At 34.6% G+C, this 72,089-nt stretch overlaps 2 protein-coding genes across 2 annotated transcripts; one reads left to right on the top strand and one right to left on the bottom strand.

Annotated features, from left to right (window-relative positions):
* The first annotated feature begins 14,353 nt into the window (after window positions 1-14,353).
* On the top strand, window positions 14,354-24,281 carry LOC123565893 (uncharacterized). The gene is made up of 4 exons (XM_053550352.1): window positions 14,354-14,922; window positions 19,482-20,093; window positions 21,277-21,362; window positions 23,813-24,281. The coding sequence occupies exons 2-4, from the start codon at window positions 19,522-19,524 to the stop codon at window positions 24,040-24,042; spliced, it is 888 nt and encodes a 295-aa protein (XP_053406327.1). The 5' UTR covers window positions 14,354-14,922; window positions 19,482-19,521; the 3' UTR covers window positions 24,043-24,281.
* A 156-nt stretch (window positions 24,282-24,437) lies between these two features.
* On the bottom strand, window positions 24,438-69,782 carry LOC123523188 (neuronal acetylcholine receptor subunit alpha-7-like). Its single transcript, XM_045300873.2, has 11 exons — window positions 68,844-69,782; window positions 58,612-58,814; window positions 50,755-50,900; window positions 50,364-50,408; window positions 38,823-38,932; window positions 35,871-35,977; window positions 34,587-34,736; window positions 31,610-31,804; window positions 30,325-30,411; window positions 26,805-26,914; window positions 24,438-26,517 (listed from the first exon to the last, which is right to left on the bottom strand). The coding sequence occupies exons 2-11, from the start codon at window positions 58,661-58,663 to the stop codon at window positions 25,990-25,992; spliced, it is 1,530 nt and encodes a 509-aa protein (XP_045156808.2). The 5' UTR covers window positions 58,664-58,814; window positions 68,844-69,782; the 3' UTR covers window positions 24,438-25,989.
* Window positions 69,783-72,089: the final 2,307 nt, after the last annotated feature.

Raw genomic sequence — 72,089 nt, 5'->3', positions numbered from 1 at the left:
AACCTTTTGCATCATCTTCTCCAAAACCAAACCAGCTTAACCCAATTAATCGGAAAACTAAAAGAACTAAGAATGTGAATCATCCATTAAAAGGTAATTTGAATTTCCAGTTCATCAAAAAAAAAAAAAAAAAAAAAACAGAACTGTTTGCACTTATAGACTCTGTCTGCCCAGATATCATTATTGGAACTGAGACCTGGCTTGATCCTTCTGTATCATCATCAGAATTGTTCGATTCAAAGCTGTTTACTGTATACAGAAAAGATAGGCCGCCAAATAAAAGAGGTCAGAGTCATAGTGGCGTACTGATTGCTGTCAATAATGTTTATCAATCGGTTAATGAACTCCAAACTAACTGTGAAATTATTTGGGTGGCAGTTTCACTGTTCAATTTTAGAAAACCTTATTGGCTCTTTTTATAGACCGCAGCCAGATGACAGTATCCAAACGAGTCTCTTTGTAGAATAAATCCAAACTCTGAATCAATCTTATTAATTGGTGGTGATTTTAACTTGGGCAACATTGACTGAAAGTCATCCAGTACTATTCCTAGTAAACCAAATGTCAAACAACATCAAGAATTGTTAGATAACATTTCAGACCGCCTACTTACTCAACTAGTCGATAGACCAACTCGTAATGATAAAACTTTAGATCTTCTTCTCACTAATTATCCATCAATTATTGATAACATGGGAACAATTCCTCCAGTCGGTGAAGCTGATCATGATATAGTTCTCTCCACTTGTAATACATCCCTTCGTAGATGTAAACCTAAACCAAGGCACATTTTTAAGTATTCTAAAGCAAACTTGGATGGTATCAAAAATAATTTACGCACAACATACTCTGAAATATTGCAAAAGCAGAATATAAATAATGTAAATGAACTCTGGAACATTTTTAAAACAAACCTGCAGGACTCAATCTCCAAAAACATACCATCTGAAATGCGTAAATATCGTAACAAAAAATGATATAAGAGTAAATTAACAAAACGGAATAAACACGATCATAAGACCAGTATCCTTAGCCACCTTAGCAAATACAAAAGAAACAACGGAAAGCTTATTGGGACTATACTGGAAACATGATATTTGACATTCCAATTCCTGACCAAGGCAATCCAAAAATCAATAAACAGCCTAAGAACTTATATTCGAACATAAAAACTCAAAAAACTGAATCATCCACCATACCTCCACTTCGTGAAAATGGCTTACTAAAAGCAGATACAACTGTAAAAGCTAATATTTCAAAAAAGCATTTACCCCAGTAACAACACAAGAAATACCAGACAAAGGTCCTAGTCCTCATCCAAAAATGCCAGACATAACCATCTCTCAAAAAGGAATTACTAAATTATTGTCAAATATAAATCCTCATAAAGCTTCTGGTCCTGACAATATACATGCTAAAATTTTGAAAGAACGTAAAGAAAGTATATCACCATTTCTCACAGGGGCCTCCGTGGCCGAGTGGTTAAGGACGCTGACATCAAATCACTTGCCCCTCATCGATGTGGGTTCGAGCCTCACAAGGGGCGTTGAAGTCTTTATGTGAGGAAGCCATCTAGCTGGCTTACGGAAGGTCGGTGGATCTACCCAGGTGTATGGCACGCGGATTGCACAATAAATCCAAGAACCTATGTTCTCAGGTGAGAACCTAGGTTCTCGGCTGAGAACCTAGGTTCTCACCAAAAACATAGGTTCTCACTCCAGATCACAAGTTTTTCAGAGAACCTAGGTTCTGACTTGAAAAATGTACAATTTCTCTGAGAACGTAGGTTCTAGGCCGAGAACTTAGGTTTTCGTTTCAGAACACAAGTTTTTTCTTTCAAGAAAGCAAATCAGTCCAACCTGAGATCCTAGGTTTTTTTTGGATAATAAATTCCCAGCTCACGGGTTTTCATTGGCTAATCGTTTCTTCTGTTATTACTCTCCAATGCAGTCGGCATTTTCAATCGCACGAAGCATTAAATATCTATTATCAGAATATAAGATTGAATATGTTTTTTTAAAAATAACTGTGTCTCATGCAGAGCAGTTTCTGGTTTCGGTTCGAAACATGTTGTCGGATTTGGCAAGGAAAGCTGAAATTGTACCCGACTATTCTAGAATCGTGCTAGTGGTATTTAAGTTTTAACTTTTAAAGTTGGGAGGAAACAAACTTTTAAAAGTATTTGCTGATAAAAGCCGGGAGGACAGAATAAAAGAATAAAGAAAATAAAGTATTGAACTTGACTACATATTACAATTGGATCAAAATAAAATGAAATGAAACTTAGATAATTTTCATGTTTATTTAGGATACTGCATGCATTCAAATTTATACAAATGGCACTTCTGGGCAATTAAGATGTATCAATGATAAACTTAACCAGTTAAGCTTAAGTAATTTGTTTGAAAATTTTAATACAAACATATATGGGTTTTAAATCTAGCTATTTTCCGTCCGTATAAAGAATAAGGGATTAGTATGTGAAAAAATGACAAATGACCATAAATGCTACACCTAACTCAAATATGAACAGAACAGAAGTTACAGTAACAAAACTTATGATAATTATCTATATATCATAATGATATATAATAATAATATAATTGAGCCGCTTAAAGAGGTTTCGTAAATCACCACATGTAATCGCTATCAGCTGCAATCATTACCATACCATTGAAATGATTCGGTGATAATCGACGAAATCGAGGAATTAATTAAGTGCAATATAATGGTGCATTTATATACTTACCCTTTTGAGATGATTTTTTAAAATGAAATTACTACTTAAGACTTAAAAGATGACGGAAATAATGAACAGTATTTCAATAAAAATGCAACATTTTGCCTAAGTGTATTGCAATGTCTTTTTTTTAAATTTCAGCTATATTTTTAAGTATTGTAAACTGAAACAGAGCTCGTTGATAGCTTGAGAATGTCGTACAAGAACTCGTGTTTGTAAAAACAACAGTAAGACAGTTACATAAGAATATTGTATAATATCGTTATAATCGATGGATTATCAGAGTTGTTGGTGGTGGGGAAATTCTGCTGTAGAGATGTAATGGGAAATTTCATGCATCTACGATAAAACAGACAGATGAAAAACAAAAACATGTCTGACGTTCATGGAATTTCCGTGAAATGATCGTCTGCCGTAAAGTACTGACATCATACACGTAAAACAAAACAACGTAATCAGAAACGCGTAAGATACACTTAAAAAGTTCAGACATGGATGTGTAGAGATTCAGTAGAAAAGGACTTGTGGATTTAAGAAAAGTTTTTAATTCTTACTTAACTCGTTTTTAGCTCATCTGATTTTTTGAAAAAAAATGATGAGTTATTGTCATCACTTGAGCGGTTGTCGGCGTCGGCGTCGGTGTCGGCGTCGGCGTCGGCGTCTGCGTCGGCGTTGCCTGGTTAAGTTTTATGTTTAGGTCAGCTTTTCTCCTAAACTATCAAAGCTATTGCTTTGAAACTTGGAATACTTGTTCACCATCATAAGCTGACCCTGTACAGCAAGAAACATAACTCCATCTTGCTTTTTGCAAGATTTATGGCCCCTTTTGTACTTAGAAAATATCAGATTTCTTGGTTAAGTTTTATGTTTAGGTCAACTTTTCTCCTAAACTATCAAAGCTATTGCTTTGAAACTTAAAATACTTGTTCACCATCATAAGCAGACCCTGTACATCAAGAAACATAACTCCATCTTGCTTTTTGCAAGATTTATTGCCCCTTTTGGACTTAGAAAATCAGTTTTCTTGGTTAAGTTTTATGTTTAGGTCAGCTTTTATCCTAAACTATCAAAGCTATTGCTTTAAAACTTGCAACACTTGTTCACCATCATAAGTTGACCCTGTACAGCAAGAAACATAACTCCATCCTGCTTTTTGCAAGATTTATGGCCCCTTTTGGACTTAGAAAATATCAGATTTCTTGGTTAAGTTTTATGTTTTGGTCAACTTTTTCTCTTAAACTACAAAAGCTATTGCTTTGAAACTTGCAACACTTGTTGACCATCATAAGCTGACCCTGTACAGCAAGCAACATAACTCCATCCTGCTTTTTGCAATAATTATTGCCCCTTTTGGACTTAGAAAATCATTTTCTTGGTTGAGTATTATGTTTAAGTCAACTTTTCTCATAAACTATCAAAGCTATTGCTTTAAAACTTGCAACAGTTTTTCACCATCATAAGTGGACACTGAACATCAAGAAACATAACTCTATCCTGCTTTTTGCAAGAATGATGGCCCTTTTTAGACTTAGAAAATCATGGGTAGGACAATATTTCTATTACACAAAAAAAATCAGATGAGCGTCAGCACCCGCAAGGCGGTGCTCTTGTTTTCTAAACAACAAATCTATAATATTCCATGCAGAAAATATTATTACTGTACTTATTCGGAAAATGTATATATCTGGCATTTTATTTCAATGTCGCTAGTACTGACACAACCGCCCCCAGTTTTCCCTAAATAAGTTTGCAGCAGTTACATGTTTTGGTTAACTCGAGTTAGCGTTTTTGTTATTTGAATTTTTGGCTCTCCTTAATATGTTTGTACTTCTTTGAACAGTATATCATTCTAGGATTCAGTTAAAGTATCAATGCCAAATAAAAGTTTCTTAGCGCTTAGAGGATGAAAGGCTCTAGTATAATGAATAATGTTCGCCCCTGAAGTGTATATCGTTTGCAAGTAAAAAGTTATTTCTTATACGGGCATGATGAACGACTGAAAATCTTTCGCCTTTAGTGAAAAAAAAAGATGGAACTACTTGCGGTTGATATAATTCTTTCAGTTTACTTTTAAAAGAGGATAGTGATTCTGAGTCTCGAATATTTAACGGAAGATCATTCCAAAGTTGTAATGCTGATGGTAAGACTACGGTGTTCCGTTTGGACAATCGTGACATTTTATTTAATACTAAACCGCTTTAATGAACTGAGCGCTGAACATTTTGTAAAACATTTTGCAAAACAGCAGAATCTAACTGGTAAATTACGTCTAACAAAATACATTGAGATACATTCATCTATTGTTGACAAAAATATAACAGTACGAGACTACGCATTTCTATCCGGAAGGCGATGGTACGATGGTGAGAACGCGATGGCACGATGGTGAAACCACGATGGTACGATGATGATAACGCGCTGGCACGATGGTGAAAACGCGAAGGTACGATGGTGAAAACGCGATGGCATGATGGTGAAATCGCGATGGTACGATGGTGAAACCGCGATGGCACGATGGTGAAACCGCGATGGTACGATGGTGAAACCGCGATGGTACGATGATGATAATGCGATGGCACGATGGTGAAACCGCGATGGTACGATGATGAAAACGCGATGGCACGATGGTGAAAACGCGATGGCACGATGGTGAAAACGCGATGGTACGATGGGTGTTTTTTTCATATTCAAACAATTAAACATCAACTTGTTGTTCATAAAAGGAGTGGCTATAAATACTACCTATTTTAAACATATTTTCTGATATATTCTTTTCCATCAAACCTTGAAGGCAAACAAAATCTTTTTATGTTTAGCCTAGTAAAATATGGCTAAGATTTTGTCAGCATTTGACCGTATTCATATTTAACACTCAGATAAAACTTCTACCGTTTTTATCAGTATATGTATTATTTTTAGTTTGTTTAGCTTGAAACAAAACCAGGTGATATGAATTAACTGGAGTATGAAATATGAAAGATCGGTGCCGTTTCCAAATTCCAAATAGCTCTAGCACAAAAGTTTAGATTCCGGGTCCCCCGAAACATGACCACCCAGAGTCTGTTTTAAAACAACACTTTAATAATAATAATAATAATAATAATAATAATATGAATAAACTGTAGGGTAGTGATAACAATGAATTTGCGTTTTAACAATTAACTGCTAAAATTTTTATTTTAATCATATTTGGTTGCTTTTTGTTCATACACAAATTAAACTAATACAACCATATCTTTTTAACACAGGAAAAAAACCCCAATTGGGTCAGGCTACAAGTTATTTCAACATCGGCATATACAGTTATTCCCATAATGGTAACTTTTATCTTTTAAATGAACATTTTAAACCATGGTTAACATATATATATATGTGCAATTCAGATTTTAAAATGATTCCAGTTTTGAAACTTCAAAACCAAGTGACTCGTAGAAAACAGTATACTGTTTAATTCATCCAGTCAAGAATTACCCCACCCTGTCGGACGGAACGGCACACTGGTCGGAGCGTTCGGATCATAGGTTTGGTGTCCGGTATGGTCACTCTATCCGTGACTAATACTTTTTCAATGGAACAGTTGCGAGTTATTGTGGAAAAAAAGCATTTTAAGTGCTTGTAAAAATAATAAATATTGACGAAAACGGATGTAAAACCCCAATCCAAGCAGTGATTATTCCCGGCTAATTCTGACTTTTACGTTGGTCGAAATATGTACAGTCAAAACGACATGAAGTGAATTTCAGACGTTAAAAGTGTGCGGATATGAAAATTATTATGCTTATGCATTTGATTTCAACAACCTTCCAATTAAGTCACAGCGGTCTGCTTACACAACCCGTCTATATAGATTCTAACCAGAAGGTACTCTCTGCAAGATATTGACAACTTTCCCACTTCATGGAGCTCTGTAGCTAGTCGGGCTCGAACTGACATCCCCGGATTCCGGGAAAAATTGTATTTAATTTTTTCACGAATCAGTTGAAATAGGCAATAACGCAACACACCGTTGAATAAATGCTTCAAATAAATCCTACAAACAGACAATGTGAACTTGGTTGAAAAAACACTGGAAAAAGACGTACGTTTTATCTGTGCTTAAACTTCCCAATTTTCATAGCACCCGGTAGTCAAGGAATTTTATATCTTATTTTATTCAAAAATATTTTAGGAACATTTTCAGACTTTTAAAACAAAACTCTATGGAGGAGAGAACGAGCAGTTAAATGTTTGATAAGAAGTATCTTTTTTTTCATTACGCTTTTGTGTGTGTAACAATACTAGGGATGAAAGATGAATGGCGTGATGATGATTAAGTGCGTAAATACATACGCTACTATAGCAAAATAGTGCTTTCAAGAAAAACATTTGTTCTATCTTATTTCTTCCAGCAATTGAAGAATTCGGTATACAAGAAAAATAATATGTCACTAGTTGAAGGTGCGGATGGAAATATCTGGTTTGAGAGTAACTGTTTTGCGGCAACTCGTCAGAGCCTCGTTACAGCTTGAACAGTTACCCTTAAGCCAGATATTACAATCCGCACCTCCAACCAGTGAACATTCTCTTATTATTATACATCTTACTATCAAAAGTAACAAAAAAGCCGTTGAAAACAATCATTACGGTCGCCGTTGACGCAATAAAAGTCACGCGCCATAATCATTATGGTCCAAGGTAACCGGAATGTCAACGCGTTCTGACGTTAAACGTCATAAAAACATCCCGGGGTAAAAGGGTGCTGAATCGTTTTCTGAACGATATATATGAAGATAAGTTTATATAATACAAAAAGGTCAATAATAGGTTTTTGTGTACTTTTTATTCATAATAGAACTTTAACAAATATGCAAACCGCTGTACCGTTTGTATATCTTAGCAACAATACTGCTCAAAGAAGCCATGATTTGTCTTTACAAGGCTGAGAAATACAGTGGGTATTTTCATTGCCCGAAATTCCTATCTTTTGAACAAAATACTAGATAAAACGACTTTTCTCATGAACCACTTGATGGATAATCAAGTTTTATTTTCTATAGAATTATCATCAGGCCCTCTCCATTTTTTGTTTCAAATGGGGGATGCGTTGTACCTTTTAGGGGCCGCTAGAGCTTAAGATAGAAATGAATTCTTCAGATTTGATCGCTAGCATTAGCATAAGGTCCTCTCCCAATGTTTTTCAAATGCTTAACTTTTTTAGGAGCCGCTAGATTTTTAAGATCATAGAGATACGTTTAAACTACTTCTTCTCAAAACCCTTGATGGATCTTCATTAAATTAGATCTGTAGCATCAATATAAGATCCTTTTCAATTTGTTTTCAAATATGTGTATGTGTGTGTGGGGGGGGGGGGGGGGGGGGTGGGGGAGGGGGGTACTAGGTCCCTTGTATGGGGCCGCTAGACCTAAAGATAGAAAGTTTTATATATTTAAACAAACTCTCTTCATTAACATCTTCATGGAGCTTAATCAAACTTTGTATGTAGCATTACTGTAAGGTCTTCTCTCGATTTAAATCAAGTTATGTGCAATTAGAGCTTAAAATGGAAATACCATTAAACATCTTCTCATGAGCCGCTTGATGAATTTTCATCAAACTTTGTCTGTTGCATTTTAATAAGATCCTCTCCGATCTTTGTTTCAAAAGTGGGTGCTTGGCCAATTTTCGGGGCCGCTATAGCTACAGATGGAAATAAATTTAGAAAAAACATCTTCAGGTTTGATCTGTAGCATATTATCAGGTCCTATCTAATATTTATACAACTGAGGGAGCTTAGCATTAAACGACATCTTCTTATGAACCTCTAAATGGATCAGTCTTGGTCTGTATGAAGCCTCCGTGTGATATTTTAAAGCACAATATTGGTTTAGTTTAACAAATTTTGTGACAATCCTACATTTCACTTTTTACATCATATTTAAGGTACTATGCGCCACCTAACGATTTTCAACGGACTGTTAAGAAATTTTGCTAAATTAAAGCTGACGATATTTCCGATGTTTAAGAATTGAAGCTGTAACTACAAATAAGAAATCAGCGTAAGCCAGGTGAATACGACTTTTGGCTATAATGCACTGTACCCCGGAACGCGTTTCCTGTTTCAATAAAAGGACTGTTTGTTTTTCTATGTCATGTATAGGAGAGCATTTTCTCGAAATCATTCATTCATTTCAAGAATTTCATGAAATAATATCTTCGTTTTATCATTATTGGATCCAATATCATTATATCCACAAATATAAACAGAAACTGAATTTAAATTAATGGATATTTACGAAATAAATATAAAAAACATTGTTATTTTAACTGGGGGTAGGGGAAGCGCCACGATAAATAGAGCGAAATCTAAAACGGCGACCCCCATTTTTCTTTTACGGAATCGATAGCGATTGAAATTTTGCACGCTTGTTCAAATTTATTAGAAAAACTATCTGGCAGCTTCTTAAATATGGGCGTCTTTACGTAAAAGTTTGGGCGAAGCTCGTCGTCAGTTTTGCGTGTTTTGCGTTCATAAATAGTTTGCCTCCGATGTGACGTCGAAATAAACTTGACAAATTATATATCATTAGAGAGATCATTTTAATACAAACTTGAAAATAAAGAATTTTTGCCGTATTTTTGTTGTATATAAAAAATCGTCTTAAAAACCTGTCAGGTACATCATTTTGCGCTTTGCTGAAAAACGACGTTAGTGTTCATGTTTGAAGATTTACAGCTGCTAAACTGATAATATTAGAAAACTGAAAAGAATACTAGTCAATCGGATATATTGTCAGCTTTAATTTAGCATAATTCCACATTTTATTGTAAATAATAAAACTTCCAACAAAACTCTCTCCCCACCCCACCCCCGTGGCCACCGATGTGTCTTTATTACACTTTCGGACAAATCATATAACTCTCATCATTCAATAAATCGATACTTGATCAGCTAATCGAAACTCCGTCTCTCATAAAAATTAGCCAATTGAAACCAGGGCGCCTAGAATGCGTAACGCCCTATCAGCCAATAAAAACCTATGCGCTCGGTTTAATTACAACAGCGCCAGAACGTCGGTTAATCAAAAACTTATGATCTGAGGCTAAAATTAGAACCTATGATCCCGACTGAAAACACAGGTTTTGGCCATTCGCACAAATATTCTGAGAACCTAGGTTCTCTGAAAAACTTGTGATCTGAAGTGAGAACATAGGTTCTCGGCCGAGAACCTAGGTTCTCAGCCGAGAACCTAGGTTCTCACCTGAGAACATAGGTTTTTGTATTTATTGTGCAATCCGCGTGCCATACAGGTGCGCGCTTGTGATGAAATAATGCACGGAGGGGCACCTGGGGTCTTCCTCCATCATCAAAGCTGGAAAGTCGCCATATGACCTATAATTGTGTCGCTGCGACGTTTAACATAACAAAAACGAAAAAAAAACAAAAAAAAACCACCAATTCTCACTATAATTTTAATAAGTCTCTTGCTGAAGGCAAAATCCCACTAGATTGGAAACACGCAAATGTGTGCACCGTTTTTGAAAAGGGAGATAAACATGATGCCATTAACTGCAGACCAATTTCTCTAATTTGTATCTGTTGTAAAATACTTGAACATGTTGGAAAGTAACAACATTTTATATGATTTGCAACATGGCTTTCGGAGAAACTCAGCTCATTTCTTTCATCCAAAACATTAGTAAGTCTCATAACAACAACTATTATAATGGATTTTGCAAAAGCAGTTGACAAGGTGCACACATAAACATCTACTGTCTAAATTAAAATATTATGGTATATCTTGTAATGCTCTCAGTTGGATTTCTGATTTTCTAGAGGATACCAGACAGAAGTCCTGAAAGGTGAAATGTCAAAGAAGGTGTCTGTAACCTCTGGTGTACCCAGGGCACAGTTCTGGGTCCTATCCTCTTCTTAATCTGCATCAATGATTTTGCTGACTATATAAAACAGTACTTTGCGGATGAAAGCATAATTTATAGAGACATTAAAACCTTAAATGACTCTAAACTTCTTCAGTCTGATTTGGAAGCTGCTGGTAAATGGGAACAGGATTGGTTGATGCATTTCCATCCTGATAAATGTAACATCCTTAGTATTACACAGAAAAAGAATCCCATCTAGTTTAATTATAAACTACATCATACTCTAGAAAAAGTTCAGTCATCAAAGTATCTAGGTGTAACACTTCAAAAAACCTTGAAATGGAATAAGCACATAAACTCAATAACTAACAACGCAAATTATTCCCTTGGCTTTTTGCGTAGAAACTTAAAAATTAACTCTTCTAAAGTGAAAGAACATGCATATAAAGCTATAGTAAGACCAAAGTTGGAATATTCATGTACTGCTAGTATTTGGTACCCATATACTAAAGGCCGGATAGATCAGGTTGAAAAAGTTCAGAGAAGGGCTGCTAGATTTGTCACAAATCGTTATCATAATACAAGCTCAGTTTCTGATAACAATTTTGAATTGGCCATTATTAGAGATAAGAAGAACCAGAGCCCGCCTAATAATTTGATGTTCTTTAAAACTGTCCACCATGTAGCAGCTATATATCCGGAAAAGAATTTAGTAATACCAGCTGATCCAAGAACGCGACATGGACATGGTAACATATACAGCTTCAGACACATTGGCACATCCAAAGATTCTTATAAGTATTCATTTTGGATAATGTTGCCGGCTGTCGCACACACAGCAGCCACAGTTGACTCCTTCAAAGCTTATGTCACTGTGTCTGTCCTAATCTCTGCCCTCAATCTTTACACACCGACCAGAGTACAAAGTTTTATTAATGTAAAATTTGAAAAGTTTAATTGTTTTGGCACTTGTACAAATCACCATAAATTTTTATTCAGCGCCTACACATAATCTTCAAAGTTATGAAGGAGTGTAGTAATTTGAAGAAGAGAAGAAGAGGCTTGGCACTGATCACTGCTGTGAGGTTTGTTGGAAATCTGTCCAAAATATAAAAGGGAGTGGCCAAAACATCAAAATTTGATATATCAAGGACCAAAACTCCGCTAAAAATCATCGAAGTGTAAAATGCTGACGATATGCATAACTATGCTTAGCAATGGTCAATTCTGTGAAGTTAGGTGTAGATCCGCTCAGTGGTGTCGGAGTAGTTGCGTGGACAAACTGCAACATACAGACAGACTGACGGACTGACAGACAGACAGATAGAAGGTTCCCACCATATGTATGAGACAGGAAGCTACTACCTAGATGTTCTTCCTTATAAGTCATTTGCGGCACGAGAGTCGTCACTGAATGTAAGATGGAGTTTTCCAGCATCAATGAAATCACCTGAAATTCCAGCTCGGTTGACTAATCTAAATATGTTCATGTGACAAGCTGTTAACAAAATAAAATCGTGTCTCAATATTTATAAGATAGTTCTAGAAAATGTGTTCGTCGATGATTTAGGCTTTTGCGATCTATTGTTTGTCCTTTACTTCTAAATGTCAGTTTATTTATGTTCTCTCCAATGGAATCCGCAGCGTGAATCAATGGCAAGAATATCACATTCCTTTGTGAGTTATGGAGTATTTTGTGTATGGATGAAAATTATCAGTAGCGACGTCAATGCAAGTTTGGAAATTTCGCGTAATGTGAATTTTATTTCTTGCTCTTGTGCTTGGGATAACCTGCATACGCGCCGATAAGCCTATATATGATTCAAAATTATGTTTTCCAAACCAAAGTTCGTGCATATATTTGTTCATACTTACATGAATGCGTCAGCAGGGTGTACCATATACGCTTCCATATTTGCAGCACGAAACCAATAATTTCAGACATTGAGATAATATCGTGCATAATACGATCTTAAAATCGCGTGCTAGTGGAACTTGACTGAAATAAAAACTTTCTATTATTTTATGATATGTTGTTCGTTTGAAAGGAAAATTATTGCCCTCATTTCCCGTCCCTTTTAAGCTTATTTCAAATAATAAACTTTGCAAATGTTTTATTTTCCGTTTCAGAATGAATAATGTTTGCCTCTGATCCTACATTAATGTTGATTACCAGCAGAGTGAAAATTCACACTTCCACAACTGTGAATATGTGCAGACTTTATTATTTTCTAGTGAACACCGCTGTAATATTTATGTTTCACCCCACACTGGGGAGACATATTGTTTTTGCCCTGTCCGTCCGTCCGTTCGTTACACTTCATTTCCGATCAATAACTCGACACATAGAACCTTCAAACTTCATAGGATGTTAGAACTTATGGAGTAGATGACCCATATTGTTTTTTGGGTCACTCCATCAAAGGTCAAGCCGCCACAAGGGCCTGAACATGGAAAACCGTTTCCGATCAATAACTTAAGGACCACTTGACCCAGAATCTTGAAACTCGTGACTAAATTTACCCATTTTATTGTTTCTTACCAGTGAAAAATATATTTACGTATATTTGACACAAAATGCCAGACATATTTAACTTTCATATTTCGATAATTCACTGAACAATGTGTAATAGTTTTGTTTATGTTTTACAATTAATTTTTACCCATTTTGTACCTCTTTATCACTATGTGATAATATATTCAATATTGTCCCTGTGAAGTTTCCAGATAATATATTTCACTTCCTCAGTGAGTATTGCTGATAAAATCGCTCTTTGTATGGAGTGTGTGTGTGTGTGTGTGTGGGTGTGGGTGTGTGTGTGTGTGTGTGTGTGTGTGTGTTTATGGCATGTTTTCTCAGTGCTAGATAGTGCATGCTAAATTATGCGTGCAAGATGTTGGCGTCCTCTCATTTTAACATATTCGAAAAGTTGCCGGATTTGGTACTATTTCATTAAGTATAGTTTACACTGATTACTAGGACGAAAGCTTCGAGCTTATCTGAACCACTCTCGGGCTCCCTGGAAAAACAGTACTGATATCATACAAGTAGGCGTAGTCGTGATATCAATGTGGCTCGAACCCACGATCCTGTGATGAGCGGCCGACACCTTAACCACTAGACCTTCGCTCCCCTTCATTTGGACTATCGTTAAATTGTACATGTACTCTGTTTTTATCAAAGACTCCTAGCTTTTTTTCACACTTTAATATAAAGCGAAAATGTTGAATCAATATATTAAAGCAGCATGCCTCCAGATTTGGCTAAAAATACTCTTTCTTTCAAATTGAAGTTTGATCATATTATGAACATTAGAATATGAATTTTGTTTCTAACATATTTTAAAAGTTCCAAATCAAGAAAAAAAGATGACCGCGTCGGGAATCGAACCCCGGACCGCCGCGGCAATAAAGACATTTCCCCGTCGTCGTAACCAATAGCGCTATAGCTGAAGAAGTGAATAATGACTTCGAAATATAGATATTTATAATCGAGACAGTTTACCTGGAGTAAAAGCGTGACAAACGCTTTTCAATTTTCATCGTAAAAAAACAGCAAATTCTCAAGTGTTTCCGTAACAGAAAGTTTGTCAGTAATTAAGTTTTAAAGCCTTCTTAAGAAATACAGCATTTATTTCAAGATATCTAAAAAAATAATTTTTTGTTGTTGTCGAACGATCTGGAGGCATGCTGCTTTGACTGAAACTTTGAAATTTTGTAGTTTGTAAGAATAAAAGCAATATCACCTTTGGTAACGTGCGTTGAAGTCATACACTTTACCACTACGCTAACGTATATATGTTAGTTTAGTAATATTGATAAACATTATGTTCAGGATACAAAAACTAATGAAAACGCCCGAAAATGTTGGCGAAAATTAATGAGTGCCAGATCAATTATTAGACAATAATATACATACATCTCATACAAATATTGCGCAAAGTTACTGAAAGTAACGAAAACACCGCAAAATATTGGCGAAGATTAAAGAGTTCCAGGTCAATACTTACGGCCAATAACTAAATAAGTTATTTTAGTAATATATATGTTTTCTTACAAATATTGCGCGAAGTAAAGAAAACGCATGAAAATTTAAGGGAAGATGACGATATTTCACCGTATAAACAGATAGTTTCCGTGGTTTACGGTAAAACTCTACAAGAGAACGGATATTACTATAATAAGGTCAATATTTCGCACGAAAATTTCGTGACCACTAATCACATATCACGGCCGATCAGGCTTATATATGATATATATTTATATATGCAGTCAAGGACATGCATATTTATACATGTAAATCTGGATTTATTTATTAGCAGGTATGCTATCTATTTATTTATTTATTTTACTAAAAACTTATTACAAGTTAATAAGCTGGACTGGCCGAAGAATAAGTCTAGCTATCGCACTCACCACATTTGTCGGCTTCAACGTCGGCCTGTATTTTGTTGTATTTTTACATAGATACGCCCTTTTCCCGATTTAGTACTTTTTGTTAAGTTTTTACTCTTAAATTGATAGATAGATTCTTTATTTCCTCCAATAGTGGAGAGCATAACGTATATACATGAGCAACATGTGTCTAATAATATATATACATGAAAACAATTATTAACACAATTATTTCAAGTAAAAAAGCATAAGCATCCATGGGCTAAAAAAAAATGAAAATCGAAAATAAACGAAATTAAAGGTTTAACGCCATGAATACCAGATGCTTTGACAAAACATAATATAGCAAGAGGAGTTTATGTAATTTCTCATTTAACACCACTATATGTACAGCCTAAACGACGAAATCGAAAACGTTAGACAGCTACTAAAGGTGTATATTTACATCTCAGTGGTTGCTGGTAAGAATGGATTGAGACTTTCACTGTGATGATCTGACAGGCAGTTCGCAGATTCCATACCTGTTTTTGCTCTTTTACAAACTTATGCCCCTTGTTCGGCTTGGCAAATTTTATTCCATAGTAAATGCAGGAAACAAACATACAATACAACATGATTATATATTGCATGGCCAGATACAACTGGCCAGTTGTTACGCTGCTCCTGTGTTATGGAACTCTCTCCCAGATGATTATAGAATCTTATACAGTCATGGAATGGCTCAATTTGTAAATGTTACTCCTGCTCCTAGGGGGACACATAATACAGGCATAGCATAAACGTTAAGTGCATATTTGGCATAGAATTTTCTCAAGCTTCAGTTTGCTTTTGTTCCTTTTCATTTTATTTTTGTTCTGATGCTTTATATACAAGCTATTGATTCTGCTTACTGCTGTTGTGTTTGCTGTATGTAGTTTTTCTCTTCCAGTATTTGCTTAGCTAATGTTGGATCTATTTAACACAACTGACCAGCATGACGTGACAGCGTATCGCTATAAGAACCATAAATCTACCTCTATTGCTTTTTAGCTTACCTGAGCAATGCTCAGGCGAGTTTTTGGGATCACTCGATGTCCGGCGTCTGTCGACATTTAGCTTGTGTATGCGATAGAGGATGTATTTTTAAACTGATACTGAAATTTTGTCAGAATAATAACCTTGATAAAATCTAGATAGAGTTCGAAAATGGGTCATCTGGGGTCAAAAACTAGGTCACTAGGTCAAATCAAAGAAATACCTTATGTATGCGATAGAGGCTTTATTTTTCAATTGATCTTCATGGAATTTTGTCAGAATGATTGCCTTGATGAAATCTAGGCCAAATTTGAAAATGGGTTATCTGGAGTCAAAAACTAGGTCACTAGGTCAAATCAAAGAAAAACCTTGTGTATGCGATAGAGGCTGTATTTTTAGTGGTGAGTTTTTGTGATCGCTCGATGTCCGGCGTCCGGCGTCTGTCGTCTGCCTGTCTGTCTGTCTGTCTGTCAACATTTAGCTTGTGTATGCGATAGAGGCTGTATTTTTCAATTGATCTTCATGAAATTTTGTCAGAATGATTATCTTGATGAAATCTAGGCCAAATTTGAAAATGGGTTATCTGGAGTCAAAAACTAGGTCACTAGGTCAAATCAAAGAAAAACCTTGTGTATGCGATAGAGGCTGTATTTTTAGTGGTGAGTTTTTGTGATCGCTCGATGTCCGGCGTCCGGCGTCTGTCGTCTGTCTGTCTGTCTGTCTGTCAACATTTAGCTTGTGTATGCGATACAGGCTGTATTTTTCAATTGATCTTCATGAAATTTTGTCAGAATGATTGCCTTGATGAAATTTAGGCCAAATTTGAAAATGGGTTATCTGGGGTCAAAAACTAGGTCACTAGGTCAAATCAAAGAAAAACCTTGTGTATGCGTTAGAGGCTGTATTTTTAGTGGTGAGTTTTTGTGATCGCTCGATGTCCGGCGTCCGGCGTCTGTAGTCTGTCTGTCTGTCAACATTTAGCTTGTGTATGCGATACAGGCTGTATTTTTCAACTGATCTTCATGAAATTTTGTCAGAATGATTGCCTTGATGAAATCTAGGCCAAATTTGAAAATGGGTTATCTGGAGTCAAAAACTAGGTCACTAGGTCAAATCAAAGAAAAACCTTGTGTATGCGATAGAGGCTGTATTTTTAGTGGTGAGTTTTTGTGATCGCTCGATGTCCGGCGTCCGGCGTCTGTCGTCTGTCTGTCTGTCTGTCTGTCAACATTTAGCTTGTGTATGCGATACAGGCTGTATTTTTCAATTGATCTCCATGAAATTTTGTCAGAATGATTATCTTGATGAAATCTAGGCCAAGTTTGAAAATGGGTCATCTGGGGTCAAAAACTAGGTCACTAGGTTAAATAAAATAAAACCCTTGTGTATGCGATAGAGGCTGTATTTTTCAATTTATCTTCATGAATTTTGATCGGAATGATAACCTTGATGAAATCTAGGCCAGGTTTGAAAATGGGTCATCTGGGGTCAAAAACTAGGTCACTAGGTCAAATCAAAGAAAAACCTCGTGTATGCGATACAGGCTGTATTTTTCAACTGATCTTCATGAAATTTTGTCAGAATGATTGCCATGATGAAATCTAAGCCAAATTTGAAAATGGGTCATGTGGGATCAAAAACTAGGTCACTAGGTCAAATCAAAGAAAAACCTTGTGTATGCGACAGAAACTGTATTTTTCAATTGATCTTCATGAGTTTTAGTCAGAATGATTGCCTTGATGAATTTTAGGTTAAGATCGAATATGGGATATCTAAGATAAAAAACTAGGTCACTAGGTCAAATCAAAGAAAAACCTTGTGTATGCAATAGGCGCTGCATTTTACCCCGGATCTTCATGAAATTTGATCAGAATGTGTGGGTGGATCCTTTTAGAATATGGGTCATCTAGGGTCAAAAACTAGGTCATCCGGTCAAATTAAAGAAAACCTTGTGTACGCAATAGGGGCTGCATTTTATACTGGATATTCATATAATTTAGTCAGAATGATTGCCTTGATAAAATCTAAGTCAAGTTAGAATCTGGGGTCAAACACTAGGTCACTAGGTCAAATCAAAGAAAAACCTTGTGTATGCAATAGAGACTGTATTTTTCAATTGATCTTCATGAAATTTGGTCAGAATGATTGCCTTGATAAAATTAAGGTCAAGTTTGAATATGGGTCATCTGGGGTCAAAAACTAGGTCGCTAGGACAAATCAAAGAGAAACGTTTTGTATGCGATAGAGGCTGTATTTTTTCAATTGAGGTTCAATTGAGGTTGATGAAATTTGGTCAGAATGATTGCCTTGATCAAATCTAGGTCAAAGTCGAATGTAGGTCATCTTGGCTTAAAAACTAGGTCACTAGGTCAAATTGAAGAAGTCTTTGACTTGTAAATATGTATGTTGTTTCAATTTCAGCTGCATATGAAACCGTAATCTTAAATCTGAAATTGTCATGTATTTTCTTCAATTGCACTGTCGGTACAGAGTTCAGTGCAATTCTGGCGCTGGCAAATTTTACCTATACAGAGATATAATTTCAGCTTTTTATTATTTCTCATTTTGTGTCCTTGCTTTTTCCAGACTGTTGGAAGGGGTTTTATTTTTTACAGGGATTTCTCATTTCAGTCTGCTGAAAGATGTCATCGCTTTCATTATAAAGTTAACATTTTTAAATTATGGCAGTCTCCCAGTTTACCAAATAATATGGAAATTTGAAATGCAAGCGCCTTACTGTGTGAATCAGTTGATAACACTGATTTGATCTTTTGTCCGGAACACAAATGATAATTATATAACTTTTAATGACGCTGGTTGTTTCGATCAGATATACATATATCAATGTGAAATGCATACATGTATCTTTTAGATTGTACAAGCAGATTGAAATTAAAAGTGAATTAGGCAAAGACTTTGTTATAAACAGTAAAATAACAACTGATTTTAATAAGGAGGAATTATCACTTTGTATTTATTTTAGGACCTCAATCTTGTCAAAACGTGTGATGAATGTTATATCATGTACTTCTTAAAAGAAATACTTGAAATGAAAAAAATCATTCCCATATTCCGGCATTACAATGAAATGTTAATATTTCCTCTTAACATGAGTCTTGCATACCTATTACTTAATTCATTAAGTCCGCAGCCACTGGGGATATAACTAAGAAATGGTAAGATAACGGATAAGCTGCTTTTAAGCTAATCGAATCATGAAAATGTTCGTGATAGGACTTATTTGAAGCTGACCATTTATATTATCTTAAAGATCTAGTTATTCTTTATGCATTTTGTTAAACCGTTACCATTCTTTTGAACCGTTGCTGAATATATGGAATTTTACAAATTAGTTAAAAGGCTTGCCAAATAAGAGTATTTTAATTATCTTTAGGTGTTGAAACATTGTACGGATATGTTTCCATTTCCCTTTGAAGTCGTAGAATAAACATGTGCATTTATTTAATTACAGAAAAGGCATCACCAAAGAAAAGTGACTGATATTATTAACAATGGATTTAAATCGGTCTGACAGGTCGGATTTTCAAGACAGGGAGCTTATTGAAGCTGTGCTTCAGAAATCTGAGGAACCGTGTCGGCTGAACGAGTCAGGTGGTTCTAGGTTAAGCTCAATAGTGCTCCAGCATCCGAGCCTCCGGTCAACTGGAAATTTGAGCCGACCAGCGAGTTTTGTCTCGAGACGCAGTGGGACATTGTCACAAGAAAAGCTAAGTGATATTTTAGACGATGACTTACTTCACAAGGACAAAGCCAGTTCAAACTTTGAAGAAATTAAATTGAATTTGTTGATACTGTTGCTTCTTTGCGTGACGTCATTGGTACTCGGCTTACTGTCCATGTTATTGATTATTTCACTCTCCGATCAACAGCCAACATCCGGTCCTTGTGCCTCTGGAACGCATGAGTCACTTGTAGATGTGAACAGAACATACGTACCTGTAACGGAAGTTGCAACGGCGTTGTCAATGTTTGTTGTCGTCTGCGACATCACATGTTTACTCGTCTGCTCTCTTCAGTGTTTAATCGTCGTGAAAATATTAAAGTTGAATTTAGGAGATGAAAGGTAAGGTGGCTTATTCAGCTAAATAAAAGATATTCTTTTAGGGACCCCGGGGAATGATCAAGTATCAGCAATGCAAAAATACTTCAATTTTAAAATATGTGCAGACAGAAATTTTAATGTCAATAGGTAATTAAAAAAAACCCCGATAATTTGACATTTTTAGCTCCACTATTTGGAGAATGGGGGTGCTATTCTACTCGCCCCGGCGTTGGCGTGTCCTTTCTTGGTTAAAGTTTTTCTGCAACCTTTGTTTTTCTGTCATATCTTTGTTACTATTGCTTATATCTTAATGTAACTTCATATAAACATTGTCAAGCATACAAACAAAGTATGTTTAGGGGCTGGGCCCATTATACATAAGGTCAAGGTCACCAAGGTGTTATACTTCGGTTATTTCTAAGGTTAAAGGTTTTCGGCAACCTTTGTTTTTCTGTCATATCTTTATTACTATTGCTTATATCTTACTGTAAGTTCACATAAACATTGTCCAGCATACAAACAAAGTATATGCAAGGGCTGGGCCCATTATACCCAAGGTCATGTTAACTTTTTATAGACATATCTTTGGTACTTTGAAAGTTAATGACTTGAAATAAAAAATGTTTCTTTATAATCATCATCTGCATGTGTGGTTACAATCCCCATAACTCTAATTGTATTTTTGGCAGAATTATGCCCCTTTCATACTTAAACTTTTTTTGGCAATCTTCGCTTTCTGGATATAACTTTAGTACAGTATAAGATAATGACTTAAAACTTAAAATATATCTTTATCATCATCATCTGCTATAGCCTAATAATAAATAAAATAAAATAAAAATAAATAAATAGAAATATATTTTGAGTTTAGCAAAGTCTTTATACTAGTGGAGCGCGGTGTCTTACGGACAGCTCTTGTTATGTATCAGATAGCTTATCAACATAAGATATTAGGGGAAGATTTTATTTTTTAAAGAAATCAGTTCTTGTACATTTGTATGTATCAGATAGCTGATCAACGTAAGATTTTGTTTTGACCGGGGAAAACTCACTGGAGCAAATATTTCCAGACGATATATCAATTTTTATAGATCGTTTATTGCAGTTACTGCAGTACCTTTCTTGACACTTATTGATACTATAATCATTAAAGATTGTGATAACTGTTCGATCATGACAATCTATTGAAAATGTTTTGTTCCAGGGCCTTGAAGTATCTTAAAGAATGTTCGAGCAGCAGAGACATTACAGTTTCCGGTTTCTTTGTATCCATTCCTGTGTTTCTTATATGTAAGTATGCATTTTAAAGGATTTTTTCTCCGCTTTTTCTATAAGTCGGATGTTTATATCAGGGTTTCTTGTCTATAGAAAAAAATCTACAAACATTTTTCATCCCCCGCTGGGTTAAGGTCTCCGTCCGTCCGATCTTCCGTCTGTCCGTCCGTAACAAGTGTCCGCTCCATATAAATTAAACTCCTTAAGGTTTTTCATGAGACTTAGGTCAAAATGATCACCTCATCAAGACGATGTGCAGAACTTATACGTCAGCCATGTCGGATCAAGTGCAAGGTCACAACTCAAGGTCAGAGGTTTGAGCCTTCCATTTTGTGTCCGCTCTGTATCGCCTAAACGCCTTGAAGGATTTTCATGAAACTTAGGTCAAATGATCATCTCATCAAGACAATATGCAGAACTTATGTCAGCCATGTCGTCTGAAAGTCAAGGTCACTACTCGAGGTCAAATGTCTGAGCCTTCCACTTTGTGCCCGTTCTGTATTTCTTAAACCCATTGAAGGACTTTCATGAAACTTGGGTCAAATGATCACCTCATTAAGACGATGTGCAGAACTTATACGCCAGCCATGTCGACTCAAGATCAAGGTCACAACCCCATTTTGTGTCCGCTCTGTATCTCTTAAACTCTTTGAAGGATTTTGACCAAACTTTGGTTAAATGATCACCTCATCAAGATAATGTGCAGAACACATAAGTCAGCCATGTTGACTCAAGGTCAAGGTCACAACTCAAGGTCAAAGGCTTGAGCCTTCTATTTTATGTCCGCTCTATATCTCATAAACCCCTCAAAGACTTGGCTGTAATAGTCCCCTTATAAAGACGATGCGCGGAACTCAAAATTCACCCATGGCAGCTCAAGGTCAAGGTCAAGGTCACAACTCAAATATTTGAGCCTTCAATTTTCTAAATGATCACCTCATCAAGACGACGTGCAGAACTCATGAGTCAGCCATGTTGGCTCAAGGTCAAGGTCACAACCGTCAATGCTTCCACCCAATACCATCAACCCTTTCACTATCCATAACAGCGGCGGGGGATATAGCTGTCTTTCAGACTGCCTTGTGTACATTACTATCCAAGTCGGTGCTCAATACTACACCTCCATTTAAACGTTCCTTATTTGTAAATATATTCCAGCATTTCTTATATGTAGATATCCATTCAACCGATTCTCGGCTGTGAAATATCCATTTCCTCTTGTTTGTTTGTGAATATCCACTTCAGCGTTTCCTTTATGCAAGTATCCGCTCAAGTATTTCTTATCTATAATTCTCCATTCCAGTGGTCTATGTCTGTAAATAAAATTCACTAATGTGTTTCTTTTCTCCGTTTTTTCCCTGAACGTTAGCAGGTCATCTTTTGTCTGACATATCCATCCACCGTACAACTCGGTACTCCATACATGTGCAGCGGAGGGCCTCCGTGGCCGAGTGGTTACGGTCGCTGACTTCAAATCACTTGTCCCGCACTGATGTGGGTTAGAACCTCGCTTTGGGTGTTGCTCTGAATTCTTCATGTAAGAAGGCCATCCAGTTGGCTTAGTTTGTTTCTTTGTTTCGGGTTTAACGCCGTTATTCAACAGTATTTCAGTTATATAACGGCGGGCAGTTAACCTAACCAGTGTTCCTGGATTCTGTACCAGTACAAACCTGTTCTCCGCAAGTAACTGCCAACTTCCCCATATGAATCAGAGGTGGAGAAAATAGATCGATTTGTGATACCACTAAATAGTGATAATACTAAATATATTTACACCTTTAATGAATTTTAGATATCTTAGACGCGATTGTTAGGGAATCATTAAATGAATTATTGATATTCAAAAATTACGAAATATTTTTATCCATAAATCGAGTAAATTTAATCATACCCAAAAAAACCACGACATACATTTTGAAATATCTTAAATGATACATTGATTTCAGATATAAAAAAAATAAATCTAGGATCTCATTAAACCGAATTAAGGATATATAAAATTAAATCGTAATAGAGTTATCCATTATTCTATTATTGCGATATCTATAGTTTATTTTATGGTTTTTTAAAATCATGTTATGATATCAAGCAAGGTGTCGTGATGTCTTAAAATATAAATAGTGATATCATAAATATATATTATGTTTAGAGACATCACTAAATGCATTCAATATCACAAAATGAATTAAGGATAACACAAAATGATTTTAAAATACCACAAAATAATAAATAAATAGTAAAACGACATCCCTTAATTTAGACGGTTTTTTGTTTCTGAGCCATTTTACCTGTTTTGTGAGCTGCTGCAACTGCTAACTACTAAAGTGTTGTTGTTTTTTTCGCCATAGTGAGACCTCAGTATTTGTATATTCTTGTATTTGAAATCATGCAATGCCATTTAATCCCAACGTGCGTGGTATCAGAACGTCAGATTGTCACAGTGACATTCCCATTTCTATTTTCAGCATTAATTCTCTACGTCATCCTGAAATTTACTACCGCCGCAGCTATTACAGCAATGGTGATTCTAATTATGGGGAGCGTGTTTTGTGTGCTCAGTTTAATACAGAATTCTTACCACTGGAGATTAGAAAGATCACGTGCTGTTAAAGGACTTCCGGTCTTCGACTGTGTCACATTTCGGACAGACGGAAAAGAAGCAGGATCGGGAAAAGAATTGTCTACTTTGGTTTAATACTTTTGCTCTTTATGGGTAGGACTATGACTTATACATGTGGATTCTTAGCAAAAGGAGTAATTAAAGACAAAACCTATGCAGTAAAGGGCAAATTTCAAATGTGTTAATCACGTATGAAATTCAATGTATTAGGTATTGTTTTGTAAATTGGATACTTATAAGGTTATCTATGTCGGCTCCCCGTGTGATGTCTCAATAAATGCAATTATTATTTTGTTGTTTTCTTCTTGTGTTCAAACATAGTCTTTTGACTATAACAGTCATTCGCTGGAAATATCGTCACTTCAACGCAAAAAAAAAATGTCGTATAAGATACGACTTTCACCTCAACGCAACAAAGTCGTATTTTATACCTTACACTATAGAAAAAAAGTATTTTCAGCATCATTTGCATGAAGTTCATGTCACTGGGAGGAAAAAGTACGTCACTAGGTTGTGGCGGATCTTTAAACATTAATTATTTGCTGAAGCGTCGGCAAATGGTCTAAATCAAAAAGAAGTTGACCCAAGTCAAAAGTTTTTAAATTGTACTCAGTTTGCTTCAAACATTAAAGGAAGTACCAAGCGAATACTTCAGCAACACGTGCTAATAACGGACCGATTGCCAAGGAGACGATCAGAACGTTGATGATGAGGCTGCGATCATTAACATCTTGTTTTGCAGGTGGCCGTGTATTGGGATTTCATACTGACTTATACACTTTTTCTCCATTTTTTTCGGAACGATTTTTAAATCGATCTGAAAACTTAAAAATCAGTTCAAAACCAAGAAACCGACAAATTCTCAAAGCTCTGATCAAAGCAGTCATTCAGAAATAATGAGCGCAGCAATAACATGCCGCTGCGTCTGTGGGTATAGCTGACGTTGAAGCAACGGCTGTAATTAATTTGTCTGATATTGTTTGTTTTCAAGATGTCAGTAACATTCGTTTGTTAAATCAAGTTGAAGCTGTGGCATTCATACTTTATGAATAGTTGCCAACGAGAAAAGACTTTTTTACCGTTTTTGTTTTACAATAAAAACTGTCGTCTCAGACTCGAGACAAATATTGCAGATATTCGCTTGAGTTTGATTAATAGTTGTATTAACTGCATTGAAAACGGTCAATTTGTAATACCTGCTCGGAGATACTGTCTGGCTAATTCAAGTACAAATCCGTGTGATGGTTTAGACTCGACTCACTTACCCTTATGCTTGGGCCAGACTCGAATTAATAACCCTCTGTTTTCAAACGACGACGGATATTCTACATAAACTATCATTTTATTTACAGGGGTAAACTTTACAAATAACGAGACAAAAAGCAAGATCTGATAATTTGATGAAAGTGTCGTACCTAGACACGTCTGCGAATTGCAGAACTGTACAATCACCCTAAAACTTGTGTAGCACCCGCAAAGTGATGAAATCGTTAATACCGATTCAGGCTTTTCAGTGCACCTTGTTACATAATTTTACACTTTTATATGCACATGTAGTCTTAATGTACAATTATATATTTATATATACAATTATTAATATATATATTTGAAAAAGTGCCAAATTATTTAACTTTATAATCTCTGATACCATATTTCAATCATGGACCAAGTTGGCAAACAACTTCTTATAGTGCCCAGAGCTTCTCGTTAATCCGACGTGTATTGTTCAAGAAACCCATTGCATTTTCGGGTATTAGCATGAAGGGAACAATGATAGTTGTCCTTCTAGCAGAACTTGTGTATGCCGGCCATCATTACATGTCACACTGCTCATGAAATTTTGACGCCTTTTTATATTGCAATAAAACTTTCGTAAACATGTAATTCAGTCTTTCCAACTGAGCCGTCACCTCACGATGCTAACACTTTTCTATATTTCTGCACCGTAATTTGTGATTCGAGCAGCCGTTCTTTTGACATTTCAAAGTGAACTGCAAAGTACAGTCATTGTAATACTTAATATTAAGCGACCAAATGAGGCGCTGAACTTAGTATGGCGATCGTCGAAATGAGCGTCGCAGCTAAACAAATCCACAAACATAACCTGTCAATAACTATCGCTGCAAATTTCCATTCATTTTTAATATTAGTATCTTCTTCGTCTTGTTTTAATTTCGAGGTAATTTTCTTAAGTTCAACAAGAATCGCTACAAGATTTGGTCTACCGAAATCTGTCTTTTCATTATAATGCTTTGTTTGGTCAATTTCTTCCTCATTTTGCTGTGTTACATTACACTCATGCGCCTGCGTTTGGCGTATCCAATCAGATGCGCCCAAACTGTGCAATCCGCAGACGCCATTTTCTGCGCATGCGCGGTACTCCTCTTCTGATTCCAGCAGATTTGGCAACAAGGAATGAGTTGTTGTTCTTTCATGCATCTGAACATCTCCAAGCCGATGCCTCTGTATAATACTTTGTCGCCGTTTTTCTGTTGTCGGTCGAGACATGCACAGAGCTTTTGCAAGCACTACGTTTATTCCAAATTTGACCTATATCGGATAACAAAATAAAATACATATACTATTTAATCTCTAAACAATAATGCATTTCAAGTATCAGTTATTACAGTCTGTATGTAAGTTCTTGGAGTGAAGTTTCCGGTTACATTCCGATATGAAATATTTACTTAGTTGCAAAGTTTACTGACGTTTATATTATTTCAACAAATAATGATACTAAAATGCGCTAACAGCGTATTTGGTAAATGTAACATTGAGTAACTATTTGTCTAGGTGATCTTCATGCATAAATCTTGAACGTTCCGGGAAAAACCTACCCATGAAGGCATCAAGTGTGTTTCAGGCCCTCGGTAATGGAAATTTAACACGACCACTGTAAACAACACTGACAGTGACGTCATTACCATTATGCAGCAAAAGTATATACCTGAAAAAAAAATGTTGAGAAATAACTTGAAGTTATTACTAAAGTGTCTTATTTCTATTGTTAAGCGAACAACACTTTATATTACAACGAGCCGGAGTTGTTCTGTTGGACCAACTTCTGAGATACAAGTATTGGCCTACTCTTTAAAACCACCGCTTATCAAATTGGTTGATTATAGAGATATTAAAAAAATCTAAACGCTGATGTTTTTATTAGAGTCTTGCTTTTTAGACTCAGCCGTAAATTCTGTTACTATGGTGGCTGATTTCTGCCATTTCGCGTTTTCGCCCCGCGACCCCGCCGAGCGAAAACACGAGAATTAACAAGGTAAAATGGCGGGGGCGCGGGGCGAAAACTCGCTATTTAGCGTGGGCGCGGAGCGAAAACTCGCTGTTCAGCGGGGTCGCGGGGCGAGATTTAGTAACTGGTATGTCGGGGGCGCGAGACGAAAATACGATAATTAGCGCTGCTTAAGGAGGTAGGTTACCTTCATATTTGTGTGTGCGCATGTCCAACCGGAAGCTAACGTGACGATTTACGACGACGTTTACGACAAACTAAATGTGTTTGTATATTCATTCTTCTGAAAACAAATCATGATCCTGTCTTCGATCTGATGCTTTATGGCTTAATAGTGCAGAAATAATGAATAAATTGCCGCAGAAACGCTTCAAAACAATGTTGCCTTAAAATGACGTCACTGACGTCATGACGTTACGTGTCAGATACCGCGCAAAATTAATAGCTTTTATCTTGAAAGTACGTAATTCTGTACATTTTCTTTATTTTAACTATTTTCAAATAACCATTATTTGCTGAAATATTTTTTATGAGACTGTTGCTCTGAATAATAATCAATATTTTGCTTCTTTTGTGTATTTATATTGAAATGTTATGCGGAATGTAAGAAAATGTACGATGGTAACCAATGTTATTTGGAATACAGTTGGGTGAAAGGTTACTTGTTACGGCCATTTTCAAATAAAAAATCTAGCAGTTTGATTTGTATTACCTATTTTTCGGGTTCCGTTGATAATTTGTTACTTATATACTAAAATTAAGACCTAAAATTGTTCAAATTTTAGTAGAAAATTGTGGTTTCTTGAATTAAATTGATGTTACCATGGAAACGAAGCCCGTGACCTATGTATCTAAATGTAAAATTCAAAAGCGTTGACACTGGTCTATTTAAGAAACACAGCTTCGGCTTTTTATTTTCATTTCAACAATATCCATGAGAATAATAGCAGCATGCTGAACGATTTTTCCATGAAAAATGCCAGACGAGGTGTACTGCTGTGAGTATTCTTAGCTGTGAAATTTGTTTGAATAAATGCAAATGACACGAAAATATAACTTACATTAGAAATAATATGTTTTAAAGCTACATTAACTAGAAAGATAATCTTATTCAATATTTTTAATAAGAAATTACGACAAAAAGCAAGATATAAGCTATTTTAAACATCTCTGTTACCATGGTTACTTTAAACTTTGAGAAAAATAGGGTACCATGTAAAGTGCTTGGTATTTTGCTGATAATATTACCCAAATATTCCATGTTGGTCATTAACAGAATGGCACTGAAGCCGTCGAAAACCCGTATTTTTATACATAGTTGTTTAAAAAAGAGAGAAAATGCATTACCATGGAAACACGAGCCTCGCGACACATACATTTTAAGCTTATATTAGAAAGCTAACGTACATACTATTAAAATTATCAGTTATGCAGACTTCTACGGATATCAATGAAACTAAAATACACTGAAAAGTGTTAAATATCCGTATTTTCCTTCTTCTTTCAATATGAAATACCTTTGGAGGGTCATGTTCTTCAAACCTGGATAAGAACTGAACTTGAAGGGACAGAGACAAACGAAATTGAGATTGTAGCAGTTAAAACTTCATATTAGACGAAATACAAAAAAATGCTGCGGTTCAACTAATTTGAATTTACCCTTGTAACAAGGTAACCTACCTCCTTAAACGTCATTTCAGTTACTAAATCTCGCCCCGCGTGCCCGCTAATTATCGTGTTTTCGCTTCGCGCCCCCGCTAAATAGCGAGTTTTCGCCTGGCGCCCCCGCCATTTTATCTTGTTAATTTTCGTGTTTTCGCTCGGCGGGGTCGCGGGTCGAAAACTCGCTATTTAGCAGGGGCGCGAAGCGAAAACACGGTAATAAGCGGGGTCGAGGGGCGAGATTTTGAAACTGGAATGTCGGGAGCGCGGTGCGAAAACTCGGCGTTTAAGCAGCGCTAATTATCGTGTTTTCGCCACGCGCCCCCGACATACCAGTTACTAAATCTCGCCCCGCGACCCCGCTAAACAGCGAGTTTTCGCTCCGCGCCCACGCTAAATAGCGAGTTTTCGCCCCGCGCCCCCGCCATTTTACCTTGTTAATTCTCGTGTTTTCGCTCGGCGGGGTCGCGGGGCGAAAACGCGAAATGGCAGAAATCAGCCACCATATTATCCGCACTCTCTACTTATTTTTGGACCGATTCTAATGTGTTTATACATTAAATACTATATATTACTACATCTATTGATGTAAGAATTTACACCGAGTGAGGATCGGTGAAAAGGCGAGTTGAAAGAAAGTGATTTGACGTCAGCGACATTAATCACACGGGCCCCTTCTTTAGGCCTATATTTTAGTAGTAAAACACGGCGAAATACTTTAAATACATATCTTTACGTACTAAAGCATGGTTAAATATCTTTAAACATACATATGAGTGATTAAGCATTGTTGAATACTATACATATATACCTGTAAGCGGCCAAGCATGGTGAATACTAAAAATACGTACCTTGGACGGAATAATATAAATACGTATTTATAAGTTGTTAAGCATGGTGGAATAATTAAAAATTCGTACATGCATTTGGTAAAGCACAGTGAACTGTCTTAAATACGCATAAGAAAGTGGTTAAACGTAGTGCGTACCTGAAAGTTGTTAAGCACGGTGAACTACTTTCAAAACGAACATATAAATAGTAAAGCATGGTGGAATAATACTATACTCAGTTCCAAAAGAAAGTGTGCACTTTTTAAGTTTAAATATTTCAAAAAATTCCCCGACGTTTTTGTTTCATTTTTTTTCATACACTAACTCTCAGGTATAACTCAAAATCTAAAATGCACACCAATTTGTTTACGAACTGATTTAAATTTTGGTACCAAACATTATAAGTTTTCATGAAAATAACCGAGAAAAAATAACAGAAAACTAAGTGCACATTTTCTTTTGGAACTGAGTGTATACTTTGGCTTAAAGTGCTTTAGCATGACGAAATACTAAAAATACGTACGTAAACGTAGTACGACATGGTGGAATAATATTGTACATGCTGTAAATATGTTGCTCAATGTGGTTAAGCATGAAGGAATACTATTTTATATGTACCTATAAGTGGTAAAGCATCGGACGTTGGTGGCATAGTCTCCGCTACAAGTAACAGAAATACCATCAGTGAGAGTAAGATAGTAACACCTGAAAATATACACCCTGACATCAGTGAGAGTAAGATAGTAACACCTGAAAATATACACATTGACAGTTACAAAACAGACGATAGCAGTCAGAAATTAAGGTTGCGAGTTCAAACCCAGATCGAAGAAACAATACGGGCTAGGCTACTACTGACCGCCGTTACATAAATGGAACACTCTTCAGAATGGTGTTATACACATATAGAATTAACCATTCTAACATGGCCCCATCTGATTATCAATTAAAAAAAGAAGAAAGTCAAGCTATGTATATTCTGCGATAAGCAAAGTTTGACACACGTACCGGAATTAAAGCAAATTATGACATAGGTTCTGACGTCAATTGCCGCATGACGTCCGGTTCATTACTACTCGGACAAATTAAGTCCAGCATGATTTTTATGAGCATGTAAGAATGAAAATAATCAAGGTTTTCTTGTGGTTTATGGTCTATTTTACCACGGTAAGTGGAAGACGGTGCATTAAAACGGAACCTGGTTGACGTTCGTCTTTTTCTATTTCGAGAAAAGTTGTATGATTTTGTAAAGTTGATTAAGACATATCTTTGTTTAATGCAGTTATGATAATTTTGGTACGTATGTGCTGTAAAGGAAAATCTTCTCCAAAAGAAAATATCCATCTCAACAACTAAGTACGGCGATCCTCGACATAAAACGTTATAAATGAACAACATCTCGTTTTATCAGGATTAATTTTTTTCTATACGACAAACAGATGCAAGCTAATTTCAACAAATCAGTTTTTGGCCGACACAAACAACACGGAGGATACTTATTCTGTCACTTATTCTGTTGGTGTGATTTAAGTATTCCTTGAAAGCAATTGAATTTGAGTCTGCAACATTTTCGTTTTTGTCGCGTGGAGCGACTGTGGAGTTTCCACTTTTCTACTTTACTTATTTATGTTTGAAATGCCGTTTTCAAAGGCAGATAACTCTTTTTCAATAATGGTAACCTATGACTTTTATTGCATGTCTTTGTTACTTAGATGATTGTCTTTCAATATCCAAAGTTTGAAAAAAATCTATTATTTGGAACAATTTCGACTATCTTATATAAAGAGACTCTAGCGTATGCCTTTAACAGTTTTCATTCAAATCAAAATGCAAGTGTGTCCGAACGTCACTTTTCCTACTGCAAACTTAAACATTCTTTTTGTATTATTTAGCAGTTTCTTACCTAGTGATATTTTTTCGCCGGCGTCGGGTGGCAGCAGAAACAGTAACAAAGACATGGATGATATAAGCAGACATGGGATGATGATATTGAAGCCGTAGTACAAAGTCCGTCGGCGGATGTGTATGGTGTACACAAGGTCAATGTAGAACTCGGGACAACAGTCATAATCCTGTACGTGACGGTGTCCTGGTACGCCTAGCAAAATTTTAGAAATAATTTAACAAAAAAACAAATCACAGATTTACAATATACTTCGCTGAAATTCCGGCCATAAGAACACAGTTGTTTTGATTTTAATCTGATTGGTAAACAAAATTCATTGACTGAAAACTTTTTATGAAATCATATATATTTTGACATTATGAAGTATTTATTTATCAACCCCGTAAGATTTTAGATGTTAAAATTTTCAAGTTGTAGATTTTCTATTTGGTAAAATACTAAAATGTTTTTTTTTTACAAGAGATTATGACCCGGTTATTTGGAGGCACAGAGCATGTCTGCATTTCATTCCGATTATATTTTGACACATTATATAAAAGTATCATTTTCACTATTAGTCGCCAAATTCATGACGTCATTTCCGGATCCAGTCGCTTTTCCCAGTAGAGAAACATGTATATTGTTGTTTTTTTCTTAGACCAGTATGTGACTGTATTTCTGAATGATTCACACAGCAATGCACTTTTATCTCACGAGCGAGCTGAAACTCATCTATTCAATCTAATACATCGAGGATATTTGTTTGTTTCAGTATAAGATTGAAATATTTGTCTAGAGTGCACACCGGATGCAATATTTTCACGAGTCGCATAGCAACGAGTGAAAATGTATTGTCACTCTGAAAGTACTAGATATATTTCTCTCTAAAATCTTGGTAATTCACTGATGTAACAAATATTTATTTTCTGATAACGAAGATAAATGTTAGTTGTTTTTTTTTTTGTTTAATGACTCTCAGAATATGAAAGCTATTCTAGGCCTACCTGAAAAGGACTTTCGATTTTAACAATGTATAACGTTATTGCTGAAAACGATTAAAGAAACTAAAAGTTTCAACTAACGTAAAAGATGACGTCATTTACAGAAAATATGATATTTGTGGAAACATTTGAACACGTACTTCATGCAAAGGAATAATAGAGCAGCATAGACATCAGAAGTTTTTTCGTCTAAGGCAAATCATAATTTTTACTTTATCAAGATTACTTACCGTAACACAGCCCTAAACTATCATTTTAACGTAACGTAATGTAATGTAGACTAACATTATCAAATTTACTTACAGTTACTGTAAGATAAAGCCAGCTCGCTTAGTTAAATAGAGAGAGTGAGTGCAGAGGTATGGATCCTTGGTTCGTGAGATCGACGCCGGGGCTAGGCGTATGTTTTTCATGATAGAAGAACGTTTCTGAAATTATTCGTCCTCCGCCGCTGATTCATGTGGAGAAGTTGGCAGCTACTTGCGGAAAATAGGTTAATACTGATACAGAGTTAGGTTAACTGCCCGCCATAACATAACTGAAATACTGATTAAAAACGGTGCGAAACCCAAACAAACAAACAAAAAAAAATTTTGCACTTAACTTTCCGTAACGCAGATTTACATTATCAACGTTGCATACAGTAAATATAACATACATTGGCCTAATACCGTTATCCAAGCTGTAACGATGTGAAAAGAGAGATAGAAAACCACGAATTGCTAAAAATTTGTTAAAAATTCAAAGAGAAATCCTACATCCACCGTCGGAGATCTTCAGAATGGTGCATAGTAAAACCTGTAAAGAAGTGCAATGTTTGCTCTGCTTTTAAACATTGTGTTCGCGAAAAAAGTCAAGATTGTCGTGATATTACAGAATTTCGCAGTTACTGTCCTCATTAAGGCAATGAAAATTCATTGATTTGTGCCTCGGCAATAAACTAAAAACAAGTTGGATGGAGATAAAGCTTTATTTGCATTTAATGTTTGAAGATATTCATTGCTGATTCTTGCTGAGGAAACTTTTTAAATAGTTCTCGTTTTGTTTTATTTGGATGTTTTATACTTAAATAAACTATGCTCATTATTAGTTGCCCAATACTAACGATGTGTTAAAAATTCAAAACGATGACACAACCACCCTAGGAGACCTCCAGAATGGTTCATACTTTATGTAAAAAAAGCGTTATGCCTCGATTTGTCCATTCTTCCACATAACACTGGTCAGTATCTTTCAAAGCGTTTACAGTTTTATATAGGTCAAGTAATGCATTTTATAAAGGTCAGGTAATTTAACAAGTGAACACATTTTAATTATGTATCTATAGATTCTACGTTTTTTTTCTTCAAATTTTAATCAATGATGAATCAGACATCTTAAAAAAGTTAATTACCAGAAAATCGCCCTTTCTCTGTATTCTTTTTTTTCAAAGTTATGAAATATTTAATTCAGTTTTATTTCTGCGTCTAAAATTCTCTTTAGATAAGCTAGGGTGGAACTCTTTACTGCTTCATTTGAAAATTCTGTGACAGCGTTTTTTTTAATAGTGTAAATCTTCTTTACTGTATGTAAACTGGATATTGTAGACTGCGATATTGTTACTTATTGTTTCACCAAATTCGTAATATGTCTTTTTTCACAAACTGCGACCTCATATCGTAAGACTTAGATTTAAAACACGGCTATGATGTTAGCCTTTGTCAGTAGGTCACAGTACCGAAACCTGTCCACATAGACCATTATTCTACGATAAATCTGTGATTGCCCCTTCTTGAAATAATGGTTTCTTTAAGAATAGACAGTAAGCAGACAAAAGACATGTAAGGTACTAAAAATGAAATTAAGTTTACTTACAGTAACGTAGATTTAAATAGTCCTAACGGTGACTTTCATTTCGGTAACGGCCACTTATATTAATCAGGTTACTAACAGTATAAAAGTCAACAAAATAAAGATAACGTCACGTATTTTCACGGTCACGTATGTACTCTTACCAATTAGCTCCCATTCACCATTACGTCTGAACTCTAAAATGGAGCCACCTTCTGGATCATCCATTTGTAGATCGAGCATTCTACCGTCATACGTCCAGGAACCAAACTTTAGATCACAGTGCTGATCATCGAATGGGAACCAGGTTATGTCTAAAATATGGTATAGCATAATTGCCATAAACTAGTATGGCGAAACATAGATGGCGCTAGGACAAAAAGTGAAAACCACTTTGTTTAAACACTGTTTACTGAAATGTCCTCCAAGAGTTATAAAACAAGTTATGCATATTTAGATGTACTACCGCTGTATGAAATTAATTACAGTCGCTTTATGTTTTGTGTGGAAAGAAAAAAGTGTTAATTTTCGTATAAAAGAACATTGGTGCAATAATAGCACAGACGGCATTGCACGAGCAATCTGACGTCATTAACAAAACCATGAACAATTTGGCGTGGTTAAAAAAAAATCCTTAAAAAATGGACAGCAAAATTACAGAAAGAAAACAAAATTATAGTTAAAACTATTTTTTTTTCTGACGGTAAATATCGAAACTGAATCGACACGACTATATCTAAACAATCAGTTTGACTGGATTTAACAATATTTAATCAAAAACTGTTTCTATCGGAAAGCTAATTCAAATTGAACGAATTGAACGTGGTGGGTCTTCATGGCAGTAGAAAGGTTGATATCCTGTTACGTATTTTGATTTTCTAATCTTCATCAAAACAAACCACGTATTTTTAAAGCAATTACATGTACTGTAAAATGTAAATGTAAAAACTGAATGTTATTTTTTTGTGCGTTTATACGGATAAAAAACACATTGGGGTCTATAAACCACATTGGGGCTTCTTGCACATCATCCAAGAACCGATAACACGACTCGTGGAATTGCAAAATGTCCCTATGTTGTTAATACCCGTATAAACATACAATAATAGCATTTAATTCTTGATGAAATATCATTTTGCGACTGACGAGACTTTTCAGTAGTTCGGTTAGAGACTATATCATACGAAGGGCTAAAACTTATGTTGCAGGACATTGTTGCCTAACTTATTTGCGTTGTTCTGTTATAACCTTTGAATCTATGTGCATGTACAACTTAGAAATAAATATAACAGTGAGCTAACGATTTTATACATCATTTTTTTTTCCAAGAAAAATAATTCAGTGTAGCATCGTGATAATGATCAAATGTTACTTTTAAATGACGTGTGTAGGGAGGTATACCGATGTTTTCCCTTGCTACTGTAGATTTACTTATTAAAGTCACTTACCAATTGAACAGGTACTCCTGAGCATACCGGGAGGCACCCATAAACAAGAACCGTCTGACTTCACGACAACATTGCTGTGGTAAGTACCATCAAACTTGTCATCAGCACTATAAACAGACAACTAACATTTTGACAATAGTTTCTGGATTATTCTACCAGTGCCAAAGAAGTAGTGCATGTATTGTTAAACGTGTAGTTTTGCCTGGTCAATATCATTGTTAATTCCATTTAATATCAATAACTGGGACAAACAAATCAACAACACTACTTAAAGCATAATTGCGCCGCACCATGAGAAAACCAGCAGTGCATTTGCGACCAGCATGGATCCAGACAAGCCTGCGCATCCGCGCAGTCTGGTCAGGATCCATGCTGTTCGCTAACGGTTTCTCTAATTGCAATAGGCTTTGAAAGCGAACAGCAGGCTGGTCTGGATCCATGCTTGTCGCAAATGCACTATGTTGGTTTTCTCATGGTGCGGCTAAATTATATTCAAGGTTTTTAAATGGTTATTTTTATTTTGGTTATTGCAAATATGATATTAAGCAAATCACTTAAAATGTTGGTAAACACGAACACAATTGCTCTGACAAAGCATTTGAAAAAATCAATTATTAAAAGCACGTTGATTGCCCAGTAAATACACACTTTTCTCTCGGTAAGACATGCCCGGATCCAGTAAAAACTAGTTTTTATGCAACGATGAACTAGATGTGTGTCCATAGGAGCCCTCACTTCCTGTCATTGTACATGTTTTCGTGGTTCCAGGCGAAATATATCAAATTATATGCAACAACAATTTCAAGCTTTTTATGTATATTTTTCACTTAGTCAAGGACCATACCTCTGGTCTTGCAAAGTGGAATCCCAAACAGAACACCGTCCACGTGCTATATATCAAGCCTGTAATGCTTTATAACTCTAGGTCAAAGCACATTTTGAGATACATAGGACAAGAACTTGTTTGCCCTTAATGCATATTTTTGGCTACGTCAGGGGCCATAACTCTGGTCTTGCTGAGCGAAAAAAAACAACAACTTTAGGTGCGCAACTTCGCATTCTGAATAACAATATCAGTCCTTTGAGATTTGATGACTCTATGCCAAATGCTTTTTTTTGAGATACAAATTCGGACGGATGGATAGACGTACGGACTAGGGCAAATCTATGAGCCCCCTTCAGCTTATAAAAAATTGGTGGGCAAAACAACATGTTCATGTATTGAAAATCAACAAGATGGTCACGGTTACCTGAATAATATGAACTACAAGTTTCAAATGTCAAACTGATGCTAAAATATTAAGAAAGGAGGTCAGTGGGTCAATTCATGGTCAATGAACGTCAGTGTTAATATCGGTTTGCAAAACTGTATATTTCATCAAAATTTAAAGGCTGTATCTTCAAAACAAGAAAGTATGTCAGTAGGTCAAGGTCACAGTCACGTGACACCTAATTACTTGAGGTCATCAAGTAATTATAAACAAACATTCTAGGAAATATGATCAAATAATTTTTGAAGCATTTTCCCTATATAACTCATATACAAGTGACCGCGGGGCGGGGCGTCTTTTCACCCCGGGGGCATAATTTGAACAAGGAGGACAACTAGGCAATGCAACATACCAACTATCAAAAGTCCAGGCCTTGCAGTTTTAGGCAAGAAGATTTTTAAAGTTTTTTCCTATATAAGTATATGTAAAACTTGGGACCCCTTGGATGGGGCCTCTTTTCACCTCAAGGTCATAATTTGAATAATCTTGTTAGAGGACCACTAGGCAATGCAACGTACAAAATATCAAAGCCTAGGTTTTGCAGTTTCAGACAAGAAGATTTTTAAAGTAGTTTCCTATAGAAGTCTATGTGGGATTCCCCGGGTTGGAACCTCTTTTCACAAAAAGGGGTCTAATCTGAAAAATCATTATAGAGCACCATATTACGCCTTGCGGTTTTGAACAAGAAGTTTTTTCTTTTAGTTGTCATGGCAACCAGAGTTCTGTGTGGAATTCAATTCTTCGAAAAAATTTGAAAGGGGGACACCAAGGAATAATTCCTGTGAAGTGTGGTGTAAATCTGCCCAGTGGTTTTGAAGAGGAAGTTATTTTTACAAATTATTGACGGAGGGACGACGCATGACGCAAGAAGGATGACGGACATCGAGCGGTCACAGAAGCTCACCATGAGCCTTTGCCTCAGGTGAGCTAAAACATTTCTTTCAAAACTTGATCCTATAAATGTAGTAGTCATCATTAATTCTCCCCTCTCATTTTTCAAAGATATTGTCTTTTCATGGAAACAAAATGCTTATAATTTCATATAAATGAATTCATAAAGTTTTACGATGGCTGTTAAAGCTAGGTCTGAATGTAGACAAATCGATTTCAAATATATTTTCTGTCTTTTTAGATAATATACGATTGATTCAAATAAAAGGCATGCGACATTTAGTTTTCATTTTATTGATTTGATAAAATATTTCCTTTTGCCTGAAGTAATGCCAAGACGGGAACTGTGATGTTCATCCGATGAAAATAGCGGGAACATTGCAAAATGACCCTGACTGGTTAGTCCTAAAATCCAGTAAACCAACTTTATCGGTCTCGGCATAAATGGCCCCTATTACACCTTACTTAAATTTAGACTTAGGTATAGCACAGCCGGTTTTTTTCAGTTGGCCTCGGGCTTATCTTGCGTCTCCTATTTTGTGTTGACCCATCTATTGATATCCGTAAGCTTAAGAAATCATTTGAATGAAACATACCTGATTTTCCGTGTTTGTTCAGTTACCCCATCTTCACTGCATAGAAACAAACACAATTTGGACAGCATGTTTGGAACAGCTTCGTATTCTAATTTCAGCTTTAAGTATGTCATCTCGATTCTTACAGGTTACCATTTGTATTTCACCAATCAAATGTGAGCATGCGTCACGTGACCATTAGAAACATCACTCACCTGTTATACAACAGAATGTCTGGTGTCCAAATTAGCTTTGCAGGCACCGGTATAGCCTCTATCCCACCGTACTCATATGGGTCCCACATAAGGTTGACAGCCTTCCATTTCTGTAAGAGTAAATATACAGAAGGCGTGTACGATCGGAATATCCGTTTAACGTAGTTATCACAAGATACTAAAGTAGCATATGTTGTGTACAAGTGAAATGTGTTTTGGTGTTTCATTCACTTTAACAAACAAATAGTCTTTTTTTATTTGTGTCTTTTCTATCGTTTTAAATAAATGCCAGTTCAATTCAAGTAAACAGATCACTGTGTAATTATCTCACGCCTTTCACTTGACTTCAGTGAATACATTTAAGGTTTTTAAAAGCATCGCTCCTCACCCCGCTACCCACTACCCAACCTCTTTCCATTCGTCGTTAAGTTCTATTCAATCCATGATGTCATAAATATATTCTATCCCTCTGTAAGCTAATTTGACAGCTATCTAAATATATGAAAGCGCTCATAAATTCTCTGCGATGCAATCTGACTGAGAACAAATGTATTCCAAAATGATCAAAGTCAACTGATGCCCACAATAATTCATTTAAAGCAAAGAAGTATAAAATACACAGAATGGCAACTGGCTGTTATCTCGCGTGAGCTCGTGTCAGAGCGTGATTCGGCGCTATCTTACTAAAAACAAATATCGGCGAGCATGGAGTTACAATTTAATACCTTTAAAACTACATTTAAAATACATTTTAGCTTCTAAAACAAAATTAGTTTAATTTGAAATGGTCTTAAGACACGAAGTACACATTTTTTTTGCCATCGAAAGAAGCGTGGTCATACGGTGATAATTATTTTACCGATGCATAATTGCTTTCGCATACAAAATGGCGCGTGGAGAAAGCGCCACTTCCGGTAAACGAGATCTCGTTTTTTTGTCACGGGAGGTTGGCGAGATTTGCTCTCTATGCCTTTCAAGTTGCCAATCTATTTATTTTTTATAGCTCTTTGTTTAAAGAGAACATAAATTAATATTTTCATTTGCCCTATTCTTTTCCATTGAAAATTATGACGTTCATGTCGTATGAACAGCAAAATAAAAGGCGCGAAAGTTACGTCAACGCTGCTTAGTGACAATGGGGCGCTGTTTTGACAACGTCCGCGTATAGTCAGGGAGAATGTCAGAATAATTTGTATATCTGAATATATTGAAAATTAACACATAAGCATAGATAGTGATTGATTCCCTTTTTATGCTATCATTGCTATAATTATTGTAGAATTGCTGTTAATATTAGTATTTGTGTCATTTGTGGCTGATTTGGGTACATTATATTGATAGCTTGATCCCAGCATCACACATTATGCTATATACAACAGTTAAAAGGAACCAGACATTTGTTAGAACAAGTACTCGTTGCAAATTACTATGTACGAATTTGAACCAATCAGAAGCAAGTTCTATAAATAGCTCCAATCAAAGCTCGCCACTGCTAAAGTATAAATAGGCAGATGGATGCTAGGGAGATCATTCTGTAACCAGCGATTGTAGAAGACACATCGAGGATTCAACTAATAATTTATCCCGGTACCTTGATAAGGAAGTTATTGAAACTACCCTGTCAAGGCGGATAAATTATTAATTTTGTGATGCCACAAAAACCCTTATAAACAGCCTGGTTACTTAACGGTTAGACTACTGTAATGCCTTGTTAAGTGGTATACCAAACAGCTCACTTAACAAGTTGCAACATGTCCAGAACACTGCAGCTCGCGTAATCACTAAGACGCCCCGTCGCAATCATATAACACCGGTTCTGAAGGAGCTTCACTGGTTGCCAGTGAAATACAGGGTGCAGTGCAAGGTTCTGACCCACACCTTTAAGGCTTTACACAATCAGTCCCCTGCCTATATTAGGGATATACTAGAAGTGTATAAACCGGTCAGGACCCTAAGATCACAAGACACGCTGTCACTGGTTATGCCAAAATCTAAAACCATGATGTATGGCAATCGCAGCTTTTCGTGCACTGCTCCAAAGCTTCGGAACTCCCTTCCTGTCAAGATCAGGGAAGCTGACACGCTAGCTGCTTTCAAAAGCCTGCTCAAAACCCACTTCTTTGTACAATACTTTGTTAACTGACCGATACATTTATGTTTTTTATCTTGTTTTAAATTATACTTGTTTTCATTCATGATTTTTGTTAATGTGGAATGCATTATCTTTGTATACGTATTTGTTTGTATTTTTGTAATTTATTCTGTAAAGCACTTTTGAACGTGTACAAGTGCATGAAAAGAGTGCTATATAAATGTGGTATAATGATAATAATAATAATAATAAAAAGAAGACGTCTGAAGTTCATAGACTAAAGAAGAGATGCAGAATTTTAACGCGGTTTTGAGCTATAGGACCAGTGCATAGGAGTTATACCTTAAGGGTAGTCGAATGCTATAAACGATAGCAAATATAGGCTGAGCATCGGAAAACTGAGACAGAGACACAGAGTTTGGTAATCTACTGAGATAATAGGAGAGTTCCTCAGCATTATTGGCGAAGTGCAGCCAAGGCATCGGGGTTATACCTATATAGTAGTTGAATGCTACATGTGATAGCATATAGGCGCTGAGCATCCAGGAGTCAGGGCAATCATATAGAGTTGCAACTTCAGTTAAGAAGACAGAGGCCGAGCATCTATGCGATAGGACACGTATGTTGTTGATTCAAAGACACTGTCTGACGGGAACCTCAACAAAAAGATCAGTCATGTATAGAGTCTCAAGCCTACAGGAGTTTGATCTAATTATTGTGTGGTTGAATTCTTGACTTTGTAGCTTCATTTGGTACACGAACCGTTTAGGCAATGTAGCCAGAAGAAAATTTATATACGAGATATTTGGTCTCACCAGCTATACGTTTTAACAAAGGACATTCTATATCGTTTCTCAGCTAGTCTAAGACTTAGTCACCTTAGCGATTAGACCCATTTCATTGTTCAATATACTAAAGGCGTAGGCACTTCCCTGGATCACATAACTCGTATCCTGACAGAGAACTTTTCTTAGATGACGTCGCAGTTGTTCCGTCTGGTGACCAGAATAGCCAGGAAGCTAAGTTTAATTTTAAATGCAACAAAATGTGTGCAATTTATATAATCTTGTTTACAAATGGAAGGGAAATATAATGTAAATATAAGAAATGAAACGTATTTTTCGGTGGTCATGCAAAATGAACGACAGGATAGGATCTGCAAATTAAACATGAGCGCGATTCATGGATTTGCCGATCCTATTCTGTGGTTCATTTCGCATGAATACCGAAAAAGTATTTCATTCCTTTAATGTATTGATGTTAAGAGAGGCTTGATTCTCTCCAGGTTTGACATTTAACTCAGTGTGAAAAACATAAAAAAAACCCCAAAAAACTGTAATGTTGAAAAATAGGTAATTTCCAAAGTTAATTCCATAGATTCTGACTAAGATCAAAATTTATTTGATTGTAGAAGGTATAAGGAATAAAACATCAAATTTAATTTTTTTCTAAGTCTAGCTGATATGTCTGAATAATTTTGAAATGTTCTTTCGTTATCTGACCGCCGAATTTTCGGAAAACGTTACCAACCTTTGAAAATTGCGCTTTACAAATACAGAAATTTCAGTTATAAAATGCTCACTAGCCATCAATTAATACAAAATAGAAACAACAATAAACTTGTTAACCGACTCATTCACAGTAAAGGAAGGCGGAATACATTTGATCAAAAGAGGCTAATATTATTTACGGACTGGCCAAGCGACGTATTGATGCGAACATTGATTTAATTTTGTCTATCAGTTTGGACGCTCTTTACATGAATTAAGGCAAGAATCGAGTCAACTGTAGCTTTGGCTTGTGCGTACACTAATTAATTTCAGAGAGAGAGAGAGAGAGCGAGAGAGAGCGAGAGACTTTTTGACTAAATAAAAGCTCTCTCTAAGTATCTTAAGACAGGCTAAATCGTTGGCAGTTGAAATATTTGAGTTTTCTGTTAATTTAACGTACCAGATTCGTTCCCGTTGCAGACATAAGGAAATAAGGATTCAGGAGTCAAAAAGGTGGAAAAATGACAGAAATCTAAAGGCATGACCAAAAGCCTGTTGCAAGTGATCAACTTCTAACCCACTGGCGCGCATACGGTGCATCTAAACGTTTCTCGCTATGGCTGGTAAATTTCGCGTGAAAAAAAAAAGCAACTAAAAAATCTACACTTAAGAAGCACAACGATATCATGAACACGACGTCTTAATTAAAACACATATAACTTATAAAATGCACACTTCACAATACAACATAATTTTGAAATGGTCATGACAATTTAATGGAAGCACAAAAAGACTTACAAAATGCACAGACCAACTTGTAAAATGTAAATAACAACTTTAACAACTCAGAAAATGCACAGAACAACTTGTTACATGTACAAAATAACATTAAAAAAGTAGAGAACAATTTTGGAAATGCACAAGATAGCATTTTAAGAAGTACAGAACAGGTTGTTCGATGTCTACAGCAACTCGTTCAATGCAAACAATAACATTCAAAAAGTACAGAACAATTTGGAAAATGCACAGAGCAACTTATAAAATGACAAAAAAAAAAAAAAAAAAAAAAAAAAATGCAAAATACCATCTAAAAACAACTTCTTAAATGCACAGAACAACTTGCAAAATATGCATAACAAATTGTAAAATATATAGTAAAACTTAAAATGTAAGTGCAATAAAAACCTTAGAATAACATGCGAAACACAGATTTTTTTTTTAAATGAATAAAAACAGATTATAAATTGCACAGAACAACAAATTAATAAATGCACACATTACAAAATATAAAGTGCACAAAACAACTTATAGTTGGACGGAAATAAGAAAAAATACTATAATTGGTGATACAAGCACGAAACTTTCAAGACTTCTTCAGTAAACAGTGCGAACTTCAAAAGTGAAGACGTGTACCCAATAATTTTTTTCACTCAAGATGGCCACCATTTTCAAAATATCCCCTTAAATTTAGACAGAAAAACTATACACATATGTGTGTTTGCCCTTAAAATCACCCAACATGAATTAAAGCAAATCAAAGTATTAACAGAATACACAGTCTGGTTTGACAGAACCTTCTATTTAAGATGGCACTTATTTTAAAAATGGCTACCAAAATTTAGAAAATAATTTACAGAGCTGCTTTTATAGTGTGTTTTTACGGAAATATATAAGGCATGCACTTAGTGGTGTTCAACATAATATGAATGAGTTACAGCTATCCCGCTATGACATTGTGTCTTATTGATCTACACTTATAACATAATAAGAATGACATTCAATAAATAGAGAAAAACTCATACTGTTAAAATTTAGCTGTCCAATATTAAATTAACAACTATTTATTTATGGCAGGATAACTTTCAAATGACATACAACAGTGTAACTCGAAAACCATCTATGAAGAATCGGCGATCACTTGCATTTAATGAAACTTGGAAAGCATGTTATTGTAAAATCAGTTTTGCAATCTTCCTTGTACAGAAAATGTTTACTATTAATAGAAAATTTGTGAAAAATGCGTACAAGAAAGAACAAAATATCCAATAAGACAAGCCATGTTTCAAGAACCCAGCCTTCGAAAAATAAACGAAACTCTACAGTATGTGAATGGACGTGAAATATCTCAACGCGGGCTAAACAAACAAATAAAGGAATATAGTGGGGGCAGTCAATGGCAAAAACAGCACTGGGGACTTATTTCCTCAATGTCTTTTCAAGAAGAAATAGTAACAAGAGAAACACCACTAGGTCTCACATATATTTGCTTATTATATGTTGAACTGTCACAGGTCAATTAAATAATTTACATACTTTTTCCTCATGGAAATAAAACTGCATCATTATGCAGATAAATGGGTGTCACTAAAAACTGTAAGAAGAAAATAAGAAGTTATTTTAGAAGCTACAAAATCAAAAATTCAACTACACATAAAAACAAAGACAAATATCAAACAGGGAATGCCACGTACCAAAATCGCAGCCTCCCCAAAACGAAACCTACAGCACGCAGACGTGCACACCACAAACACACACACATACACATACACGTACACACACACAAAGCCAACACACGAGGACAAAACGAACAAACAAAGGAACACACACACATACACGCGCACACACACAAAGCCTACACAAGAGGACAAAACGAACAAACAAAGGAACACAGTGGGGCACCGCCTTGGAACGGTCAGTGGCAAAAACACCACTGGGGAGCTTAAACCGGTTTATGGTGCGCACCCAACCTCACTCTTACCCCCACCATGTTCCAAAGACACGGGACAGTGTAAATAAAAGTAATCCCCTCCAGGTGAATCTCTAACACACGTAATGGAAACAAAAAGGCATGGCATGTAAAACACAGAATGCTCGTGTATAAAAATATAAAAAGCAAACCTTTAGAACCAAAAACGTATGTACTCAATGCCTTTTCAGAAGACAGAGCATCATGCAACTACCTAATAATGGCATTTTCAATGCATATGCAACGACACATATTGAGACGGACGAACATCCAGACGTACGGACGGACAGAGACTCGAACATGGGTGTCATACAGTGTTGACATTGTATTTGTTTTTATCTTTACTTTTTTAAATTATTTTTACAATTTGAAAAAATATCATCCGCAATCAGGTAATTACGAGTACATTTGAATAACATTTTTATCGGATGTGTTTATATAATTCTGGAATTGTTTTAGGCGGCCATTTTGAAAATCGTTGCTATCTTGAATTTAGAGACATGTTCCTGGACCCACTTCACTTTTGAGCTTCCTATGGTACACGGAAGATTTCCTGAAAGTTCCATGCTTGTAGCATCATTTGTACTAATCTGAGAAGAGAATTTATTTCCCGCTCCTTTATTAAATAAGTGCAAAGACAATTCCACATATTCTGCTTAATCTTCTCCAATTTTCTTACATTGATTAAAGTTAATATTAGAAAACAAATGAATTACGGTAACCTTTAGCAGAAAAGGAATTAAACTAAACGCCGCACCAAACAAATCATGTTTATGAGAATAGCGGGAATGAAAGATCAACAAGGTATATCGATCAACAACAGACATGCTGCAAACAATCATTCTCTGATTGACCTTTATCATATTTACCAATTATTCATAGTTGTTGGGTGCGAAATGGCTGGAAGAGGTACATACCGATTGCTTTACAATTCAAAAGCTTTTCGGTACTTTTGATATTTAAGTTGAAGGCTTAGCTTTTGTTTTTTTCCGCAAAATTAGATAATAAATTATATCAGAAAATCCTTTGGAAACGAAAAAAGAATGTAATATCAGACTCCGTTTTATTGAGTCTGTTCACGAAGAAATGAAATGTGCAGTAGCAATCACGCCCCAAGACAAACATTTTCAAAGGCGCTTTACGTACATCTGAACAAATTTACTATTTAAAGAAAAACACAGGATAAAATAAGTGTTGTCCTAATTATTCTCAGTATAAAGGTCTTGTTTATTATAGTGTCATTCCTGTTGAAAGGTCCAGCCAATTTGGCTTATGAGGCACCTTTAATGCGCGTACCAATTACCTCCTGCCACTATACCAGGCGCCAGGCGGATAGAAATCGGTAACAATACATTTAACTACCTCGTGGCTCACGAACCGGTCTGTTCGGAACGAGTCCCATGACAAACATACCCCGGACGAACGCTCCCCATGGGGCTCGAACCTTCGACCTCCCAATCCCAAGGCGGGCGCTTAACCACTAGACCACGGTGACCGGTTGTATATGGTAATACAATTTATGATAATGTCTTGATTTAACTCAAACGCCGATATAGGCAGTTGTATTATGAATTGTATCATATATGATAATTAGAAAAATAATCTAACATATACGCAATACTTTACATACCCCTGCAACGGGCTACATTAAAGACGCGCCACTGAACATCTTTTTTTTGTATTTCTATCATGGTAATAATGCACGATTTGCATAAATAAAAGTATCTGCTAGTTACAATTTGACAGTGACATATATCAGGTCAAGACAGTGAGTTCAACGTCTAAATATTTTATTGAAAGAATGAAGCAGTATGCATAGTGATGTATAAGTTGTGTTTAGAAAATGTTACTTTGTTTCTGCAGGGTTTGATAGATATTCATCTGTGTAGATATTCATCTGTGTTTTTAAAACTATACTGAAAAGAGATTTATTGAATAAGTTAGCAGATGAAGTTATGACAGTGGGTCATTTAATGTAGGTGTATGCATATGCAAGATAACGAATATTTTAAAATGTGTTAATTGCACCGACAGGAGACAGAAGCATAAAAAAATCAATAAGTGTGTCGAACTGCACTTATTATTATTTTTTTACTGTGTTTCGTGGGAATATTGTTTTGGAATTCCAAAAAAAAAAAAAAAAAAAAATGACCATACTACCAAGTTAAGTTTTATGCAACCCTTTGGAATTACTTATATTGCACATTGTCTGAAAACTAATTTTTCTTTGAATCCAATTTGCTATATACATATAATAATACGAACAGAATATGACATAGGAAACACTGTAATGACATTGTAGATCATTGTAAAGCGTTGTATTGTTTAAAAGGATTATATCAAGAGTATATTTGTAATATGGACAGAATGGAAATCCGTAATGGCGTATGGCACCGCTGACCATTTTTTAAAAATTTAAATCATATTTACCACAATTAAGTACTACTTCAAAAAGTCTTGTTTGATAGTGATTGGATTGAAATTGTACATATTGGATTTATGTAATGATGATACTTGTACTTACAGTACCTACTGAGATATATTCTGTATTTATCTAAAAGAAATATAACCTAAAAATTCATCTTTTTTTTCAAAACTTTTACATACATATATTTTAAATCATCTTTATTTCACCTTTGTGTATATGTACTAAATAGTACACTGTCTTAGACATAATGATTAGATTACAATATATTACGTCACACTTGTTTAAATAAAATGGACTGTTGCTTGACTTTATACTTCTGTTCTCGAGAGGTTTCCTCAATTATAAATACATATGTACACCGAAAGTCCTTTCTAATTATTCAGGTTTTCAGATGCTCTTCCCTTGTGATTTCATATGCTTCTCTGCAAAGATTTCTCAGGCGTTTTCCATTTTAGCTTATACTGGTAGATCTGTAAAAAATCCTTTTCCTCTCATCCCCGAGTACAGGCATTAAAATTTTGAGTAAATCAACTCTCTATTATCAAAAGACAGACATCTTATGATAAATAGTATTGCACCCTTCCCTTACATGGAGTTCCCTCCCTTTCATAAAGTTCCTTTTGTACTTACATTAAATTTGATTGTGAAAACAGGTTCTCATTATTTTATCTTAATCTTCATTGTCTTCCCCTGTAAACCTATAAACTAGTTAATTAAATGTTCTGTCTTTTTCCATTATTAGGTGTAATTTTTCTTCATTTCTTCCATCTCACAGTTTATTCTCATCATCTTTGTATCGTGTAATTATTTTACCTCCTCTTGATTTTCAGCATGAAAAGTAACATTGTTCTCTAATTCAGTGAATTTTGATTTTAACTGCTTTACATTTTTCTTTTAGCCACAGAAGTCTGTTCTGATTGTACCCATTTCTCTTTTTAGCTCATAAAAAGCTTTTGGAAAATTTGCCGTGGATATTTTCTTTGTCATATTTTGGGAATGGTTTTTCGTTTACCTTTGATAAAACATTACTTTTTGTTTCTGTTTTTCTTCAAAAGAATGCATGCAGAATTTCTTCTTACAGACCTCCTTTGTGACATTTTGATTTTCCACTTTTAAAACACATGAAGATACTAATAACGTCTCTATATGACTAAATAAATTGTCAGCTATTTATCATCACATATGCTTTGCCGATAATCCACAGGCATATGCTTATAATTTTCAAAGTCATTGATTATCAGTAATTTTCCTGAATGAAGTATCATTGTCAAGTAAACAAGGAAAGTTTATTTTACGTTTTGTTAAGCTATTTTGACTGTTCATACTACCTCCGCCTGTCTCTGTGTAGCTATAATTGGCTGCTATAGTTTATATATTCATGGCCATACTTGATTTTTTTTTCATTCCTATTTATCGTCGCAAGTTTTTATGTATGTTTCCATAGTTTTTAAGAAAAAACATTTAAATTTGGTATATAAATATATACTAGTATTAAAAGTCTTTACGGAGGTCTTGAAATTGAGAGTAATAAACTCAAAAAGAATAAATGTGTGGCTAGTGTTCGCAATTTATTGTTATTTTTGCAATATAATTCTTAATTTACCCTTGTTGTAAAGATATTTGAAGTTTATTTCGTTATTACCGTAGTAATATAATTTAATTTTCAATTGAAGTTTTTGATTTGGTTTGTAAAATGATATAAAATCAAATCAAATTATATAAAAATAAAGAAGATAATGCTTATTTTCCAAGACGTTTCTTATTTTAGTGTAATTACCTTGCTCTCATATATAACAAATGTTGTTTTTGTAATGTCATAATGTAACATATCTACTCCTTTTTAACAGCAAGTGCTTGACATATCATCTTGTTTTTTTTTGGTAATTTGAAATTTCATATTTTGATGTATCTTGTACTGGTTTAATTGAATATACAGAATGCTATTGTTGATATATGGTCATCTACTTCTTTAACAGTAAGTGCTTAACAATCCCTCATCTTGCTTGTGCTTTTTTTCTGCGCGAATATTCCTTTGCATTCAATATTATCTCTGAACTCAGAGAAAATGTAAAGAAAACATTTTGAAATAAACAATATATCCCTTATTTTCACACTCGTAATCGTTTTTGACGCAGACTTCTTAAATATATGCTTTACATTTCCTTACTATTGGTACAAAATCACTAAAATTCATATACATAAGATCTTTAGAGTTAAAGGAAATAAAGTCCTGAAAAGGCAAAATAGATATAAAGCTTATTTTAGCACTTTAGGCCAACCCCGTTAAAGTTAATTCATATTCATTCTGTTTTCAAAGGTGACTGCACAAAAACGGTTTGTGAGGTTTAAAACTAGTTGATAACTGTCTTTTTATTCCTCTTTTCCTTCTTTACAATATATACAAACTGCCAAACCGATAGACTCATCTTCAGCCGCCAGAGACATTTGTCGTTATCAATCTGCCTATTACATAAGCGGTATATGAAGCATTGTTCTTTCTGGAGTTTTATTCATGCCTTCAGATAATAAGTGGTGCTGGCTATGTATATGTAACAGGTAAGGAAATGATGCTTCCATCTGATGATAAAGGCAGTGATGTAACATGCATAAACATCAGTAAATCACACTGAACACAAATACAACACAATACTATATAATTACCATTTGCAGCCAAATATTCGTATCACACTGAACACAACCACAACACAATACTATATAATTACCATTTGCAGCCAAATATTCGTATCACACTGAACACAACCACAACACAATACTATATAATTACCATTTGCAGCCAAATATTCGTATGAATAATTTGATTCTTCTCGTCCTGTGAAAAAGATTATAAAATCTGTAAAAAGATTATGTCGTCACATTGAAAAGTTATCTAACATAACAAGCATTTGACATTTGACGTTCGCTACTTGACATAAATCATTATACAATTTACATTTGGCAATATGCATGGCAAACCAGTTTTTCATATTTTCAAAGCTAACGCTGTCGTTAGGTAAAAATAAAAAAGTACACAATTGAATCATTATTAAATTTATCTTTCAATGCTATTTAATGCTGATTAGTACAAGATAATAAGCTTCATCATGTTTTTATTTCTGACAAACTGAACACCTGTACATTTGGTCTTATACAAACAAGACAATATGATAATAACGTACCACATCAATGATCTGCTGCAGAACCAGAGTAAAATTTACTCGTATTGGCATCGACTCGTTTTCTACTGGGCGCTCTAGTGGGCTGTAATATCGCTCTTCAAATAGATCGTGTAACAGTCTTTTCTCATTTGAACCTTGCTGGGATTCTGTTAGAAACAAAAGAAATACTACACTGGTGTTCATAGGACAAATGTGCCTCCACCTCCCATCCCTACATGTCGCTGTATTTTTCAGATATATGTAACACAAACATTTAAGCATTTTTTTGTGTATTTTCACTAAACCAAGTACCATAAACCTAGTCAAGCTGAAATCCCAAAGTGAACATCAGGTCACAACTTTACATGCTATATAACACTCCTGTAATGTTTTATGACTCTAGGTCAAGTATATTTTGAAAAAAAAAACATGATTAATGCATATTTTTGACTAATTTAGACGGACGGACAAGGGCAACTCTAAGTGCCCCTCTCCCCCCAAAAATATGAGAAATAAAAGAAAAAGAAAAAATGGTGGGGGTGCACAAAAATATGAAATGAAGTCGGGCTACAATATTGTTACAACACATATTTTCTCGTTATCTTTGCGAACTACTAGTAAACGTACACATTTTGATTAAAACTTGGCAATATTGACATCACATGGACATATCATTTGGAGCAATTCAGAAGCAGAGGATTTGTTCTACTGTATATAAAACGTACAAGAATCAAAATGATACAACAGAACAGTGTTGCATTTAATTGACACGTTCTAAATCGATAATGAAAAGTTGTGGTTCACAGAAACCATTACAAATGTATTTTTATTGTCATGTAATGTAATGAGTGTTTTCTATTTACTGATGAAGTTTTATGGACCTTAGTCACCTACATTATAGATTTCAGAATGCAGATTATACACAGCAATTTACTGTTTCCGTTGCCAAAAACAACCAAAAATTTGGTCCAAGAAAAGAACGATATAACATAAATAATCTCTATATTGCCCCTATTAACAAAGCATGAATCTTTCTTATATACTTTTGAATATCATAGAATTCTTTTTTTATTCGGACGAACGATAAACTTGAAGTCCTCGTTGAACTGTAAGGTTACTAGGCGTATGTCAGTGTCTAGATTCAAATTTAATATTACAAGAAATTTAGCAAGCATAATAACCCACTGCCAAAGTGTAGAAAATATTTCAATGATTTTTTTTTGTCAGGAATGGACAAATACAAAAACTATCTATTAAATTAAAAGAAAAAAGAAAAAAAAAAAGAAGCAAGTAACAAGACATAATAAAACCACAGCAACTGACTAGTCATATAAGATCAAAGTCACTGATGCTTTGATAAGTTATGGTCCCATGGCTTTTGATATTTCGATCTAACCACATTTAAAGAAGTATTAACTTGACACTGACAAATTCAGCCAAATGCTCTTTAGCCTATTGCACACCTTAGTTGACAGTGTATATCTGTAAACTATGAGTAGATCTATATGACACATAAACAACAAAAAAAAAAAATAAATAAAAATAGGAATTTGCAAAAGTGTGCGCATTCTGAAATTACATCACTGTACCTATCAACGAAGAAAATAAGACAAAAAGGTTAAAAATAAGTTAACAGAGGCATTTCCTTCGTCCATTTCAACATATCTATGCTTATTGATTCCTTTATTTACTTTGTAAATACGTTTTTCTTTCCAAGGAATTTTTATGCAGGCAAATTGTAATTTTCCATAATTTTTTTTTAATGTTCTCTTCGAAGTTTACTGCAAGATTATTATAAAATACACGAACGCTCCCTTGTCCAGGCGATTCACGCGTTGTGGTATATCCGCGGTGTGTTCTATTTATAGAATATGAGATCGGTAAGTAGGTCATGCTAAGAATAGAAATAGAAAACTTGACTTACAGAGTAACCTCCCTTATCAATAAATCGGATCAACATTTTTGACGAAATTGTAAACTAAAAAAATATGTTCTGCTCTACAAATAAGGAGATGAAAGACAGATAGAATTGTTTTAAATCACATAATAAGTTGCATTACATACATTTTTATGTTTTCTTTTTGCCATTTTTTGTTTATTCACTAAAATGTATTGTGCAATATCGTTGATCCTTTTACAAACTATTCACTGTATTCAGTTTATCACTCCGAAACTATTCATTACCATCTTTACAGGGTCCGAAATAAAAGTGTATCCCATATACTCGACACCGCCTTCAGGGCGGCGTCGAATTAGGGACACTGAATAACTCACTAGATGTCTACGCACTCCGAAGTTATTACGCGGGACGAAATACCTCTCGTATTTGTACGCGTTTGCATCACGTTGATATTTTGACGCCATACATGAAATAGTGCTTCCTTATTTCAAATACTTGTTTATATAAAAGATATATAAGAATCGAAATGAAATATCGTAGGACAATGTTTTAATATATTTAAACACCCCGAATCGGTTAAATGCTTCGTGTAATAATTAACTCGGACTACGCCTTCTAAAAACTATTCCGTATCGTTTTGTTTCTATACCTTAAAACACGGTTCTCCCACATATTACTTCTTAATTAAATACACCCAATCGTTTATATATCGCATGAAATAATTCAATCGTGCACACAGTGTTTAAACTTTAAGTTTCTGCTATATATTACTTCTTAAATAATTTCTAAATAAATGTCATAATCTAATCTGTTAGTCAGTTCCTTATCTGTTAGCTGAAGGTCAATAAAGGATGGAGTTACGAATGATACCTGAATTCAAGGTCAATATAACTTTATAGACCAGCCTCATAATGTGACCTTGGCAAAGGTCAAGGTTTAAAACTGTATTTATTGAACTATTCAGATGCTCAGTCATAACCTCGGACTGAGAGTTGTAGCATTTCGCACTGTCCAGGGTGAAGTTTCGTTAAGTAAATTGATTTCATGGTAATTCAAAAGTGAACAATGTCTTAGTATGCAATGTTTATATGCACGCTAACATGCAGATGCGTTCCTTTAAATTTTTGTCAATGAAATTGCAAAAACATTTGCCATCAGTTTTGACTTTGAGCGAATTACTCTGAGACTTCGGGATTGATTTTAAATTGTATATGCAGGTAAAATATTTATATGCTTTCAATGAAATTGCTTAATTCCTAAGTGACGGTTATATCGTTTTCAGAAAATAAATCTGATTCCTAAATCACATAGATTCTTATGAGGGGTGTTCCAAAAGTAATGTCACTTGCATTGGTTCTCCTATACTGCAAATGTTCTGATCATTTTAACTTGCTCTGCCCTTCAAAGTACTCTCCGTCAGCCTGAATACACCTTTTGAGCCGGTCAATCCTCTTTTGGAAGCATTGTTCATACTCTTCTATGGGAACGAACACCCATCAGATACTGATAAACAGCAGATCCAAGGGCATTTCTCGATTTGTATCCCTTTAAAGACAGATGATATTTAAGTTTGGGAATAGAAAATAGTCACAGGGGGGCCAGGTCTGGCGAAAACGGAGGGTGTGGAAGGACGGTAACCTCTAACTCCAAAAACTCGGTCACAATGCGTGCCTTGTGAGTGGGTGCATTATCATGCAAAAGTCGGAGGTACTTAAGTCCTGTTTTGGGGCGGCAACTTTTGTAGTAGTTCTTCAATTTTCTTAGAACAACTTTTTTTATAGAATTTTTCTATGATTGTACTGCCTTTTGGTACCGGAATTTGAATGATTGGACCCTTATGAGTGAAAAAAATACATACAAAACCTTCTTCACCGTTCATATTCGTTTGGCAATACTTGGGCGTCTCGCATTTTTTGTGACACAAATTCGGTTGGCATACTACCGCTTTGGTTCAAAATAATAAACCCAGGTTCCATTACCAGTAACTATATTATCAAAAACCTTTTTGCTGTATTTTAGGTACATGTTCAGAAGTTTTTTTCCATTGTTACACGGGTCCTCTTTTTTTCATCTGTTAACAAATGGGGTATCCATCTTGCATTTATTTTTCTAAGTTTTAGGTGTTTCTTCAAAATTCCATGAACTCGTGCTAACGACAAGTTTGTCAGTCGGGCCAATTGCCTTACGGTGAATCGGGCATCTTTTTTTTTTTTTTAGCAAATTGAGGATTTTTTCGATGTTACCTTTCGACGTAGTTGTTGCAGGATGATCTGTGCGAGCAGCATCTTTGAGTTGCTGCTGTCCGGTCCTAAATTTAGCTACCCACCTACAAATAATCCTATGAGACATTTGACCTTCCCCATAAATGTCGCACACCTCACGGTGAATATCTACAAGCTTCATGCCGAGTAGCGACCTACCTTTTATGTAGGCCCTAATTTCAAGCACATTTTCAGCTCTTTTCCCAGTCATTTTGTGTAAAGTGTAATGAATACGCTATAAGGCAATGTACACTGTACCAAAGTCAGTGAATGTGTGAGCGCGATATTTACCTATGTTACGATTCAGTGATCGTTCTATCGACACGAGGTGGTTTTGTGTACACATGACACGATTTCCGCGAAATAAAACACAAATGACATTATTTTTGGAACACCCCTCGTAAGTTTATGCATTCCAGATAAGCAGGTATTTATTTTCAATTATAAACATTTTTCATGTTATGCTTTCTGAGAACTTTGACACTACAGTTTTCAGTTTCACTAGCAATAACAATTAATTATTCCCTACACATGAGTATATTAGTTCTTGACTTTGAAAAGAAATATTTGTTCGGATTAATAAAATAGTATGATAAATGACTTTGATGTTTTTTTTTTACATTTTATTCAATGTTGATACTGACTGTGGTTTATAGAACTGCTCTCCTAATAAATTAAAATCAGTTGCTGTGTGCAATATGTATTTTGATGCTCTATTTCGTTAATATGATCCAGTATGGTATATTTTGGAGCAAACTATTTTGATACACTTTCGTCTTAATCACTTGGGCATCGCCAAAGTCATTAACTGAAATGTCATCTTATGATTGCCAAGACAGATTCTGTATTTGAAAGATGGATTATAATTTATCAAATTTGTCACTTCATGCAAAGCTAAAGTTTTTATAATGCAGGAGGTTAATTTGGCAATATTTCACTTTATTTCTTCACAAATTGTATCTGCCGTTGTACATCAAACTTTGACGTTGTGTCAATAATCAGTTAAAAAGCGATAAACTGGTGTAAGATAAGCTTTGGAATATTTCAATGCGGTATAGATTCTTAATATACGTTTTCCCGGCTTTGCTGGCTAGGTTTTGCATATATATATTATTAATCCCACATGCTGAAATGAGTCCAACTGTATCGCCCCATTCAATGTCGCCCCGCAAAATGTCACTTCGCCAAAGGTCGCCGCGTCCCACGCCGTTATGGCGCCCACCGAATGTCCCTGCAAAACGCCGTACCGCAAAATGTCATTGTTTTACTTCCAACAAAATGCTAGCAATTTCATTGGTTAAGAGGTTGTCACATTGTGACCATCTACATTCCTGTATAGGAGCAATTGATTTTCATGTAGGGTTATGCTAAGATAAGTGGTTTATATCAAAAACAAGAAACGTAGACATTTCAAGAAATCCAGATTTTTATACTTTGAATCACGCCAACATGTTCTGTTTAAAAACGGCCATGTTCTATTATATATGTTGACCGCATCTAATCATGCTACTTCGAAGTACATATACAATATACAAAGGTGTGTCATATCTTTTTGTCATTCCTGACCCAAGTCATTAGTTTTACTTTGGCCCTATAAAATCTACATGACTCCTTTTAGTATCGAAATGTAAGCCTCCGACCAGGATTTGGACTAATACCCATTCTTTTCACATTATAAAAGGTACACTAACCAACACTTTAGCCCACTGCAACACGTATGCAGATTTATAAAGTTATTGGGTAGAAACCATTTTTCTATTTTTAGTATCAGTTGACCCCAAAATGTATTTCCATCCAATCCTAATACACTTGTAAACCACCGTTTTGATCATCACATAGACCTTCACCCAATGACATAAAAACTTTTTTTATCAAAAAAGGCCTGGACTGAGTTTTGAACCTTGGCGTCTCTGTTCAACATTACAGAGAGGATGATAGTATCTATATAAAAGACAAAACGTCCCTTTAAACAGAACCAATTTATTTTACTTAAAATTCTGGAACATATTTTTATTTTGTGTTGCCTAAATTATATTTTATATTGTTATTATTATTATTATTTATTAATATTGTTGTTTCCGTCTCAAGAATCCATCGTACCTCATAAAGTCGATAAACAGACGAGTGGCTGTTAAATATAAAAAAGAAAGCACTTTTGCACTACCCATGAAATATGAAAAAATATAGGAACATATTTATTATTTCTTAATTAGAAAACTATTTTTAAATTAGTAATCTAACAGCTCGCAAACTAATTATGAGCAGAATCATCAAATTAGGTTAGTTGACCTTGTGTTACGAATTATGAGCTTTACTTTTGTATGGCGTAACATCATTATGACGTCAAACATTATGTCATACATTTATGACGTCACCGTTGAATCATAATTGGCGTAGAGATCAACACGTGTTTTACAACCCTACTCATAATTCAGTATGACGTTTTATCATAATTATGTTTTTGAAATGTTGTTTTCAACCGTTTGGCTATGGCATGTCAAACGTTGCTAAATTATATATGTAAGTTATTATTATTGTATGTTTGTTATTGTTATTCAATGTCTTGTCATTCATATTCTAAAAGTCATTATCGCTATTCTATATTTCGTTATTCTTATTGTAACTTTGATATTGTTATTCAATGTCGTGTCATTCATATTCTAAGTCTTACCATTGTCATTCTATATGTCGTTATTCTTATTGTATGTTCGATATTCTTATGGTTAACGTCATTATTGTTATTCTATATTTCGTTATTCTTATTGTATCTTTGATATTGTTATTCAATGTCGTGTCATTCATATTCTAAGTATTACCACTGTTATTGTATATGTCGTTATTCTTATTGTGTGTTCGATATTCTTATGGTAAAAGTCATCATTGTTGTTCAATATCTGACGATTCTATTTACAAAACGTGTCATTCTTACTCTATGTTATGTGATTGTATTTGTACAGCGTCGCTGTGCTATTTATATCGCGGGAAATCGCACATACAATAAGAATATCAAGCTTACAAAATCAATAACGAATATACAAAAAACAATAACGTCTTTTACAATAAGAATATCGAACATACAATAAGAATAACGACATATAGAATAACAATGGTAACACTTAGAATATGAATGACACGACATTGAGTAACAATATCAAAGATACAATAAGAATAACGAAATATAGAGTAACAATAATGACTTTTACCATAAGAATATCGAACATACAATAAGAATAACGACATATACATCAACAATGGTAAGACTTAGAATATAAATTTATCGAAGATTCATATATAGACTGTTTGCTGTATCTTAATATAGCAATTAATGCGAGTCGTGTTAGAATTATTGTTTCATTTATTGATTAGTTGTGTGATTCTTGTAGTTCTTAAAAATTGTTCCGTGTTTACATTTGTCGAGTGTGTTTGCTGGATCTTGTTGACAGAGACGAAGCATTTTTACTGGACGTTGGTATTTGGTTGTGAAATGTTTTAATATGGTTAAAGAAAGAAGACAACTAAAGTTTGCAACGCGTTTCGTTGTGAATTAAAATCAGATTGATTAATTTTGAATGAAGCTTGTGTGCTGGCCGGGCATAAGTATTGAAACATAATTAACTAAAGTAGCAACCAGAATTAGTATATCTTACAACCAAAGCTGCCGACTGGCTGTATTTTATTTTAAAATATCAAGGTCAAGGAAATAAATAAAGGACTTACCTTTTAGAAACAGAAATAGGAATATCGCATGGGTTGCAAATCGTCTTTCCATGTTGTGTATATATATGTGTTCACAACAACGTACGGAAGTGGACTGTTCACTGCTACATGCGTAGGGAACTAGTTACAGCTCAATGCACGAGATAAAAAATGCTCATCACCTTCAGCCTACAGCTTACTCGTAATAGTTGCATTGTGCCTTACTGAAGGAATACAAAAACATTTTATAGACTATAAATTAAATAAATTGTTCAATTAAATTGAGAATAAACGCTTGATGTTTTTCTTCTATGTAGACAGAGACAACAAAACATGTGCAAAAGCGAAACAGGTAGAAATTAAGAATACAAATATATAAACAAAAATGTACATCCTTCGACAAAGAATACTAACACAATACCTGTTATAATTTAAAACATAAAGTCACGATTCGGTCAATATCTGCTCTTTTTCAGTAATGACTGTCTGCGGTAATGGAATTACAGAAATATTTCTGATGAAAGCTTTTTGCAAAATGTTCCATATAGTTGTAAAGTCAGAACATTATAAGATTCTTTCACTGGTTATAGGTGAAGATGGGAATTTCCGGCCTCGAGGGTAACTGTTTAGGAGGTAACGAGGTTCCTACCGAGTTACCGCCTAAACAGTTACCCGAGAGCCGGATATTCCCATCTGCACCTATAACCAGTGACAGAATCTTTTTCTTGCATACCGATATCAAGATAAAATAATAAAAATAAAATCAGTCGAACGGCTTTTTTTTAGAACTATTTCTTATAGCAGCGTATTTAAACAAAGCGCGGGGAATCAACGTCCGTAAACAGGAAAGACGTCATGACGTTTCAAAGACAAATAACAATATTTAGTTTTATAAGTTCCAGCGTAACGTTATGAATTTTTGATAAAATAACGTGTTTTGAATCGAGAAATATACTATCAGGAACAGAGAGGAACTGTCAAGGTATTGGATTTTTATTCCGTTTTTCAAAATAAAATATAAATAACTACATAAATCTTCTACATATATGTAGTTAGTAATACGTCATTTAAAGCACGAGAGTCATCTTACACCCCGGGGTGTAAGATGGATTTTTCTTGCATACCAGATGTGGATTTCCGGTATTTTTACCGGTGCTGGAAAAATCCATCTTACACCCCGGGGTGTAAGATGACTCTCGTGCTTTAAATGACGTATTACGAACTACATATATGTAGAAGATTTATGTAGTTATTTATATTTTATTTCGAAAAATGGAATAAAAATCCAATACCTTGACAGTTCCTCTTTATTCGTGATAGTATATTTCTCGATTCAAAACACGTTATTTTATCAAAAATTCATAACGTTACGCTGGAACTGATAAAACAAAACCGGAACTAAACATTGTTATTTGTCTTTGAAACGTCATGACGTCTTTCCTGTTTACGGACGTTGATTTCCCGCGCTTTGTTTAAATACGCTGCTATAAGAAATAGTTCTAAAAAGAAAGCCGTTCGACTGATTTTATTTTTATTATTATATCTTGATATCGGTATGCAAGAAAAAGATTCTTTCACTGGTTATAGGTGCAGATGGGAATATCCGGCTCTCGGGTAACTGTTTAGGCGGTAACTCGGTAGGAACCTCGTTACCGCCTAAAACAATTACCTATCGAGCCAGAATTACCATCTGCACCTAAACCCAGTGAAGAATTATTTCCAGCACCGGTAAAAATACCGGAAATCCCCGTCTGGTATGCAAGAATGCTTGTTCTCCTTTTACATAATACTACGTAATAGTCTGAAGTATTTTGCAGTATGGGCAAATATTGCATTTCTGTGATCACTTTTACATACTTACCGTGACAAGGACGTATAAGTATATAATACCTTATATGTACATATAAATATCTTAAGTACATGCACGAATGCACGAAAGTACATACGTATATAATATAAACTAACCCAATGGGGGAGATATGCAGGTACGACGAACTGCTTCATCATAATAGCCGTCAACTCGCAGTCGTACCTGTTCATGAATAGAAACTAGTGTTTCCAATATTTACTGATTTATGTTCAGTAAAGACATAAAGGCAACAGAATTTGCCCTGCACGATGGATTATAATTTGAATACTTATGGAGGGTACATTTGTTGAATTATACCAACTGTTTCCAGAGGTCGTTCAGCGTTATTTTGTCCTTTGTAGACCTGTGTAAACTGGATGATATTAACACAATCAAATTAATATTAACAAAATGCCACGGCAATCATGTCTAGAAATATTGTAGTTGTACCACTAAAAGTTTGCCTTTAAGGCTGCGTTTTATTTTCAGTTAATTAACAACTGTAGACATTTTTTTTTCATCGTGTATGATGTAAAAGTGACATCTCACTAAACACTGAAACTTCTTATAAGTCGCCAATATTAAGACAAAATTTGACTGGTTCTGGTGGAATATAAAATGAATTAAGCATCTTTATAAGATTCTAAACTATGGTTCAATCAATGTGAAGTTAAATATTTCACTCAAAATACATATAAGGGTTGAAATTTCTCATGTATCTCCATAATGCTCGCGCCTAAAAATGGTTATTTTGATCACTCCTGGTCGTATTACGAGAATTACTGCGACTTATTTATATTTAATTACTCATAAAACTTTTTTTCACCGTTTCTTTACACTTCAGTGGTATTAAAAATTACTTTTACTTTTATTTAACATAAGACAGGAATATTCGCCCAGATTTTAATTTATTTCTATTTGGAACTTTAAAAAAGTCATCTTTTTATCGCTGCTCTTAACATTTTGATGGTTTGACCAATTCCGTTTTGTTTTAAAGCAGCTCTCACTTTGAAAGCACTATAGTTTAATGACGAAGCAAATGTGTTGTTTACTTTGATAATGTGACTATTGACCTCCTTTGTATATGTGATGTAAGACTACCGGTACAGCACCGAAAGTAAACATTTCTTCCTGAAAGTATTGTTCCTAGTTAATTAGTTTATGAAAGAATATAGGTCAAATTATCGTCATAAGTTTTAAATATTTCAGATTTTGTTATCTATATTTAGCAAGTTTCACATTTGAACAACGTATCACAAAACATTTATTGACAAAGCTATGCAGTATCTTTAGATGTAGCTGTTTGCTTCCTTACATTTTGCATTCAGTCTTTTAATGGTTTGTAAAAGCATTTGATATCACGAATACTCATATGATTGATTGATTGGTTGATTGATTTATTAATAGATGGATTGATTCATTGGTTGGTTGGTTGATTTATTTATTTATTTATTTCGGTATATCATATACATAGTATGGTACAACACAGAGTAAGAATATCAAATATCACATATGCAATAACTAGGAATTAAAACATATTAAAATACAATTAAGAATCATTAATAACATGGAATACTAATAACTGCAAAATGTACCAGGACATGTATTCATATACCCAGGATGACATAAAAAGGGGAGTGTGAATTCCCTTATTTCCATTGTGGTTCTGAAATATGATTACTACCCTAACGTTTCGTTTATTTATAAAATTCCCAATTTGTTTTAAACGAAACTTGTATTTAATGCCATAGAAAATAATTTGGTGTTTTTATATCAATTTTGAATCCGTTTTCAAAATGTGTTATTATAGTGACCTACTTCTTAAATTTAAAATACGTTCTGGCAACACAAAAATTCCAAACAAATCAATGCTGCTAATTGCAAAAATACATTTAAAATTGGTAAACATATAGTCGGAAACATACAAACACAGGAAAAATATGAATACGGTTAATATAATACCTTCTAGATTCCGGTCTGCTTGATATTTCACACAACATAAGCAACTGATTATTCGCTTTCTTGTTTCCTTATAAATACATGTATCCAATCCCAGATGAAATGTTTAAATGTTCATTACCACTTTAGAAAGAATAATATCTACCAGCTGAAATACTTCTTAACCATTTTATCAAATTAGTTTTACAGTTTTCAAATGGTATTTTAAGAACAATATTTAGGATTAAAAATTATCGCATTTTACTTCAACTTAACATCCATGAAATAAAATGTTTCTTTGTCCAATACAGGAAGCAAGATGCTACTTCCTCCCGCAACAGTTCCAATTAATGGACTGAATGAATGGTTCTTTTAACAAACTGCTGATATATGTTTTGATGACACACAGAGAAATCCACCGAGAAAAAGACGTTAAGATGAACCTGCCAAGAAAACACAGAGATATAAAGCACAGCACTTTAATATGTTCTGTCACAGTAATGGCGTTACAAAGATAAAGGACCTAGCCTCGGCATGGGCTTGTAAATCGGTAAATCAAACTTAAGAATGAATTGTTTGTGTAAAACCCGGTCTGTAGTAAAAAAGTTTATTGAAATTCATACAATGAAGAATATTTTATGAAAGATGTAAATTGAAAAAGTGCGTGTACGAATGATATATGTTGAGTATTATGAATAAGTTGATTTGAGTAAACACAAACCAGGCCAACGTGAAAACATTTAAGTTTTGTTTCAATCAATTAATGAACTGAATGAAAGGTTCTTTTATCAAACTACTGGTATATGTTTTGATACTTTAAACTGGATATTTGTAATACTTCTGACTGCTAGTTCTATGATAAAGGCAAATTTTTGCTATCCATCTTCATAAGTTTGTATTTCTTTTGAGAATATTTTGCTCATTTAAGTGTTAGATAAAGCCATAGTTACTGTCTCTCTATTCATAAACACGAAAGCAGATTTTTTTTGGAGTTAGTGAAGAGAATATGGGTGACCACAATTCTTTTAAAGGTTTATCAATTATAATTTAATCTGTTGTCGGCTTGCATAAGTAGTATTGTCAAGGACCATACCAGTCTCGTAACAGCTTCTGTCTACCTTTTTGTGATCTTATTTGAAATTTCTTTTTTTTTCGGGGCCGCATGGATTTAGAAAAATGATTTTAATTGATAAATATTAGTTTCTTGGACACTGTTCCACATTATGAGATCGAGGCTGGAAATCTATCTACTGGCTCCGTGAAGTGACTCTAATATGAAACAGAAGAATAATGAAACTCCCTCTAAAAGACTGATTGTAGGTGGATTCCCCATGCCGCTTATTTCATTGATGTTTAATTATAACATTACACTGCAGATATGAAAACTTTATTAGACAAACATAATCAACTTATACAAATAAACGACAGTACAAAATACCTTTCCCATGCGTTAAATTTGTTAGGTAATAAGTTGCCAAAATCAATCATTTTTTATCGGAAAATGCAAAGAAACACCGTAGATGTTTCATTTTATCAAATATTTAAGAAAATGGACATATATTATAATTACAACCTTGCTTTTAAATGTTGTTTTATTTAAGGTCATCAAAACTGAACCTACATTGATTATATTTTCTCAAAACAATGAAAAACACTTTTGTATTGTATCATTATTATAAAAATGTTTTTCTTGTCTTTGATGTGAATACGGATACTGTTCAAAGTTGGGTCAATGCCACAAACCTTCCAGTCCTAATTATGTTGCACAGTAGGATCATAAACGTTCCACTGACCAGCTTAAGTACATGTACCTTGCCTCAGGTAGCAGATGCAAGTTTCCAGCCTTTAAGGTCAAAATCGTAAAGTAAAGGTAAGTCTAAAAATGTCTATTTTCGTTAATAATAATATTGAAATCGTATTTACTGTTGTGATACTTTAGGCTGGACATTTGTAATACTTCTGACAAGGAGTTAACTGACCTCAACAGAAATAAGGCTAAACGTTGAAATGTCGCTCTAATGCGAATTGTTAGTTCTATGGTAGCTAATGTAATTCGACATAAATAATCAGAATATCTAACACACGTTGCATGAAATTTTTTGCATTTGCAATAAAAGTGACGAATAATAAAACAACTATCCATAGTCAGCAACCAGACTATACGTTATAGAACTATATGTTAATTTGTTAAAATGTATTGATTCTGTTTGCATGATTAACCGCTTACAAGTGAATCAATGTACTTCGGAAAGTATTCAGTTTATAAAAATGTTAGGGTGTAGATGGATATAACGTGAACTTAGTCTGAGATTTGATATTCTATCTTTATGCATGATTTTATAAAGGTTACTTTAATTTCGAAGTGTGACAATATCACTTTAACTGTTACGAATGAAGATAACATATTAATAAAAATGTCATAGTAACAGAATCATTGTACTCAATCCATATAATGAGGTCTTAAGATCATGTAAAGAACGTTACAAGTACGTAGATTTGTTTGTTTGTTTGTTTTGGGTTTAACGCCGTTTTTCAACAGTATTTCAGTCATGTAACGGCGGGCAGTTAACCTAACCAGTGTACCTGGATTCTTTCCCAGTAAAAACCTGTTCTCCGCAAGTAACTGCCAACTTCCCCACATGAATTATCAGAGGTGGAGGACGAATAGTTTCAGACACAGTTTGTCTTATCAAATCGTCACGGAGAACATACGCCCCGCCCGGGATCGAACTCGCGACCCCGCGATCCGTAGACCAACGTAGATTTGTAACAGAAAAAAAATCGTTTTACCAATAAATGTACAAGCTGTGTTTACATTTCGTAGCCTGACCTAAATTATCAGTTTCATTATAAAGGGGGGGGGGGGGGGGGGGGGGTCGCAGTTAGGTGTCTGCGCAAAATGTTTTTTGATTTTCTCTATATTTTATGACAATATACCTACATGTATTAAGTTTCATTCACAAGTGTTACAGTTATCAGTTTTGACTTATTTTTATAGAAATTCACATTTAAAGTGGGTGGGGTAATTTGACATGTAACCAGCCAGGAACACAATCTCCGCCGCGTTTTTAAAAATGGTTCAAACTTTTTACCAGGAACTTTCGTGATAAAATAACTATGCAGTGGACATTTACACAACATGTTGCGTTTTAAATTGTCTTGAATACTTTTTTCAACACAAAGCCACAAAGTGGCCTAATCAAATTTACTGATTTTCAATGGACGAACTTCACCAAAAATCTAAAACATTTTTGTTAGTTGAAATATTTAGGTGTTATTTTCAGCAGATATTGTAAGCTAAATAAACATTAAAATGACAATATATCAGTACACTCTGATTAATATTGGAAGAGTGGTACACTCTCAAACTAGGGAAAAGTGGGTGGGGTAAATAAACATGCGAAGCTAAACATTCGAAGCAACACAACTATAGGAATAATAATTTTGCAGTTCAAGAAATGGCCTCAGATTATCTTCTTCTATCTTAATTATGCCAGTATGAGTGGTGGGGGCATATAGATTTGGTCTTGTCCGTGCATCCGTGTGTCTGAGCGTCCGTCCGTCGCCCGAAGTTCTTGACGCACCTAGCTCAAAAAGTATTTGATATAAATTGATGAAAAATTGCATGAGTTTTTATCGTGATATGTACTTGCGTACCTTTTATTTTTTGTCTGGCTCCGCCCCTCCTTTCCAGAATTATGGCCCCTGACGTAGTCAAAAACACATATTTTCACCTTGTGACACGCCTAGCTTAGAAAGTATTTGATATAGATTGATGAAACCTTGCATGAATCTTAACCATGATATGAACTTGCGCACCTTTTATTTTTCTACGGTCTCTACACCCTTTTTCTAGAGTTTTGACCCCTGAAATAGTCAAAAATGCACATTTTCACGTTGTGATGTGGATAGCGCAAAAAGTATTTCATATAAATTGATGAAACCTTGCATGAATCATTATTGTGATATGAACTTGAGCATCTTCTATTTTTCGCCTGACTCTGCCCCCTATTTCTAGAGTTATGGCCCCTGAAATATTCAAAAATGCACATTTTCACCTTGTTGTGCGCCTAGCTCAGAAAGTATTACATATAAATTGATGAAACCATGCATGAGTCTTTATCATGATATGAACTTATGAACCTCCAATTTGTCGTATGGCTCCTATTTCCAGAGTTATGGCCCCTGAATGGTTCAAAATGCACATTTTTACCTAATTACGTGCCTAGCTCAGAAAGTTTGATGTAAATTCATGAAGCACTGCATGAGTCTTGATTATGATGTGACCTTGCACACTTGGCATTCTTCTTGAGAACCTTAGTGCTTATTACAGAGTTATTGCCCTTAAAATAGCCAAAATAGTGGATGTTTTGTTTGTGATGCTCATAGTTCAAGAGGTATATGGCCTAGAATGATGAATCCTATGTATAAAATATTTGTTGAGGCTATATCTCCTTAAAACTGCAAACATGAATCATTGAATTATTGCCCCTTATTTTTGACAAATGTACAAGTGGGGGTACACCATGTGTCCTACAGACACATTCTATATCAAATACTTTCTGAGCTAGGCGTGTCACAAGGTGAAAATATGTGTTTTTGACTATGTCAGGGGCCATAACTCTCGAAATAAGGGGCGGAGCCAGACAAAAGCTAGAAGGTACGCAAGTACATATCACGATAAAGACTCATGCAATTTTTCATTAATTTATATCAAATACTTTTTGAGCTAGATGCGTCAAGAACTTCGTGCGACGGACGGACGCTCACATGCACGGACAAGACCAGATCTATATGCCCTTACCACTCATAGAGGCATAATTAAGATAGTAGTAGATAATCTGAGGCCATTTCTTGAACTGCAAAATTATTATTCCTATAGTTGTGTTGCTTCGAATGTTTAGCTTCGCATATTTATTTACCCCACCCACATTTCCCTAGTTTGAGAGTGTACCACTCTTCCAATATTAATCAGAGTGTAATGATATATTGTCATTTTAATGTTTATTTAGCTAACAATATCTGCTGAAAATAACACCTAAATATCTCAACTAATAAAAAATGTTTTAGATTTTTGGTGAAGTTTGTCCATTGAAAATCAGTAAATTTGAGAAGGCCACTTTGTGGCTTTGTGTTGAAAAAAGTATTCAAGACAATTTAAAACGCAACATATTGTGTAAATGTCCATTGCATAGTTATTTTATCACGAAAGTTCCTGGTAAAAAGTTTGAACCATTTTTAAAAACGCGGCGGAGATTGTGTTCCTGTTTGATTACATGTCAAATTACCCCACCCACTTTAAATGTGAATTTCTATAAAAGCAAGTAAAAACTGATAACTGTAACACTTGTGAATGAAACTTAATACATGTAGGTGTATTGTCATAAAATATAGAGAAAATCAAAAAAGATTTTGCGCAGACACCTATCTGCGACCCCACCCCCCTTTGTAAAGGTCTGCATGATGTTAGGTGTGTGGCTATTGAACTGTTACTGTAGTTTCAAAGTTAAACAAGAACGCCGTTGTTAGTCAAATATTTATAAATACTTTAATTTGATGACAAGTTCATATTTCTTTATAAGCGTTATCACTTATCTTTGAAAACACTGTATTCATATCAGATGCCAGACACATTCAAAACAAACACTAGATTTCCACAGCCGATGATTCAGAAACAGTTTTAGTACTAAGAAAAAATCACAAAAACTGATTATTTTCCGTCGAATTTATTTTTAGTACATTTTGTATTTTAAAAGTGTTTATCATATAACAGGTCATTTACTGACAATGACCTTGCCGCAACCTCAGCAGTACCAACAACCTTAATCACGAGTTATTTAAAATTGATAAGAATTAATTGAATAGATGTTAAAGCCGATACCATGCTATATCTATAAATCAGCCTCAGTATGGTAGTGAAATTTTTGGCGAAAATTGATACTAGTATATATCAAAAAACATTTAAGATAAATTATTTGCGACAGAATGTGTGTGCTGCGGCTTTTTGTTGAAGCTACTTCAGTCCTAGATTTTACTTCAAGTCCTAGGACACTGTCTAACAATGTCTTTGACGTAACCTTCTTATGCCCTCGTAAAACAATTTTGCAATAGATTATATACTGTATAACTATTATTAAAAATCATTCACCGGATTCAACAGCCTTTTTTTCTCCTTAAAGTAATTTTTTATGGTACACTAGTCATAAAGTGTACTTCATGCAGTATCTTCGGCTTCAGAAATGTTTTTAAATTATGTTGAATAGTTATTTTATCACACAGTATAAAAATAACTAAAAAAGTTGAAAGCATTTTAACACTTACCTGAAGAGCGATTCTGTTTTCAAAACAATTAAACATCTTTTGCATTTTAAGATTTGCGAATAACACTGATACAATGAAAGAGAATAACAATCTATATTGTCAGAGTCATACAAATGGAGGAAAAAGTAATATGGTAAATATATACCTTTGTTCAAGTTTCCATTGAAGTAAATAAACCACTAATAATTCACTAATTATTCATTGGCATTCTCATTTACATTGTATATCCGTTACCGAAAAATGTTAAAAGTATCATTTATAACTTACTAAAAATAAGTTCCTGCAAATTGATATATTTCATTACATTATGTCACTTTTGAAATGGTACTTTTTAGACCAGATATCCATAAATGAAATAAATTGTTTAATATCACGTTAAAAACACCAACGTAAAAGTCAGCTGCCTCTTCCCCTTAAGTTAATTCATCTAAAGAAGGAAGTAAATACCACTTCCGTCCGCAGAATTTCCAATTAATGAATGAAATGAAAGCTTCTTTTACCCAACTACCGATACATGCTTTGATCAAGCGTGACATTCATCGTAAGAAATATCCAGGAAACTGTCCTGGACAAAGGAAACATACAGAGTTGCAAATGACATCACTTTGATATTTGTGATTATTAAAGTTCTGTCCATGTTGAATGCCATACCGATGTTTCGTGTCAGAAACAGTCTTCTCTGCATGAACATACGTGATTTGTGATTATTGATAAAACTTGACGAATTTTCTTTGAACAATCTAATCTACGAAGTATGTCTGAAGTAAAAGTTTGTCAGAAATACACAAAATGAAGATAGTTTTATTAAAATGAAAAAACGTAAATAAAAAAAGTTTATACTGATCAGATCTGATCTGATTAAAATGAATCAAGGCGACATTAAGATCACAGAGTGGAATGCAGATATTTTTTCTGTATCTTAGTGTCGTTTCTCTTTGTAGCAAAAAAAAAAAAGAGAGAAAAGATACCCAAGTTAAAACTTATAATGAAAGATCTGTGCTGCTGATCAAGTTATATCAGCCCACACTGATAAATTCACTAATGAAGACAAACTGTAGATCTACGATTCCTGTTTGATCCTGAACTATCCATTAAACATCTTATGGTACGTTGATAAATTGTCTGATCCTACCAAGGGTGTAAAGTTAGTTATACGTATCAATTAAGGTAACCAAAACCAAACATTGCCTTATTAAGATTCAGAATATTATCATAATATATATGATAAATTATTTTATACTGTATCTCTTTTGTAGCTATTACTTATTTCTTAAATTATATTGTTTATCGTTGTGAATGTATCTCTCCTAGAAAATTGCTATGGTAAGCAATCTTTTTCGATATATTAGGGGGCGGGGGGGGGGGGGGGGGGGGGGGGGGGGGATGCGGAGGTATTAATATGTTAACACAGCTGTATTCGACTGCAACCTTTTAAAGTATTGACCATATTACCTTTCCAATGTAAAACTAACCAAATAAAAATTATTTAGACCAAATGCCAATCAATAAACAGGTGTCTATACTTAGGAGTTACTTGAAATGGAATGCAGAAGAAGCGTCTCTAAACATTTTGGCCTAAGTCTATCTGAAATAATCTTTTTTTTTCATTTTTGAATTGTTTCACAAACGTGGAACAACCCGTTTATTTTCAATATAAACAATAATAATAACATACATTGACATTTGAGTATGAGACAATATATGAATACATCTGAGCAATACCATTTTGATTATATAGTAACTTGAATGCACGATCACATATTCTTTAAAAAAGCTTTCCAAGTATACGGACTAATATTCCTATTTTCATAAAAGTTGAATAAAACTAAAATATCGTAATATAAAATGTTCCAAATGTTTAAAGCTTTTGTTTGTCTTTCGCTCATAAAATAAGTTTTGTATATGCAATATGAAATACAATTTAGTAATAAATTTATATAGTTATATTCACGGAGTTCTATCTTGTATCCAATAATCATAAATTTCAGATTCCTGAATGATTTATTAAAACCACATCTATTAAATGTAACTTCAGCTTTTGACCAGAAGGTATCTAAATATTTACAACCAAGGAAAAAGTGATCGAAGTCTTCAAACTCATTACAATATTTACATAATGGACTATTTTCGATGTTCCACATTAAACAGATTAACATTTGTTGCTATTATTCTATGTATAGTCTTATATTTAAATTGTTTTATTCGATTATCTACTACAACTTTATTTAATACATAGTAAAAGGATTCCTATTTGATATTATTTGAAAATAGATCTTCCCAATATTTGTGAATATACGGTCTGTTAAATTTGGCGTCGAGAAAAGAATTGTAGGCTATATGTCTTTATTTACTGTATTTTCGATTAATTTGTCTGAAATAATCTTTTGGCGCACTTCCACGAACAGGCATGAGAAAAATATTAAGTATATAAAGTTAAATATGATAAGAAATTGAAAATTAAGTTTGTAGGTAAGCAAACATACATTCTCTGAATCTTCACGTTCAGTGGTGAATAAATGCAAAAACTAGCAGAAGTAATAATGTCACAACCTAAAAATATTGTGTCGAGAGTACATGGCATTATATCGTGAGTATGTAGACTGAGATAATGCGTTTATTGCGAAGTTTGATTTGACAATTCCCTTGGCACAACAACAGCCGCAGATTATATTTATCCAGGATTCAGGTAATTCAGGCGTTCCATAGTTTTGATACCTGTTATTAGCACGAAAATTATGACGAAGGGCTATTTCGGCTAAGGGCTAGCTCATACCCTTACATCAAAATATTTGTTTGGTAGATGATGGGTTCGCTTTGGGAATGGCTCAACTGCAACTTACTGAAACAATAGATGTAATTATCAAAGATAATTTATTGCATATATATGTCAAAGTATATCGATGCATAGAGACTAAGTGCCATGAAGCAAATCAGTATTCATACAAACAAGTAAATGGTATAGAGTAACATATACATTGATAGTTTATGATTATTTACAAAAGCTTTCTTCATGACTAATTATTTATAGAATATACATATGTACTAATTAGACGAGCTTCACAAAGTTTATGTAACAAAGAGCTAGGAATGAACATCATAACAGTACTAACCTGAAACAATAGATGTAATTATCAAAGATAATTTATTGCATATATGTGTCTAAGTATATCGATGCATAAAGACTAAGTGCAATGAAGCAATCAGTATTCATGAACATCGATATACAAAGTCATGGGTGAAAGGTTAGCTTTTGTTAGCGGAGGGGTAGTATAACAGGATAACGGGACTATTGGATGTGTGGCGTAAAGGATCATTGTTCAGTATTACTTATCTTAAAGCTGTCACTCTTTTATAAAAGGATAGCTTTAAACAAAAAATTCAATAACCAATT

The sequence above is a fragment of the Mercenaria mercenaria genome, chromosome 8, assembly GCF_021730395.1.
Source record: "Mercenaria mercenaria strain notata chromosome 8, MADL_Memer_1, whole genome shotgun sequence".
In the NCBI taxonomy this organism is placed as follows: Eukaryota; Metazoa; Mollusca; class Bivalvia; order Venerida; family Veneridae; genus Mercenaria; species Mercenaria mercenaria.
This window is presented reverse-complemented; position numbering and strand designations above follow the sequence as displayed.

Excerpts from the sequence above, each read along its gene's own strand:
- LOC123565893 (XM_053550352.1), top strand. The coding sequence starts at position 19,522 with ATGGATTTAAATCGGTCTGACAGGTCGGATTTTCAAGACAGGGAGCTT. Across the intron at positions 20,094-21,276 it reads TTGAATTTAGGAGATGAAAG|GGCCTTGAAGTATCTTAAAG; the intron begins GTAAGGTGGCTT and ends GTTTTGTTCCAG. Across the intron at positions 21,363-23,812 it reads CATTCCTGTGTTTCTTATAT|CATTAATTCTCTACGTCATC; the intron begins GTAAGTATGCAT and ends TTCTATTTTCAG.
- LOC123523188 (XM_045300873.2), bottom strand. The coding sequence starts at position 58,663 with ATGGAAAGACGATTTGCAACCCATGCGATATTCCTATTTCTGTTTCTA. Across the intron at positions 50,409-50,754 it reads TGCAGCAGATCATTGATGTG|GACGAGAAGAATCAAATTAT; the intron begins GTACGTTATTAT and ends TCTTTTTCACAG. Across the intron at positions 34,737-35,870 it reads CAGGAGTACCTGTTCAATTG|ACATAACCTGGTTCCCATTC; the intron begins GTAAGTGACTTT and ends ACCATATTTTAG.